The following is a 72,089-nucleotide window of genomic DNA, read 5'->3' on the forward strand; positions in this document are numbered from 1 at the left end:
CCTTGTTTACGCATTTCCTCAATTTCTTCAATAATATGCCTCTTCGTAGCGTCTGGAAAGCTGTATTGTCGTTTATTGATCGGCACATTTTAAGTGGTCTCAGTTTCGTGCACTGCCGCATCAGTGATAGTTAATTTGTCCCTTTTTAGATAGAATACATCACTATAAGATGCCATAATTTTCTCTATATCCATAAAATTTGTTCTTTTTAAATGATTTATATTTAGTGATTCTAATAGTTTATTCGTTCGGTTCCGACCAGTTATTTGACCGTATCTTTTATTTTCCGTAAGACGTAACGTCTTGATTTGTATCTAAATCATTTGTCTTCCTCGTCACACTCTCTGTCAATAAAATTCTTTTTGCCTTTCTCATATGGAAAGGTTATGCAATCACTGTGAAAACCGACTTTTGAACCGAGGCCCGGAGGGCCGAGTGTCATATTCCATTCGACTCAGTTCGTCGAGTACGCAAAATGTCTGTGTGTGTGTATGTGCGTATGTGTGTATCTAACGTTTTTTTGCACTAACTTTTCTCGGAGATGGCTGAACCGATTTTCACAAACTTAGATTCAAATGAAAGGTCTTGGGGTCCCATACAAAATTCCTGAATATTATTTGGATCCGACTTCCGGTTCCGGAATTATGGGGTAAAATGTGCAAAAAATTGTGAAAATAAGTGCACTAACTTTTCTCAGAGATGGCTGACCCGATTTTCACAAACTTAGATTCAAATGAAACGTCTTGAGGTCCCATACAAAATTCCTGAATATTATTTAGATCCGACTTCCGGTTCGAGAGTTATGGAGTAAAATGTGCAAAAAAAAGAAAATATGTGTTTTAACTTTTCTCATAGATGGCATGACCGATTTTCACAAACTTAGATTCAAATGAAAGGTCCTGTGGTCCCATGCGTTATTCCTGAGTTTCATGCGGATCCGACTTCCGGATCCGGAAATATAGGGTAAAGTGTGTTAAAAATTGTACACCATCACTGAAAATGGGGAAAAACCTTAAAAAATTTTCTAAATCGACCTCAAATCTTTTCCAATTTGATGGTTTTTATCAGTAGACGGTCAAACAAACCGATTTCGGTTATTCTTTTAAGAATCGAAGAAAATTTTTTTTTCGCCTTTCTCATATAGAAAGGTTATGCAATCACTGTGAAAACCGTTTGAACGTTTGAACCGAGGCCCGGAGGGCCGAGTGTCATATACCATTCGACTCAGTTCGTCGAGTACGCAAAATGTCTGTGTGTGTGTTTGTGTGTGTGTGTGTGTGTGTATGTGCGTATTTGTGTATGTAACGTTTTTTGCACTAACTTTATGGGGTAAAATGTGCAAAAAAATGAAAATATGTGTTCTAACTTTTCTCATACATGGCGCGACCGATTTTCACAAACTTAGGTTCAAATGATAGGTCCTGTGGTCCCATACGTAATTCCTGAATTTCATCCGGATCCGGAAATATAGGGTAAAGTGTGTTAAAAATTTTATACCATCACTGAAAAGAGCGAGAAACCGTAAAAAGTTTTCTAAATCGATTCGAGATCGTTTCCAATTGATAGTTTTTATCAGTAGACGGTCAAACAAATCTATTTCGATTATTCTTTTAAGAATCGAAGAAAAATAATTTTCAAGAATACCACAGTATTATATATGATAGTTTGATTGATATGAGAAAGGCATCATTACACCACTAGGTGGATTAAAACAGGTTTCTTCATTAGTAATATTAGTTCCACAACGTGGAAGCAAACTATCTGAACGATCGTCGTTTTTGTATATATCATAGTTGTTCTGATACGGTGCATTAATGTTATTATTTTTATTCACTTTTTGGTTCATTTTATATTTATTATGCTTTGTTAAACTGCCTTCCAAGACTTCAGCATTAACGAATAATTACTTCATTTTTGCCACTCTTTGCATCAGTTTCAATATGTTTCTCGGTTGTCCTATTTCTACTTAGAGATTTTTTTTATTTCAAAATTATTGTTTCTATTAGTTGCACTGTTTGAGGACATCTTTGGCTTCTCATTATAATCATTTGCTTCGTTATTTCTTTCATTATTCATGCGGGTTGATATTTCAATGTTGCACCCATCTCTATCTGAATCACGCATCCCATAATGCTCAGTTGCGTGTACCTTTTCTTTTCCTGTTACTGGTATATTTGCTACATTATTGTGCTCGTTTGGTACACTTAGGCATATGTACTCGAAATTCTGAGTAACATGAATTGTGTATATCTTTAAAAACTCTGCTCCAATGATTCCAAGAACACACGGATCTTTTACTACATAAAATCCAACTCTATAAGAGTTTTTCCAATCACCAATGTGACTTTCACTGACCCAATAGTCTGTGATTAAGTTCCATCAAAGCCTGCAATGTATAAATTATCTTTATAGTTATTTTCGCGACAGTATCCCACCTCATTACGTTATAAAATGCTTCAGTATTGAGCAAATATTTAATTTTTGGAAACGGTCCGTAATAGGATGTTTGGCGAAGCTTCCTTTTGATGTTGGAACAGGAGCATTGTACGGCCTTCATGTCAACTTTGCGAATGCATCTCTTGATTCTACCAATCAACTGCTAGCAATTTATGGCTCTCCAGTTATTTTTGTATATCAAGGAGCTCAAAACTTCGAAGAAATCTTTGATTAGGCGTCACTGAGGTAGATTTATCGGGATGTCTATTTTGGGTACAAATGGGATCGAATGGGTATTCAGGAACGATTGTTTTTTGACGCAATGCGATGACGCTTTATCCGGCCAAAACACGTAACATGATGTTTTTGAAAAAACGAGATCAAAACTTTCTACAAACATTCGTTCTGGTACACATCTTGATTGATTGCCAACCCAGATGGCTTGAACCATGGCTTAGAAATGCCTTTCTCAGAAATGACAATGTACAGCATCACTTTCTGTTAAAACTTATGTTTAAACTAATATTCTATGTTTGGATGTACAGTAGAAATATCCGTTGAATAGTATCGATCGTTTGCGGGAATCTGCGTCTTTGAAAGAGGGAAGTAACTTTCGTCGTTCAAAACAAAACTTTTTCCGAAAAATTTTTTAATCAACCAGCGGCATTGGGAATTTAGCGTTGAAATCTGTGCGTCAGTATATCACGGGGCTCATGTCTTCTTTCGGTACTTTATTCCGCGTTTTTTCAATGTTTTGCAGATGTACTGGTGAGAACAGTTGAACTTTTTAGGGCACGAGAAAGAGAACGAAGTCCTTTTGCGGCGTCCTATCTTCCTTACGAGCAGTTGTTGGGCATCTTAGGATATTGTAAACTGTCGAAGCCGAAACATTTTTGCTTTTAAAATGTTGTACCGTATACTATTTGCCGAGATTTCTGTGCAGTTCGTAGAACTGTACAATGCGTTCGTGAAATACTTCTTGTTTCGACGGCATTTTGAGCAAAACAGAGCAAGCATGAATAAAACAGAAAATACTAGCAGAAAGAGGAGAAAGAGAGCTAACACATACACACTCTTAGTTCTTTCTGAGCTCGTTTATACATACAGGCTTCAAAAAAAATTAAAAAATTTTAGTTGCCACCCGTTATTTTCTGCAGCAAGTTTTACAAATAACTGATTGTTTTTAGCACAATCTATTTTTAACATTTCGTGAGGCGACATACCTTCTTGCCATTGACCCGTGTAATTTTTTGTCGTTTCTGTGCACATCCTACCCTGTGGACTAAGCTTGTTTTGATCATCAGCTGGGTATTTTTCCTGAATTTTGACATTGTTATCTGCCATTTTTTTTTTTGCATAAATATCTGTTTATTAATCTTATTTTTGTGTATTACATCAACATTTTACAGTACAAGTGTTTTGACCCTTTGGCCTTTCATCTTTGTTGTTCATACGATTCGTTATTAATAATAGGTGTTTTAGTTACTTTTGTTTTACATACTAATGTTTACTCATAATATTTATTTTAATTATTAAAATATCTACCTACTTATAACTATCCCTAACCTAATACGTACAAATTTTGAATTATTTGTATTTCAAAGATTGAGCACTTCTCTTCAAATTTCGTGCAGTATTGTTCGAATTTTTGTTCTAGTATATCCAGGGAGGCCATCTCATGTACTTCACTAGTCCTTGTCCTAGGGGGTAGATTTAGAATCATCTTTAAGATCTTACTTTGAATGCGCTGAAGCCAAAGTTTGTGTGTTCGTGCACAGCCCCGCCAAACAGGGACTGCGTATTCAATTGCGGGGTAGATGATTTGTTTATATACAGCCATCTGGTCTGAAATGTGTGAGGAGATTTAGTGTTAAATGCTCATATTACATCATCCCCCTTTTGGAAGAATGATGTAACGAAGGGAAATCATTCTGTAGTGCTTTATGGGATTAGTTTACCGTTGCGTTCGAACTCCCTAACAATTTTAATGTATATTACAGTTTCCTTATAGCTAAAATAACCGAATTTTACAGTTTTTCTCAAAGAAGCTTCACTTACGCCCACGGCAATTTTTTTTTATTTTTCTCTCTTTTTTTGTGTTTTATGTGGTGTTAAGCTCGGTATCTGAATCTTAATTCTAAAAGTTTGATGTTACAATTTTGTATTTCATGCTTTGATGAGTCTATTTTTGTGAACAATGGTTTTTTTCTTTTGACTGTAAATTTTGTATTTCACAATTTGAATCTTGAAGTTGTGTAACTTTAAAAGGACCTATATAAAATGGATCTAGCTTGCGTCTATTTTCGTTTTGTGGGTACACTATGTCATTCAAATGTATTTCTATCGGATTGCACAGGTGATCTGTTGTTGATTTTCTAATTTCTTTTTGGTGTATTAAATGTTTGTTTGCGATTTTGTGTGATTTGTGTAGTCGGTATTGTAATTCTTTGTTGTACATGTCGAAATTATATATCGGTTCAATTTTGTCTGGATAAATTTCTTGTGGTGTCTGGCTTTTACACCGAAAACTAGTTCGTAGGGTGTATACCCATGATCTGAGTGTGGTGTTGTGTTATATGAAAATGCATAGTATTGTAACCAGTCATCCCAGTCAGATTGATGTTCGTTGATAAAAGATCGCAGAGGCGTCTGTGATTTCTTTCCAAAGAACTGTCTGAGGATGATAAGCTGTTTGTTTAATTTTTAACAATTTGCAAATTTGTTCTTGGACCTCGTTTTTGTATTCGGCTCCTCTGTCGGTTTTTAACTCAAGAAATTTACCGTAAGTTAGGATAAAATTTTCTACTAAAGCTTTAGCTACAACGTTAGCTTCTTTGGTAGGTATGGATATATATACAACGTATTTGGTTAGTTCACACTGTATGCTTACAGCGTATCTATTATTATGGATTGTTTTGGGTAATGGTCCAACAGTATCGATTGCCACTACTTCAAATGGTTTGTTAGGTGTACTAGTAATTTGTAATTTTTCTTTAGTATACTTAATGATTTTGTTCATTTTGCAAATTTCACAGGCCTTGATGAAATTAGCAATTGAACTTTTCATAAATTTCCATGTATATATTTCTCTTAATTTGAGGTACAATCTGTTTTGTCCGATGTGTCCTCCTGTTGGTAATTCATGGTGATTCTTTAGTATTATTTGTATTTCCTGAGGTTTACTAATAAACTTCGGTGGTTTGTAGATAATAATTTGTAATGTTTTAATTGTTTTTAGGACAAGACCTTTAAACATTTCCATAGGTACCATCTCAAATATTTTATCATTGCAAGAGATTGCTACTCTGCTAACCTTTAATTTTCTCATTTCTTCTTCATATTTGGAGATTGCAAACACGAGTGTTTGTCTGATATCTCTTATTTCTGTAATTACACGATGCATCGGTTTTTGTTTCTGTATTCCTTGATATGTATCAATTATAATGTGGTTGTTTTCGAAAAAACCTGTTCTAATCCACCTAATGGTGTAATGATGCCTTTCTCATGTACATATAATATTGTGGTATTCCACTCAAAATTTTTCTCTTCGATTTTTGAAAGAAACCAAGTTTGTGCATAAAATACAGAATAACACAGTGCTTTGGTTTCGTAAGTCATCCTTAAGAAAACGAAGTGGGTTCACTATTATATGCACTTCCGGCACCGGAGAACCCGAGAACCGGTATAATCAAAGTTGGTTCGTACGGCCACCAACTAACATGACACACAAACTTTTCTAGGTTTATTCAAATTTTGAAGAATTTATACATTTCTGCCATCGCATTCTAAATTACATTTTAAATTTTTGTTGCATCCGAAAATATTTTAAGTAACGGTGTACAATATTGAACACTTCCGGGACCGGATACTGGGAACCAGGATAGCCGGAATCGGTTTGTTTAGTTGCCTACTGATAATGACTATCGATTTGTGTAGTTTTGAGACCAGTTTAGGAAAATTTTTACGTCTTTTGTTCCGCCGGTTTAAGTGACGGTGTACAATATTGAACACACTTTACCCTATAACTCCGGAACCGGAAGTCGAATCTGGATGAAACTCAGGAATTCCGTATAGGACCGGAAGACCATTCATTTGAATCTAAATTTGTTGAAATCGGTCAAACCATCGCTGGAAAAAGTGAGTGAGATCCATTTTGGAGTGAGATCCATTTTGGAGTGAGATCCATTTTGGATATATGACCACTATTTTCGGTACTTCCGGAACCGGATACCAGGAACCAGGATAGCCGGATTCGGTTTGTTTAGTTGCCTACTGATAATGACTATCGATTTGTGTAGTTTTGAGACCTGTTTAGAAAATTTTTCACGTTTTTTGTTTCGCCGGTTTAAGTGACGGTGTACAATATTGAACACACTTTACCCTATAACTCTGGATCCGGAAGTCAGATCCGGATTAAGTTCAGGAATTCCATACGGGATCGAAAGACCTATTATTTGAATCTAAGTTTGTGGAAATCGGTCAAACCATCGCTGAAAAAAGTGAGTGAGATCCATTTTAGTATATATGACCACTATTTCCGGTACTTCCGGAACCGGGATAGCCGGAATCGGTTTGTTTAGTTGCCTACTGATAATGACTATCGATTTGAATAGTTTTGAGACCAGGTTAGGAAACTTTTTACGTTTTTTGTTTCGCCGGTTTAAGTGACGGTGTACAATATTGAACACACTTTACCCTATAACTACGGAACCGGAAGTCAGATCCAAATGAAATTCAGGAATTCCATATGGGACCGGAAGACCTTTCATTTGAATCTAAGTTTATGGAAATCGGTCAAACCATCGCTGGAAAAAGTGAGTGAGATCCATTTTGGTATATATGACCACTATTTTCGGTACTTCCGGAACCGGATACCGGGAACCAGGATAGCCGGAATCGGTTTGTTTAGTTGCCTACTAATAATGACTATCGATTTGAGTAGTTTTGAGACCAGTTTAGGAAATTTTTTACGTTTTTTGTTTCGCCGGTTTAAGTGACGGTGTACAATATTAAACACACTTTACCCTATAACTCCGGAACTGGAAGTCGGATCCGGATGAAATTCAGGAATTCCATATGGGACCACGAGACCTTTCATTTGAATCTAAGTTTGTCAAAATCGGTACACCCATCTCCGAGAAAACCTAGTGAGATTATATGACACATACACACACACATACACACACACACACACACACACACACACACACACACACACACACACACACACACACACACACACACACACACACACACACACACACACACACACACACACACACACACATACACACACAGATATTGCTCAGCTCGATGAACTGAGTCGAATGGTATATGACATTTTACTAGTCGGTTTTTCAAGACAATTTTTACTAGTCGGTTTTTCAAGTGATTGCATAACCTTTCTATATGAGAAAGGCAAAACACCTCATTTTCAATAAGTTTCTTACTTCGCTAGGGATTTCCGTTGAATAAACAGAGAGTTGATCAGGCTCACTGTTGATGCAAGGATTATTACTTGAATTATTCTTATAATTAGTATTTTTGGTATTAATTAATTTATCTTGTTCTTCTTTCTTTTTTATTAGTTCTTGTTTTCTTGACATTAACCTTATATTAACCATCAAAATACTATTTGCCTTTAATTCATCTGAGGACATAATTATGCATGATAACGCATCGGCTGCAACGTTACTTTTACCTTGGATATATTCTATATTAAATTCAAATTCCTCTAAATCTAACCTCATTCTAGTTAATTTGGAGGTTAGGTTTTTCATATTAAATAGGAATACTAACGGTCTGTGATCCGTTCGTATAGTAAATTTGCGTCCATTTAGGTAGGACTTAAAGTAATTAATTGACCAGTGTATTGCTGTCAATTCTTTCAAAATTACTGATTTATTTTTTTCTCTGGGTGTAAAGCTTTTACTGGCAAATGCTATTGGTAAGTCATTGCCATTGATTATTTGTGATAAAACTGCACCACATCCAACGTCTGAAGCGTCTGTGGTTAAAATAAATTGTTCATTAACACTCCAAATACCAAGCCTCAAAAAAAGTTGGAACGGTAACTTTGAGCTGTCATAGCTCAGCTGTTTTTCAATGAATCTGAATAAATTTTACACTCTCGAATTTTGTGAAGTTCGTAGATTGATTCCAAAACTTTGTAGCTGACGATTGGCAAAGGAAAACCAATGAAAATTTGATTTTTCCCGTTCCAAGTTTTTTTCACGCGCCTAATATGCCCTATCTGCTTTCCAATTTTCTTTCCTTTGGCATAAACGTCGCATAGAAAATATTGAATACTTCAACTTTACCGAGTCATAACTTTGTTGTTAGTCATCCGATCTTCAAAATTTGTTCACCATTGGAAAGGTACTACTTCCACAAATACAATGCACTGGAAAAAACTAAAAATAGGGTTGTCTACCCAAAGTTATAATGAAAACTGTAGATAGATGACCTAAGAAAAGATGAGACTTTTTACTATGATCGTAAATATCTCGAAATTAAAAGTGATGACCTATATATTTTTATACATCATTCGATTGCTAGTGATACCAGCTACAATTTTCGCTCAACTACCTTTCCTGCACAATCAAAAGAAAACATTAAACAATCGATGAATTTATAAATCTATATGAATTTTTCAATTTTTTTCACATGTTTGTATATAACTCAAAAATTAAAGCGATGACATGTACATTTTTTTGATTCAGAATATTGAAATCAATACCAGAAACAATGTATTGATGATCAAAATTATATATCCGTTCAAAGAATCTCAAGAAATTTGGTGCAAATACAGAGAATTTCTATTATTGGGAAAATTTTGCCAAAAAAAAAAACAAATCAAAACTTTGAAATTTTATGACATATATTTTGTTATTATTTTAGTTGGAAATTTATTATGAACAAAATTTACAAAAAAACTGAAACTTGGATTTCACTGAAAATCTAAAAATTTTGGTAAATATACCTAAACTCTAAAAATAATAATGTTTTTGTATTGGACAAAAGATCTAAACAATTTTTATGCACAACTTAAACGGAATGGTTAACTACTAAAATTAGGTTTTTTTGGTTTTAGGTTTTCCGTAAAATCTCAGAAAATCGGTAGAAGATCGGAAATTTCAAAATTTCTGATATATATTGTGTATAACGTTTCTGCAAATCAAAGTGAAAATATTGGAATCCGTTTTGATTTCATCTGTTGCAAAGAGACGTAGAATTTGTTCCTATTAATAAAATAAATTTTGTGACAACACGAAAATTTTAAATTATTTCAATGGCTTTGGCCGATGGCCAAAGAAACCAACTAAAATTAAAAAAAAATATTGTTTGATTTTTGTTTTACAAGCAATTAAGAACAAAAACATATATCTTAAATTTTCCGCTATCCTAAACGACATCAATTATAATCGATAGAATATTAGAATTAAAATATCACAAACTTAGAATTATTTCGGAATGTATAGAATTCAAAAATGATTTGAATTTTCTATTAGTAAACAATTCAGAAAAAGTAGAATTCTGAATTTAGCACAAAAAATCATACGAAATTAAGTAAAACTTGTTTTAATCCACCTAGTTGTGTAATGATGTCTTTCTCGTATCGCTCTTATTCTCATATAAAATGTATTCTTCAAACAGTTTTGTTTGATTTTTGAAAAAGTACGGGTGTGTAATGTCAGAGACATAACTGGATGTCGTGAATACGAATATGACACACTTTATTTATGCTTCCGAATTCGAATTGGTAGTTCATCGATTGTTTGAATTGTGCAACTTTCCCCTCTTTCATTACTAGAAATTTAAACGATGCGCCTAGACTAAATTACAGATTAGTTACATTAAACATTCTGAAACGCACTTAAATACTATGAAATAAGCAGTATAGTTCTTTATAATAAAAAAAATGGTGACGATTTGAGTTAGTTCAGCACGCAGACTCTGAATTCTAAACCCATATTCCAGAACTAAGCTCTAAAACATGAAGACGATTTTTCGCCATGACTACTAGAATGGGTTTTATAGAGTACAGTACAGTAAATTTCCGCATAATTCTTTAGGAGTATTATTATGGTTCTAAAAAGAACCGAATAGAAGAAGTCTGGAATAAAGAACTGGATCCTGAGTTCAAGAACTAAATTTAGAACCAATAACAGACTCAGAATCCAGTTTCAATTCTAGAATTGCAATTTCGAAACTCAAATTAGTTTCGGAATACAGTTCCAGAATCCAGTTTCAGCACGCAGGCTCTGAATTCTAAACCTATATTGCGGAACTAAAATCTGAAAATTGAACTTCTCGTTACGACTACCGAAAACCAAATGATGGCAGGTGCTCTCTCCGTCGCTGATGGTTTAACTCTCGAGATGGCAGTCTGCTCGCCTTGAAGGCCTGCAAGCGAATGAAAGTTGCTACCTGAGCGTTTGTGCTTTTAACCACGCAGAAGGCGCTCTCTCCGTCGCTGCTGGTTTAACTCTCGCGATGGCAGTCTGCTCGCCTTGAAGGCCAGCAAGCGAATGAAAGTTGCTACCTGAGTGTTTGAGGTTTTAACCACGCAAAAGGCGCTCTCTCCGTCACTGCTGGTTGATGGTTTAACTCCCTCGACGTCTGCTCCCATCGAACGCACGAAAAGAAATGATCGATTTTCACCACGGTTCCCCTTTTATACGCATTCAGTTGAAGATATGTGCCTGACTACCTCAAAATCGCCGTCCTTGCGCGAAAAACCCAAGCGAAAGTAAAGAGTTTTCCGCATTATTTTGAAATTTTGAGAAAACTTAATATTTGAGTTGTTTGTGGTTATCTCACACTGTTCCAAATATTATCCCAAATTCCTGATCATATTTTTGATGAAATGGTGAAAGAATTATGTTGCTACCATTAATACAAGTCGAGATATTCACGATTAAGTTCTGCCCATTCTTCCATATGGCTAATTTTGAAAAGGCACCCCATAGTAAAGTAAGTCGTATTCACGACAAAACATGAAAGCTAGTGCATGAACTAGTGTAACCTACAAATTAAAACAGTTCTCAAATCGGTTATTCCATATTTCTCAGTGAAGTGAGTTCCACTATTTTAGGCACTCATGAAACTGGAATCGCCCCGAATATTGGCTTTGCAGCAGCCTTTGCGATTAGCACCTACCAACCAATCTATTCGCAGCTTACAGTTGTCTTCGTCTCGAAAAACAACCTCTTCGTCTCGAAAAACAACCTCTTGTTAACCAACCCTATGTTATCAGAACTAATTGGCTCAAGTGGCATGTTCCCCTAGTTATTTGGAGATTCGTGCCTTGCGTAGCTTCTCATCAACTTCCTGATGGGAAGGGATGGATAAAAGGAACATGGAAGGGAATTGAGAATTGGGTGAGGTGGGAAAACAGCACAAAACATAAATAAATAAGTCCTCCTGCATCCCCGAAAGGATGCTGAACGATCTGCAGGTGCCAAAATGCACGGTTGATAGAACCTCCAACCACCGAGAGGCGTTAGAGATTTTACAAAAGCGACACCATTCTGCATTCCCCGAAGAATGCAGAACGATTTCTTCCCGAATATGCACATGAATTAATTTGACACTTTAGAAGACAAAAATACCTTATATAGCTAATAAATGACTGATACGAATATTTTTCAATGAAAAAATCCAATGTATGAACATAACATAATTTAACAATTTTAAAAAATATCTCCTTCGCCTTTTTTTATAAACATGCTCGAAAATATTTTTTGTCAAATACAAGAAACGGATTTTTTTCGTTTTCCTCAATGTTAGATACTTGTTGGTGTTGGGTAATTTTTTATTGCTTCGTATGTATTACTATCCGGTAGTATTCCTTTGTCTGTAATTTTGTGACCTAAATATGTTACTTCTGTATTAAAAAATTTACACTTATTGAGGTTTAGTTTAAGGTTGTACTTCCTAATGCGTTCAAAAACGTTTTCTAAATTCTGAAGGTGGTGTTGAATTGAGCATCCAACTACTATAATATCATCTATATATACAAAAGCATGCTCAGGTGTCAATCCTGACATTGCGATTGTCATCATTCGTTGAAAACTGTTTGGACTTATATTTAAACCAAACGGTAATCTTTTAATTTGAAAGTGACCGGATTGGGTCGAAAATGCTGTAAATTTTCTAGAGTTTACTTCTAAGGGTATTTGATATAATCCTGACATTAAATCTAGAGTTGTAAAATATTTTGCTCTACCAAGTTGATCTTAGATAGCGTAAATTCTTGGTAACGGAAATTCGTCGGCTAATATTTTTTGTTGAGTTTTCGGAAATCAACTACTAATGGTCGTCAAATGGTGAGATAACTAAGTCCTCACAAGTCCCTATCTCATGCCTCCCCGAGCGTCTATGATGACATTTGGTCAATAGAACGGCGTCGACTGGGTGTTATCGACTTCAGCGTTAGTAGCAGAATGAGAGGGTGCGAAATGGCATGTAGGTTGAAGCCCATCCTAAAGTGCAGTGTTTATCATAGTATATTACAACATATAATTCTGTAGTTTATTACATCATGTATTATTATTATTATTATTATTATTATTATTATTATTATTATTATTGTTATTATTATTATTATTATTATTATTATTATTATTATTATTATTATTATTATTATTATTATTATTATTATTATTATTATTATTATTATTATTATTAGAAGAGCGTAACTTACACTGCGACATTAACTGTTATATTGTATCATAGCATATTATTTCACATATTATCGTCTTACACTATTTTATGTTATTATATACTATGTTGTATGGTATTATACTGCATTGCATTATATCATATTATATGGTATTATATTATATTTTATTATATTATATTGTATTCTATTATATTATGTTATATTGTATTGCATTATGTTGTATTATATTATATTATATTATATCATATTATAGGGTTTATTATGAGTAGTACTACGTACCTTTGCGCAAAATATAAGTTTGTTTTCCTTATAAGTTATCATTTTTAAAGTAAATTTTAACTAAATATCAAGATCGTCACAAGGTGAGCTTGGTCCTCACTGGTTTCTGTTTCATGCCTACACGTGTATCTGTGGTGACAATTGGTCGATGAAATGCGTTGATGGCAGAATGAGAGGATGAGAAATGACATATAAATTGAAGTAATATAATATCATAGCATATCGCAACATATCATTTTATTCTTTCTATTATTTATTATATAATTCATTGTACTATATTATGTTGTTTTTTATTATTATTTTCATTATTATATTTATTGTTAGAATTATTAATTTGTCATCAATAATAATAACATATATTATTTTTATAGCTGTGGATATTATTATTGTTATTAGAAGAGAAATATTTTACTTCCTGCAGTATTGCGAAGATAGAAGAGCATAACTTACACTCTACATTAACAGTTATTTTATATATTGATTTATAATATATTATATTGTATGACATTGTATTATATTATATTAAATTAAAATATATTATACTATATTATGTTATATTATATTATTTTGTAGTATTTAAGTATTATTATTATTATTATTATTATTATTATTATTATTATTATTATTATTACTATTATTATTATTATTATTATTACTATTATTACTATTATTACTATTATTACTATTATTACTATTATTACTATTATTACTATTATTACTATTATTACTATTATTACTATTATTACTATTATTACTATTATTATTATTATTACTATTATTACTATTATTACTATTATTACTATTATTACTATTATTACTATTATTACTATTATTACTATTATTACTATTATTACTATTATTACTATTATTACTATTATTACTATTATTACTATTATTACTATTATTACTATTATTACTATTATTACTATTATTACTATTATTACTATTATTACTATTATTACTATTATTACTATTATTACTATTATTACTATTATTACTATTATTACTATTATTACTATTATTACTATTATTACTATTATTACTATTATTACTATTATTACTATTATTACTATTATTACTATTATTACTATTATTACTATTATTACTATTATTACTATTATTACTATTATTACTATTATTACTATTATTACTATTATTACTATTATTACTATTATTACTATTATTACTATTATTACTATTATTACTATTATTACTATTATTACTATTATTACTATTATTACTATTATTACTATTATTACTATTATTACTATTATTACTATTATTACTATTATTACTATTATTACTATTATTACTATTATTACTATTATTACTATTATTACTATTATTACTATTATTACTATTATTACTATTATTACTATTATTACTATTATTACTATTATTACTATTATTACTATTATTACTATTATTACTATTATTACTATTATTACTATTATTACTATTATTACTATTATTACTATTATTACTATTATTACTATTATTACTATTATTACTATTATTACTATTATTACTATTATTACTATTATTACTATTATTACTATTATTACTATTATTACTATTATTACTATTATTACTATTATTACTATTATTACTATTATTACTATTATTACTATTATTACTATTATTACTATTATTACTATTATTACTATTATTACTATTATTACTATTATTACTATTATTACTATTATTACTATTATTATTATTATTATTATTATTATTATTATTATTATTATTATTATTATTATTATTATTATTATTATTATTATTATTATTATTATTATTATTATTATTATTATTATTATTATTATTATTATTATTATTATTATTATTATTATTATTATTATTATTATTATTATTATTATTATTATTATTATTATTATTATTATTATTATTATTATTATTATTATTATTATTATTATTATTATTATTATTATTATTATTATTATTATTATTATTATTATTATTATTATTATTATTATTATTATTATTATTATTATTATTATTATTATTATTATTATTATTATTATTATTATTATTATTATTATTATTATTATTATTATTATTATTATTATTATTATTATTATTATTATTATTATTATTATTATTATTATTATTATTATTATTATTATTATTATTATTATTATTATTATTATTATTATTATTATTATTATTATTATTATTATTATTATTATTATTATTATTATTATTATTATTATTATTATTATTATTATTATTATTATTATTATTATTATTATTATTATTATTATTATTATTATTATTATTATTATTATTATTATTATTATTATTATTATTATTATTATTATTATTATTATTATTATTATTATTATTATTATTATTATTATTATTATTATTATTATTATTATTATTATTATTATTATTATTATTATTATTATTATTATTATTATTATTATTATTATTATTATTATTATTATTATTATTATTATTATTATTATTATTATTATTATTATTATTATTATTATTATTATTATTATTATTATTATTATTATTATTATTATTATTATTATTATTATTATTATTATTATTATTATTATTATTATTATTATTATTATTATTATTATTATTATTATTATTATTATTATTATTATTATTATTATTATTATTATTATTATTATTATTATTATTATTATTATTATTATTATTATTATTATTATTATTATTATTATTATTATTATTATTATTATTATTATTATTATTATTATTATTATTATTATTATTATTATTATTATTATTATTATTATTATTATTATTATTATTATTATTATTATTATTATTATTATTATTATTATTATTATTATTATTATTATTATTATTATTATTATTATTATTATTATTATTATTATTATTATTATTATTATTATTATTATTATTATTATTATTATTATTATTATTATTATTATTATTATTATTATTATTATTATTATTATTATTATTATTATTATTATTATTATTATTATTATTATTATTATTATTATTATTATTATTATTATTATTATTATTATTATTATTATTATTATTATTATTATTATTATTATTATTATTATTATAATTATTATTATTATTATTATTATTATTATTATTATTATTATTATTATTATTATTATTATTATTATTATTATTATTATTATTATTATTATTATTATTATTATTATTATTATTATTATTATTATTATTATTATTATTATTATTATTATTATTATTATTATTATTATTATTATTATTATTATTATTATTATTATTATTATTATTATTATTATTATTATTATTATTATTATTATTATTATTATTATTATTATTATTATTATTATTATTATTATTATTATTATTATTATTATTATTATTATTATTATTATTATTATTATTATTATTATTATTATTATTATTATTATTATTATTATTATTATTATTATTATTATTATTATTATTATTATTATTATTATTATTATTATTATTATTATTATTATTATTATTATTATTATTATTATTATTATTATTATTATTATTATTATTATTATTATTATTATTATTATTATTATTATTATTATTATTATTATTATTATTATTATTATTATTATTATTATTATTATTATTATTATTATTATTATTATTATTATTATTATTATTATTATTATTATTATTATTATTATTATTATTATTATTATTATTATTATTATTATTATTATTATTATTATTATTATTATTATTATTATTATTATTATTATTATTATTATTATTATTATTATTATTATTATTATTATTATTATTATTATTATTATTATTATTATTATTATTATTATTATTATTATTATTATTATTATTATTATTATTATCATTATTATTATTATTATTATTATTATTATTTATTATTATTATTATTATTATTATTTATTATTATTATTATTATTAATATTATTATTATTATTATTATTATTATTATTATTATTATTATTATTATTATTATTATTATTATTATTATTATTATTATTATTATTATTATTATTATTATTATTATTATTATTATTATTATTATTATTATTATTATTACTATTGTTACCATTATTATAATCTTTATCATTATCAGCTAAATTTTCATTTCCATACTAAACATTTCACTTTACACATATATTATTAAATTGTATCAAATTATATTACGTCATATTTTGTGGTATTATATTATATTACATTGTACTATATTATACTACATTATGGGACAATGTTTGGTATTGTTTTATATAGTATTGTAAGGTTTTTTTTAATACACAATTATAAGTGTATTATATTGCATTGTGATGTATTACATTTTTATATTTTATGCATAATAATATTTTATTATATTCAGTGTCGTATAGTGACCAAACTATATTATAATATATTATGGTATATTTTACTATATTATGTCACATAACATTATGATACTATTATATTCATCATTAAATATTATAGTAGACTATAATACACTGTACCATACGATTTTGCACCGTTTTATACTATATTGTATTTTATTGTATTATACTGCCGGAAGTTATATTAAAGTGTATTATGTTACATTATATAATACTATGCTCAAGTACATTGTAAGGGAAGAGGGATGGGAGTGCATCAGGGTATCTTACAAGTGAATGACTGGATGAAGGAGTGAAATGTCAACCTGATTCACAGAGGAAAGCTGTGTGTTTTCCCCAGAAGGTCTGAAATGAGTAAGACACACCCTTCTAACAAACAAACCATCAGGAAGGTTTAAGCTGGTACAGCGAATTCTTTTATTATATGGCCGGATGTTATTGCTGGAAGGCGCCCATTTTGGCCTTCTTAACAGCAGTAATATGAAAGTTATCTGATAATCAAATTCGGATCTACTGTAAGTCTACTTGCATCCACTGGTAATGCCTTGAACTGATGGTGGCTTCACACATACATACACATACACAGTTGTCAGAAATCAACTACTAATCTCCATTTTGCATTCTTGTTTTCGGATTTTTTCGGGACTAATAAAATTGGGTTGTTATAAGGGGATATGGATGGTTCGATAATATCATCTCTCAACATTTTGTTTACTTGTGTTGCAATTTCGTTACTTTGAGAATGAATAGTTTTGTAGTTTGGGATGTATACTGGGACCTTATCGCTTAGTTCAATATTTTGTGAATAAAAATTGTTTGACGAAACTGGTTCGTCTGGTAAGCAAAATATATCAGAATAATTTGAAATTAATTTTTTCAGGCTGTTTTTAGCGTATATGGGTACATTGTTTAAATCGAGTTCAGTTAGGACTTTGTTTCTTCTAGTGTTATTTTTGTACATGTTGTTTTTCAAAATTGTGTACTTACTTAGGGGTTCTAAAATTGGCTTGAATTCTGATTGGCTGACATTTATAGGTTTGTCAGTAGTATTCATAAATTTTACTAATTGGTTTTGTGGTGAAATAAATGCGCTTGCGCAAAATAACCCTTGTTTAATTTCCTGTGAGTGTAGTACCATGTCCTCACTGATATTTAAATTTTGCATTATTCTGATCACTTCGCATCTTCCTGGTATAATGTAGATTTTATCAATTGTATCTTGAATCGGTATTGCTATTGGAATATTATTAATTGTAAAGTTTAATATCCAACATTCATCATCTATTAGGCATTTATTAGCCGAGAGGAAATCTCTACCTAAGATGCCGTCTGTAGAAATAGGAAAATTTGGGCTTACTAGGTGGAATCTATGTTTAATAGAAACTTCGTTGTTAAATATTAATTCTGTTTCTGTTGATGCGATGGTTTCTATCTCGCCATCGGTAATTCCGGTAAGTTTAATTTTATTATTTATATTGATTGGTTGTTGTGGAGATATTTTGTTTGCTTTAAATACTGATATATCTGCACCTGAATCTATAATAAATGTGCATATCGAATTTGTCATTCATGGTATACAAGGTCTTTCTAAAAAATTTTTTTTCGTTGGGTATTGGTTAATATTTTGTGGTTGATAAGTTTGATATGGTGTGCCGTAATTTGGCATTGTATTATGCATTTCTATACCTTTGTAATTGTGTATTGGGTGATTATTATTTGGGTAGTTAGGCGAATCAACATCGATTGGTTGTTCCGCATTAGCTATATACAATTTAGGATTTCCATACCTTTGGTGGATATTTTGGTTTTGGTAGTTCCTTCTCTGGTATCTACCTTGAAATCTAGGGTTACTGTTTCTATCGAAAGTTTGATTATCGTTAAAATGTGGGTTATAGTTTCTGAAATAATGGTTATTACGGTTATTATAATTGTTATTATTACTACTTTTATAATCGTTAGGTTGATGTGGTACATATTAATTATGGATGTTGAAATGTCTTCTGGGAGGCCCGTACGACATACCTCCTCTGAAATAGTTATTTTTGTGCTGTTGATTAGCAAGTCTTGTGTTCAAAATTTGGGAGTGTGTGTTTTCGTTAACTTCACACTCTTGTGCCTTTTGTATAGCTTCTTGTAAAGTGCTGAAGTTTCCAGCTCTAAGTATTATTTTTAATTCGTTGTTGGAGCAACCTTTTATCATAGTTTCTACCCCAATCTTAGTGCTCATGCTTTTTGCTACTGATAGCGGAATTTTGTCGTGAATACGACTTACTTTACTATGGGGCGCCTTTTCAAAATTTACCCTCTGAGAGAGTGATAAGTTTTTGATCGTGAATATCTTCTGTTGTATCTAATGAATCAACATAATTCTTGCAACATGCCATCGGAAATATGATCACAATTTTATGATAAAATTTTCAGTTGTGTGACATAATCTTAAATAGTTCAAAATTAAACTTTTCTTAAATGTTTGGTACAAACGAGTGTCAAAGAGGATAATTCATATGGCGCGTTTGCCTTTCTCGTATTTTGGAAGCTAATAGCTCAGTGATCTGTAGAAGGATTTATATAATCTAACTACCAATAGAATCGAAAATTTTCAACTTGAACGTGTATTGCAACAACATTGAAGTTTTTCAATAGTATACTATTGAAAAACCTGTTTGATTTAACCCATGACAGCACCAGCCAATCAGAACGCGAGATGTCTGCATCTATACAAGAGCATCCATATAAAAGTTGAGTGCTTCATTTTTCCTACCATTTGCTGAGCATCTGTTCCCGAAACAAGACACACGAGAGCAACATCGAGGACCTGTCGTCTCACTGTTTCCCGTTCTGCGTACAGGAAAGGAATTCTGAAAGGCAGCCGAAAATTCCAGCAAATTCAAATAGCACTTTTAAGTGCTAAAAATAATCATAAAGAATTAGTTGAATTTTATCGCTTTCCTACCATTTTCCGAGCAACTGTTGCCGAAACAAGGCACACACGAGAAGTTAAATTAATTTGCACCGTCACCAACACATTCAATTACGAACGGCAATGCGAAAGAGGAAGTGATGATGTTGAATACATCTTTATACTAGTACACAAATATGCCGTGCGAAAGAGTTGCCACGTACAGATCAATATGTATTTTTTTTTTGTCGTGAATTCTTTAGTATGGGGCGCTTTTTGATCATGATATCTAACACATTCAATTACGACAGGACAGTAACGCTGTCTCGCAATACGAAACAGAAAATTTTGATTTAGAAACATCTTTATACTAGTATACTTTATACAAATTATTAGAACAAATGTTTTCACTTGATTTGCGCATTATACTTTCTAGGCGTATCAGAACTGGCTAAATTTAAAGCAATCCTAAATATTTCTTTATCACAGTTATGTGGTCGTCCTGAAAAGGACGGGGTTTTCAACTCCTCGTCGTTACGGATGGACAGCTGAAGATGGCGAGGGATGATTTTCGTTTTCTTGTTGTCGCGGGCAGCATTACCAGCCAATTCCAACACTTCGGCTTTTGCCAACTGGGAACTGCAGACCAGCACGGTTCGAGCGGGACTTTGCCTTGCCCTTAATTGTTCCTCCTGTGTGCGTGTTTCCGCGTGAAAATTCCACAAGAAGCTGTTAACCGTTAGACAGCCAGTTCAATATTACTGACTGCCGCTCTACTAACTCTCTCTTTTATATCGTCTCACTGTTTCCCGTTCTGTGAAGGGGAGGTCCGTACACCGCTACCAGTATAAATTGAAATGTGATGTGAGAAATAGCGTCATTTGAGTTAAAGCAGCTACTCTGTACGTACGAGACACCGTCAGAACGATGGCACCGTAAACAGGTAGAAAAGCAGATTTGTACCGTCACTAACACATTCAATTACGAACGGCAATGCGAAAGCGAATGTTGAACACATTTTTATACTAGTATGGGACCGTGTAAAAATATGCCATGCGAAACAGGGTTGCCATATAAACAGGTCAATCTCTTTTATTATTATTATTATTATTATTATTATTATTATTATTATTTTTCTTATTATTATTATTACTATCATTATTATTATTAGAATAACTCTTGCATACCGAAGATCGTCGATACATTTCAGACCAGCCCATTGCAATTGTCTCGTACTGAAATTTCGAGAAGAATCAGATATCTTCGAACTTTGTAGCATCAATAAAAATAAACTACAAATTTGTCGTACCTAGCCTGCTATATTAGCAAATTATAAAAGAATTGTTTCAAGTTTGGAATATATAGTTGTAGAATAGTAGCTGTTTAATGTAACTAATCTGTATTTTAATGTAGGTGCATCGCTTCAAACTCTATTAGTGAAAAAGAGGAAAGCTTGCACAATTCATACAATCAATCAACTAACTGATATTCGGAAAAGTGATGGGAGCTTATCAGTTTTTTCGTATTCACGACATCCAGTTATGTCTCTGACATTACCCACCCACCTTTTTTTGATCTATATATGTATTTTCTAATTTTCCAAAAAGGATGTCGATTTCCTCGCAGAAATTGTTAATTGAGTTCTTTTGTTTTAGATTGTTGATTTTTGATATTATAAGTTCTGGAGTGAGGTTGCCTTTATATATATCTTTGATTATTTCTATTAAATTATTTATTGTATCGATTGTTTCAGGGATACATTGTCTGGCTTTTCCTGGCAGTCTGGTTTTTAAAAATTTTATTGCCATGGCCATGTGGTCTGGCGAAACTAACTCATTCAGCAATCTAGCTGAGTCAATAAATGTGTCTAGGTTCTCGGGGGAACCGTCGTAAGGTTGGATAAGAACCGTCGCCTGACGTAAGTCAAACGGTGTTGCTGTTGTTTGCGTCATTGTGTCGTTTTTGGTTGCTCTAATGCGTGTGATTTTAAATTTTATTATTTCGCAAATTTCGTCTGTCCACAGTCTCGTATTTTTTACTAAGTTGTGGAAAGTCTTATCGTCGATAATTTCTTGTTCCTTTATAAATAAATTTTCAAGGTCTATTTTGAATTCTTGGCATCGATTCAATTTTTCTTCAAGTAATTTTTCTGATAGTTTCGTGTTGATAGACTTCTTTACGTAAGTGTGGAGTTTTTCTAGCTCCTTATAATTTTGCATTTCATTTTAGCTTAAAAATAGATAAACATTTATATAAAAATTTTAATACATATTTTATGTTTTTTATTTGTTTAAAAGAAAAAATCGTTCCTTTCACATTTATAAGCTATGGTATGTAGTTTTCTAGACATGAATATACATGCGTAACCACATGTGTGTTTGTCGGGAATCGCCTGTTTGCGTTTTTCCTCGGTACGAATTTTAATTTCATTTAATTTCTCTTTGACCGTTAAAGGCCATTTGTCGTTATAAAAATTTTCCATTGTCGACTAAAAAAAAAAAATGTTTTATCAGACCTTTTAGTAGCAGATAGCCTATTGCTATTCCTACTAATGCACAGAGCGCGATGCCTTCCGTTTCCCTCGACGGGGAGGCTATTGTGTTATTGATGGTTTCGTCTGACCCATAATCTATATTCACAAATGTTATTATGTCTTATAACCAATATATGCCTAGCTTCTTGTGTCCCTAACTCTTAACTTAAGCACAGTTCCTTTACGTTGTAGATGTTCATTCAACTAATCGGAACCTTCCTTCCTTTCTCAGTGGAGCCATCGTTGGTGGTACACTTTCTTTTTGTTTGCACACAACAACAAAATTCACTTTGAGTATTCAATTTACCGCAACCAGCAATACAAAAATGTTCGGGAAGTTCGTGATTAACGTCGGTATTCAATCAACTGCAACCAGCAACACAAAATTTCTCGGGAAGTTCATAACTAATATCGGTATTCAATTAACTGCACCCAGTGTCACAAAATTTCTCGGGAAGTTCATAACTAATATCGGTATTCAATTAACTGCACCCAGCATCACAAAATTTCTCGGGAAGATCATAATTAACGTTGCACGATGTTTCCCGGTTATTCACTGCTATGAAAAGGGCACCAATTACCGAAAATCGAACTGTTACTAACTAATGATAATAACGATCGTCATTTGCATTTTTTTTTGCAATAATGGTATTTATAACGGGATCACTGTTTATACTTCTGGAACAATTGTTTTTTTTGCATCACAAAACACTCGTTTATCAGTTATTGAATTTGACTTATTACTAGCCACTTGCTCTTCTTTTTCAATTGGAACTTGGTAACCTCGGTACGATTAATTTCACCATAATCCGTTCCGTACAGTCATATTCAACCGCAACTCGAACTCGAAAAATGTTCTCTTGTTTTTGGTATATATTTTTTTGCACTGCTTGCACGGTTCGAAACACTAGGGTCGCCATTTAAACAGCATAACTAACAGTCTTATCTTGCGATTAAGAATGCATCATTTATTTTATCGTTTTCTTAATTTATACTCTATTCTCTCCTGATCTAGCTAGTTAATTCTATTTACTTTTACAATTGGTGAGAATCTAGGTGGGAGGAGTTAGAACGCGCATTGTAAGTCAGGTTTAGCCAATGGGATCAGTTGTATCACGTCGGCCATTTGATACTTTGTGAGTAAGAGAGGAAATAAGCTTCTTCATGAGAGTGAGCGGGTGTGATACGGAGAGGAGCGGGCGATAGCATGTTGGGCTATTCTCGTGAGTGTCGGTTTGAGTTAGTGTGTGTTCTTGAGTTACTTGTCGTTCTAGTTCTTTCCAGTTGGTATTCAATTGTGGGCATGAGGGGTGTCAAGGAAAGGGGAAGTGTCACAGTAGGTCAGGTCTGTTTATTTTCAATGCAACTTAATGCTTCCTCATTTCGGTCGTCGAAATTTATGTCTACGAGGCTCCTTTCTTTGGGCCAGCATAAATTGCCTTCATGTAGGTTGCCTTCATGTAGGTAATGTATTTGTTTTATGTAGGTTTTTGGGTTTTCGTGGAATGGCGTCGAGTGGAAATTTGTCGAGTGCATGTTTATTGAAATTTGTCAAGTGCGTGTGGTCTGGGGTGTGAGAAAGATTTAATCTTGAATATTTTACATGGTCTGAAATGTGTGAGGAGATTTAGTGTTAAATGCTCATATTACATTCAGGCACAGTTTAGATGTTCTACAAATCAGCGGATACAGAGACCTAATGAGTATGCTGCATTTTTGAACTATTTTGTCAACATGTGATCTGAATATCAGATGTCTGTCAAAGGTGAGTCCTAGATAGATAACTTCGTCGGACCATTGGATGACCTCATCACCGAATCGTATTCCGCATTCGTCTGATGGAACAAGTTTTGGAGATCTTGAATGTGGAAACAAGATGACCTGAGTTTTTGCTGCATTGATCACAATTTTCCAGCCTGTAAAATATTCAGTTAGAGCGTCCAGACCTGTCTGTAGTTTATTCTTCAGAGCATTAATGACACGACCTTTATAAAGAATGGCAGTATCATCAGCAAATTGTGACAGAACACCACCACCCGGAAGAGGTGGGATGTCTGATGTAAAAATGTAGTATAGAATAAGACCTAGGATACTTCCTTGGGGTACACCAGCAGGAATAGTAAATCTTTCTAAAAGTGCATTATTCAGAGAAACCTGGAAGGCTCTATCTGCAAGACAATTTTTGATAATTTTAATAAGATACATGGGAAAATTATACCGATGCAGTTTAAACACCAGGCCATCGTGCCACACATTATCGAATGCCTTTTCAATATCCAATATTGCCATGGCAGTCGTTTTGGACACTGATTTGTTTTGCTGGATGACGTTGTTAACCCTTGTGAGTTGGTGAATGGTGGATCTTCCTTTCCGGGACCGGAACTGTTCTTCCAGTAATATATCCTGTTCATCTGCGAAAGCAAGAATTCGCCTTTGTATTGACTTTTCAAACAGCTTGAATCGGGCAGAGAGTAAGCTGATGAATCGATAGCTCTTGAAAAAGAAGGACCTTTCCCCGGTTTCAAAACTGGGATAACTTTAGCTAACTTCCACTTTGAAGGGAAGTAACCAAGTTCCCAGCACCTGTTAAAAATTTTAGCTAAGACGACAAATGAGCGAATACTCAAATGTTTCAGCTCAATGTTGAATGTGTTGTCAAAACCGGGGGCCTTCACATTTTTGGATTTTTCACAATAGCCATCAGCTCATTCGCAGTGACTCTACTTTCCTCAGGAACTAAGCTGTCTGATTGGTCAACCTCAGCTACTCTATCTGCAACGGCTCTTTCATGTGGACTAACAATGTTAAGTCCTAAATTGTGAGAACACACAAACTGCTGGCCTAGCGCATTTGCCTTCTCTACTGGTGTGATTAAAGTTATTCCTTCAGCTGCGTCCTGGGGTGGCAGCAAAGGAGGAATAGGCTTCGGTTTTTTCTTAAGCACCTTCGTTAAGGACCAGAAGGGCTTTGAATGTGGGAGAATTTCTCGAAGCTTTTGCTGGAAGTTCCTGTTGCGAAGCTCAGATATCCTTTCCTGTATTATCCTAGTTAAGTTGTTATAAGAAGTCTTCCTATCTAGGATGCCAGTTCGTTGATACTGCCTCCGGTAGATATTTCGAAGTCGGATGAGTTTCTTGGTGACACTGTCGATTTGAAGAGAGGAACTCGGCATATGTTGTACTGGAACCGTCCTATCACGAGCGACTGTGATTGAATGCTGGAAGGAAGATAGGGCCGCATCGATTTTCATCGGGGAATCAAGTGGCATATCGACATTAATATGTTGGTCGGCGATTTGTTGAAATTGGACCCAATCGGTGCGATAATAGATCCTCCGAGGTTGAATAGGCACTGTTTCTGGTGAAGATCCCAACGTCAATATTACTGGAAAGTGGTCGGAAGAGAGCTCGTTGAAGACAACCGGAGAGCTGTCTATGGCGATGTTGCTGATGAATATATCCAAAATGTAATGAACTCCCGATCTGGAAAGCCGCGTTGGTTGATCCTGAGCGAGGATGTTGTATTGTCCAGCTTCGTAATCTTCGGCAAGTACGAATCCGTTTCGATTCTGTCTTTTGTTTTCCCACAGCTCATGCCGTGCGTTCACGTCCCCAGCAATGATGAATTTGTTCTGTCGTCGAGTGAGCATAGCTAGATCTCGCTTCAATGATGCACACGTACCATCTCGAAGATTGGTTTGTTTGAGGCAGTACGCTGCAATGATGATTATGGGTCCCATCGTCGTTGTAATCTCAATTCCGATAGCTTCTATTAGTTGCAATTTAAAGGCTGACAGAAGCCTGTGCTGAATGGATCGTTTAACGGCAATGGCAACTCCCCCTCCTCTGGTAATTGTCCTGTCGAGCCTGTGAATCCTGTAATTGGAAATAAAAATAGAAATTTCAGGTTTAAGATGAGTTTCAGTTAAAATAGTAAAATCGGCATTCTTCTCTTGAAGAAAGTCGGACAATTCAGCAGTTTTGCTCCTGAGTGAGCAAGCATTCCAATTTACTATAACCAACTCATTATAATGCATATTCGATGATGAATTTGCCTAAGGCGTTGATTTGCTCTAACCGCGTTCTGCAGTTTCGTAGTTTTGTTGTTATTGTTTCAAAAATGACGATCAGTTGTTCAGCAGAGAATAAATCACCAGAATCATCCTTCGCTTGTGGTTGATTATTGCCCCATCGAGAAGGGATTTTTGAGGAAGATTCTTTTTGTGATCCATCGACTGAATCTTTTGGATTGCTGCGAGGAAGTTGCGGCAAATTCAGTATATCCCTCTTAGGTGGGAGCCGTGGGAAATTAATTTCATCCTTCTGTGGAACATTCTTGCGCGTTGATTGTTTACGGGATGCCTGCTGTCGAATTTTTGTGAACTCAGCACGTTTGGGACACGATTTGCTAGTAGATGGATGGTCGCCATCACAGTTCACACATTTTACAGCGATGTCATCTAGTAGGCAATCGTTGGTATTGTGTGGTTCGGCACATTTCCTGCACCGACTTTTCATGTGGCAATTCCTCGCTCCATGGCCATAGTTCAAACAGTTCGTGCACTGTGTTTTCAGTTTTCAGTTGACTCATGGTGATGGAGCCCTTCTCCAGATGAATCAGGTACAGTTGATCTCTAAACTTTTTGTCCGTATTATGTCGTTTCATTTTAAACACCATCATAGGCTTTAGTCCAGCCTCCGACAGTGCCTGCTTTAGTTCGGCTTCCATCATGTCGGGTAGCCCTCGAAGTACAACCTTCATAGGTTTGTTGGCGGCAATATCGTGTGTGAAGTATACCGCTTTTGTCTGCTTCAGATAACATTCAACTCCTTTGTAGTGGTTCAAAGCCGGAACAGTAATTTTGTAGCCTTCAGTACATAAACGGATTGTTGCCTGTAGTTCTTTGCTGATCAGTGTGTTGAAATCCGAGCGTAGAGTTGGTGGGAAGCCCTTCAGGTAGAAAGGCGGCATTTTTTCCTTTTTCTGCAGTTCCTCTTCGACACATCAACTGGCAGATCAGCATATTGGTTTTTACTCAGCAAACGGTCGTTTACCTGTTCATCACTTGGCTTCAGACGCTTAGCATCCTTTGGATCCTTCTCGGATCTATGGCGCGTTTTTCATATGGCTTGGGTAGGTAGACAACTGCGAATAAAAAATAAAACAAAATCGAAATTAGTCGTAGTAGGTTATTCGTCTATCCACATCGAGTGTTAGATGACGATTTTTTTTTGTTATCTGCCTCGTATTTTGAGACTCTGTTCTCCTGTTTCTTATGAGCTTCATATGATTCTGTTTTGGGTTCAAAGGTGAGAGATATTTTCCGTAAGCATATCCAACCTTGGTCATTATGTATGCTAGTCACATACTTATTCATAAATCTCATTCAAAAAATACCCCCTGGAGTCAAATTCTAGACTACGTCAAACTTCGTTTGGAAAATTCTTCCTGCGATGATGAAGTTTAGTTCTACGGTACCTAATGTTTTTCTAACAGTACCTGTTACTCCGGAATATTCTATGATTTCGTTTTCATTAACTGTATATGCTCCCATGTACTCTGCGTTTCGTCTACTTATCAAGTTGCCAGGTGTTCCGGTGTCCACCAGCAACTGCATCTCGTTATTTGGTTCGTCTGTCGGTCTCAATTACACTCTTCATTGGTTTTCTATTATCGTCATATTCATTCTCCCCGTATCGATCCCAATTTTGCATTTTACATGTTTGCTTGACTAAATTTGCATTCGGGTTTCTCATTTGATCAGACATGTTTCTGGTCCTGATATTATGATCATATCTTCGAAATATTTTTCTGTTACTGTATGTCATGCAGTTTACTCATAGTTGTTAAAGTGTTTATTATCCAAATTGTTATCTTCGATTAAGCTCCCGTTGTTGCGATAATATTCGTTGCGTAAGCTTCGGTTGTGTTTATGAGAATTTTCGATTTGTTCCCCTGGATAATATTTATATTTATTTTTTGTCCAGAGTTTTGGTTTATCAATTGCATGGTAGCATAGCAGCCGATTTTCAATATTTGCCAATAAATAGCTGAACTCCGCCTCCTCTTTTAGGAATCTTATTAATTCTTGAAACTTAAGCTGCTTATGATTTTTGACTAAATGGTTTAAGCTTTCATTCGATAATCTTGTTATAAAATGAACCGTTAACCCTTTATCTGCGAAGGATTTCTGTACTTTTTCTTGGAATTTATTCTCTTGCTGAGTGTTAATATATTCCATTATTCTTAGCGCTCTTTCAGCGTACCCTTCAAAAGGTTTTTCATATTGTTGTTCGAGAGTTTCATAAAAATCTCTTCTACTCTGATTTTCAACCGAATATGTCTCTTAAATTCCAGAACATATGCCTTACTGTGTCGGCTCTTATTCTATTAATAAAGGTTGCCGCTTTACCTTTCAATTTCATTAGTACTACATTTAGTAGTGGATTCTGGTTTTCCCCTTTCGGGATGTCCTCTGCAAAATACTCTATTTGCACAATAAATGGCTCTAACTCGTCTACTGATCCGTAGAATTCCGGGATACATTGTATTGCCTCTAACATTGGAAATTGGTACCCACCGTTATTTCTAGCCATCCTGACTTCGTTAACTTTTTTACTAAGATACGATACTACTTTTTCTTGTTTCCTTTGGTTGGCGTAGTTTTTAGTTTCGCTCTTTTGCCGTCTTTTTATTCGTTGTGTTATGCTTCCGATGTTACACTCGCTGGCTGACGTGCTTCTATTATCGGAGGAAATGATTTTTGATTCGTTTGATATTTTTCTAGGTGCTTTGTACTTAGCCCTGACTATAATGTATATGTCCGTCAGTTCATCCCATGTGTATACAAACTCTTCCAATTCTCCTTTGAGAGTTTTTCTTCAACACGCCTTGTAGCGATCTAGCCCGCGTTTGTTCAAATATACCGTTTTTTCCCAGGCAGCCTCCAAATCAGTTTCGTTTTTTGATTTATCAATGAGCCCTTGAAATTATAAAACAAATCCCCTGGAAGATGCTATAATAATTTTTAGCTGTAAATAATTACGATCTTGACCGTGGTTATGGTCGACATTCATTAACGTAAATAAACTTGACCTAGTCTCACTGTTTACGTATAGTATAAAAAGAGAAGCGAAACTGTTATACAAGTATCAATCCTCTTCGAGAAGTTAGGTTGGGTGATTTCTAAATGAGCCGTTTTGCGCAGAAAGTCAAGAACTGTACACGGCAAGGTAGAATAGTCGACCGACTCATTGTATGTATTGGTGATCACATAATCGGTTTCGTTTTAGTAGTTCAGTTCAGTTCAGCCTTCATTGCGACAGGTCGGCCACCAAGGCCGAAGTGTAAATTGTAGCAAATGTAGTGTAGTAAAATTAGTAAAATATAGTTGATTAAGTAAAAGTGTTGAAATCGTTTTTACTTACCTGGTGTTGCGATCCTCGTCTTTGGTTGGCTATCTGCATGGGAATTACTTACCTGTAGATGCACTTACCGGTTGACACACTGCTGCTGTTGAGACCTGAAAGGAAAGGTAAAAGAAAAGAAGAACTGTCCGCATATTTGGCCTCGGACGTTTTTTTTTAACCGGAACACACCAAAGTAAGGCCAAAACATTGGTGCCGTGAACTCAGCACGTTTGGGACACGATTTGCTAGTAGATGGATGGTCGCCATCACAGTTCACACATTTTACAGCGATGTCATCTAGTAGGCATTCGTTGGTATTGTGTGGTTCGGCACATTTCCTGCACCGACTTTTCATGTGGCAATTCCTCGCTCCATGGCCGTAGTTCAAACAGTTCGTGCACTGTGTGACATCCCGATGTACCGGTTTATACTTTTGCCATTCGATGAGTATGTGAAATAACGATTTAATCGTTTTCAGTTGACTCATGGTGATGGAGCCCTTCTCCAGATGAATCAGGTACAGTTGATCTCTAAACTTTTTGTCCGTATTATGTCGTTTCATTTTAAACACCATCATAGGCTTTAGTGCAGCCTCCGACAGTGCCTGCTTTAGTTCGGCTTCCATCATGTCGGGTAGCCCTCGAAGTACAACCTTCATAGGTTTGTTGGCGGCAATATCGTGTGTGAAGTATACCGCTTTTGTCTGCTTCAGATAACATTCAACTCCTTTGTAGTGGTTCAAAGCCGGAACAGTAATTTTGTAGCCTTCAGTACATAAACGGATTGTTGCCTGTAGTTCTTTGCTGATCAGTGTGTTGAAATCCGAGCGTAGAGTTGGTGGGAAGCCCTTCAGGTAGAAAGGCGGCATTTTTTCCTTCTTCTGCAGTTCCTCTTCGACACATCAACTGGCAGATCAGCATATTGGTTTTTACTCAGCAAACGGTCGTTTACCTGTTCATCACTTGGCTTCAGACGCTTAGCATCCTTTGGATCCTTCTCGGATCTATGGCGCGTTTTTCATATGGCTTGGGTAGGTAGACAACTGCGAATAAAAAATAAAACAAAATCGAAATTAGTCGTAGTAGGTTATTCGTCTATCCACATCGAGTGTTAGACGACGATTTTTTTTTGTTATCTGCCTCGTATTTTGAGACTCTGTTCTCCTGTTTCTTATGAGCTTCATATGATTCTGTTTTTGGTTCAAAGGTGAGAGGTATTTTCCGTAAGCATATCCAACCTTGGTCATTATGTATGCTAGTCACATACTTATTCATAAATCTCATTCAAAAAATACCCCCTGGAGTCAAATTCTAGACTACGTCAAACTTCGTTTGGAAAATTCTTCCTGCGATGATGAAGTTTAGTTCTACGGTACCTAATGTTTTTCTAACAGTACCTGTTACTCCGGAATATTCTATGATTTCGTTTTCATTAACTGTATATGCTCCCATGTACTCTGCGTTTCGTCTACTTATCAAGTTGCCAGGTGTTCCGGTGTCCACCAGCAACTGCATCTCGTTATTTGGTTCGTCTGTCGGTCTCAATTACACTCTTCATTGGTTTTCTATTATCGTCATATTCATTCTCCCCGTATCGATCCCAATTTTGCATTTTACATGTTTGCTTGACTAAATTTGCATTCGGGTTTCTCATTTGAACAGACATGTTTCTGGTCCTGATATTATGATCATATCTTCGAAATATTTTTCTGTTACTGTATGTCATGCAGTTTACTCATAGTTGTTAAAGTGTTTATTATCCACATTGTTATCTTCGATTAATCTCCCGTTGTTGCGATAATATTCGTTGCGTAAGCTTCGGTTGTGTTTATGAGAATTTTCGATTTGTTCCCCTGGATAATATTTAGATTTATTTTTTGTCCAGAGTTTTGGTTTATCAATTGCATGGTAGCATAGCAGCCGATTTTCAATATTTGCCAATAAATAGCTGAACTCCGCCTCCTCTTTTAGGAATCTTATTAATTCTTGAAACTTAAGCTGCTTATGATTTTTGACTAAATGGTTTAAGCTTTCATTCGATAATCTTGTTATAAAATGAATCGTTAACCCTTTATCTGCGAAGGATTTCTGTACTTTTTCTTGGCCTTTGTTTTCTTGCTGAGTGTCAATATATTCCATTATTCTTAGCGCTCTTTCAGCGTACCCTTCAAAAGGTTTTTCATATTGTTGTTCGAGAGTTTCATAAAAATCTCTTCTACTCTGATTTTCAACCGAATATGTCTCTTAAATTCCAGAACATATGCCTTACTGTGTCGGCTCTTATTCTATTAATAAAGGTTGCCTTTCAATTTCATTAGTACTACATTTAGTAGTGGATTCTGGTTTTCCCCTTTCTGGATGTCCTCTGCAAAATACTCTATTTGCACAATAAAAGGCTCTAACTCGTCTACTGATCCGTAGAATTCCGGGATACATTGTATTGCCTCTAACATTGGAAATTGGTACCCACCGTTATTTCTAGCCATCCTGACTTCGTTAACTTTTTTACTAAGATACGATACTACTTTTTCTTGTTTCCTTTGGTTGGCGTAGTTTTTAGTTTCGCTCTTTTGCCATCTTTTTATTCGTTGTGTTATGCTTCCGATGTTACACTCGCTGGCTGACGTGCTTCTATTATCGGAGGAAATGATTTTTGATTCGTTTGATATTTTTCTAGGTGCTTTGTACTTAGCCCTGACTATAACGGACGGACAAATAGTCACTTCATCCCATGTGTGTACAAACTCTTCCAATTCTCCTTTGAGAGTTTTTCTTCAACACGCCTTGTAGCGATCTAGCCCGCGTTTGTTCAAATATACCGTTTTTTCCCAGGCAGCCTCCAAATCAGTTTCGTTTTTTGATTTATCAATGAGCCCTTGAAATTATAAAACAAATCCCCTGGAAGATGCTATAATAATTTTTAGCTGTAAACAATTACGATTTTTACCATGGTTATGGTCGACATTCATTAACGTAAATAAACTTGACCTAGTCTCACTGTTTACGTATAGTATAAAAAGAGAAGCGAAACTGTTATACAAGTATCAATCCTCTTCGAGAAGTTAGGTTGGATGATTTCTAAATGAGCCGCTTTGCGCAGAAAGTCAAGAACTGTACACGCCAAGGTAGAATAGTCGACCGACTCATTGTATGTATTGGTGATCACATAATCGGTTTCGTTTTAGTAGTTCAGTTCAGTTCAGCCTTCATTGCGACAGGTCGGCCACCAAAGCCGAAGTGTAAATTGTAGCAAATGTAGTGTAGTAAAATTAGTAAAATATAGTTGAATAAGTAAAAGTGTTGAAATCGTTTTTACTTACCTGGTGTTGCGATCCTCGTCTTTGGTTGGCTATCTGCATGGGAATTACTTACCTGTAGATGCACTTGCCGGTTGACACACTGTTGCTGTTGAGACCTGAAAGGAAAGGTAAAAGAAAAGAAGAACTGTCCGCATATTTGGCCTCGGACGTTTTTTTTTAACCGGAACACACCAAGGTAAGGCCAAAACATTGGTGCCGTGACCAGGATCTTTTGTGTTCCGAAGAAGCGACGCGGCGTCGGTAGCACCATTTTTATTCGGAGAATAAAGGCGAAGCTCCGCCATCACGAAAATTATTTGGATCTTCGAACGCCATCATCCGACGGAGAAGCAGCCATCACACTTGGGAAAATAACGCCATTGGTAGATTTGGATTCGCTAGGAAATTTTTGATTCAATGCCTGGTTGACAGGCTCATAAGGTGAGTACCTGTCCAATAAATCTACTTTTGCTTGCGTATCTACTTGGTCGTTATTTTGTTTCTTCTCGGTGGCTAATATTTCTACACTACACTACTGGATCGCTGGCCGATGGATGAATGGAGGCTGAACTAATTCGGATGGTGATCTCGGAACGTTTCTCTTTTTTTGGATGGAACAAGTGCACATACAAATAAATATTAATTTCAACATACTGCGTATTTTGCTACAACCAAGTACTGAGCCCTGGATGCCCGCGGGAAATTTTATCGACATTTGGTATGTGGATTGAATGAAATAGAAGTTTGATTGTTTGTGTGCGATGCAGTGAATATGAATGTTTAATTATCTGTACGAAGCATTTGATACAGGTACAAAAGGTGAGTACCTGTCCACCTATTCACCCAACAGTGCGGAAGGTGTTTCGATTTGTGTATTGTTTGCAGATTTGAATGTTAATTTTTGAGAGCTTCTGACTGAATGCGAGTGTGACTTTGACGAATCTGCAACTGTGGCGTTCGAGTGTTGTTTTGGCATTGCGTAACGAGTTTGAGTGATGCTTTTCGTATATACTGTGCTGGAGGAAATATTTATTCTTGATTCTCGCGGATTTTCTGTTTTGACATACAAGGCCTGGTAGACAGGCTCACAAGGTGAGTACCTGTCCAACACACTAAATATCTCTCGCGAGGTGCTTTTCTGGTGTTTATTTTCCAAAATTATCTGGTTTGCTGTATCATTTTTTTTTTGTAAATTTGGTCTTGGACGTCTACTATGGGCAAAAAGATGAAATCAAAGATTCATATAAGAGACAGTATAGTTGATTTTTTGTTTCGGATGAGCACGGAGTCACCGGACGAAAATCAAATTAGATTTCGACTGGAGAAGCGAGAGACGAAATGGGATGAATTCGAGGAAATTCAGTGCGAAATCGAAAGTGCTGATGATCACAAGGAGAACATCGCAGGCCACCGACTTGTTCGAGAGGAGTTCGAGGAGAAATACTTCGAGGTAAGGGCAGGGCTGGTAGGCAAATTACCACAAACGGTAACGCATAATACGACACATAATACAGCTGTAGCTTCATCGGCGAGCGTGCATACATACGTACGTTTACCACAAATAAACTTGCCTGAATTTGATGGATGTTTTGAAAAATGGCTTGCATTTCACGACACATTTAGAGCCCTGATAGATTCGTCTTCCGAGTTGAGTGGTATCCAAAAGTTTCATTACCTGCGGGCTTCTCTTAATGGCGATGCTCTAAAACTAATCGATTCATATCCGATGAGTGATGCGAATTACAGGGTGGCTTGGGATGCATTGGTCGCCAGGTTTTCCAACAAGTATTTGCTAAAAAAGAGACACTTGAACGCTTTATTCAAGTATCCGAGGATAAAAAAGGAATCCTCTGTTGCTATTCACGACATCATAGACTGTTTTGAGCGTAATACAAAAATTCTAGATCAGTTGGGCGAAAAAACGAATGGCTGGGGTGCGATGTTGGTTCATCTGATGGTTTCGAAATTGGATGACGTTACTCAAAAACGCTGGGAGGAGCATGCTTCAGGTGACGATGAACCATCGTTTGCCGTATTAGAAAACGTTCTGAAGAAGCAGACACGTGTGCTTGATGCAGTTTCTGTGGATTGAATATCAACTCTTCAAGTTCAGCTTATTTGCCTTTTCCGAACGGTGCTAAATACAGACCAGCGAAGGTATCGGTCAACGCGACGACTGAAAGTTCGGGTCCAAACTGCATTGTATGTTCCGAGCAACATTCTATTGCAAGATGTCCGACCTTTTTTAAGTATCCAGTTGATAAAAGACTGCAGATCACCAACTCTAAGAGATTGTGCAGTAACTGTATGGGACGTAATCATTTGGCACGAGATTGTCCGTCGAAATATCGGTGCAGAACCTGTTCTAAGAAGCATCATTCTATACTTCATCCCGGATTTCCTGGTTCTGGTTCATCTGAGACTGGTGGGTACAACTGAGACTGGTGGGTCTCCATCGACTTCTGGGGCTGCGTCGAACTCTGGTGGTTTGGTTTCTAGTTCCGTCGCATCTATATCATCTAACATGGCGATGGGGGTCACAGGATCGCATATTTTCCTGCTGACGGCGATACTGAAAGTGAAGGATAGATGGGGACGGACACATCTCGCTAGGGCGTTGCTGGATTCAGGTTCACAGGCAAATCTCATGTCAGAAAGACTATGTCAACTTCTCAAACTTCAGCGTAGCGACAAGAAAGTGGAAATTAGCGAAATCGGACAAACAAGAAGGCATATTTCTTGGGAAGTATCTACGATTGTTAGCTCGCGTACGCTAGATTTTTCGTTGCCAATGGAATTCTTGGTTTTGGGGCAGGTAACAGACAATCAGCCAGCTACGTCTATACCATTGGCGCATTGGAATCCACCGTCCGATATGGATTTAGCTGATCCTGAATTCTACATTTCGGTGGAATATCAACAGTGAGCCGCAACTTAGCTGTAACAAAATCGCTGAATAAATCCATCGAAAGGTTTTGGACAATCGAAGAACTATCGGAAACGCTGCCTTGGACCCAAGAAGAGGAAGATTGTGAATTACATTTCCGGAATACGGTCAGTCGTGATACAAACGGGCGATATGTAGTGCGCTATCCAAAGCATATGAGTTTCCATGAAATGATTGGAGAATCGAAGGATGCCAGCAATACGAAGATTTCAACATTTGGAAAGGCGGTTGACGAAGGACTCCGAACTGAAGAAGCAGTACTGTGAATTCATGCAAGAATATCTAGATCTGGAACATATGAAGCTCATCGGCTCAGTGGACGGTTTGCGGGAAGAGCAAAAACCAGTTTGTTACCTTCCTCATCATCCAGTTTTCAAGGAATCAAGCTCAACAACAAAGGTGCGAGTCGTGTTCGATGGTTCAGCAAAAACTTCTACGAATTTTTCTCTCAATGATGCGCTTCTTACTAGACCGGTAATACAGGATGATTTGCTAGATCTAATGATACGCTTCCGCAAACACGCTGTCGCTTTGGTTGCCGACATAGAAAAGATGTATCGGCAAACACGCGTACATTCAGAAGATACACCATTGCAGAGAATTGTCTGGCGTTTCAACCCATCAGAGCCGATTCAGGTTTATGAGCTTCTCACTGTCACCTACGGGCTTTCTCCATCGTCGTTCCTGGCAACACGAGTGCTTAAGCAATTGGCTTTGAACAGTGCGAGAAACCAAAAATCAGTATCTGTTGCAGTAGCGGAAGATTTTTATATGGACGATTTTCTATCGGGAGCGGAATCTATTGAAGATGCTAAGCGATTGCGATTCGGTGTTCAAACACTCATGGCGGAAGCAGGACTACAGCTTCGAAAATGGAACTCAAATATCTCAGAAACTTTGGAAATTGCCCCGGAAGGACCCACCATTCTACATTTTGAAAAGGAACCGAAGGTGATAACACTAGGAGTTGCCTGGGAGACTGGACCAGATAAGTTTTGCTTCGACGTTCGCGATATCAAACATGGCGAGCAATGGACAAAGCGAAAGATATTTTCGGCGATAGCTCAGTTATACGATCCTCTTGGACTTGTGTCACCTGTTATAGCTTGGGCTAAGATTAACATGCAGCAGCTTTGGTTATCTTCCGTTGGTTGGGATGACCCAGTTACCGTTACTGTAAACGCTTGATGGAAAGAGTTCTACGTTCAGTTACCTGAGTTGAGATCGTTTAAGATTCCAAGATGTTTGTTCCTAGCCAAACCAACGGATACTCAGTTTCACGTTTTCTGCGATGCCTCGGAACTGGCATACGGAGCTTGTATTTATGCGCGTTCGACCAACAAGGATGGCGAAATCAAGGTTACGCTCATATCATCAAAATCTCGTGTAGCTCCACTCAAACGGCTTTCTCTACCTCGCTTGGAGTTGTGTGCTGCTCTTTTGGGGGGCAAACTATACGCCCGGGTCTCAGCAGCATTACGGATGGAAGGAACTTCTTGCTGGTTTTGGTCAGATTCCACCGTCACTCTACACTGGATACAAGCACCATCCAACACTTGGCAGACTTTCGTCGAAAATCGCACTTCTGAAATACAAAATCTTACTCGAGGACATAACTGGAACCACGTCAAAGGAGTCGAAAACCCGGCCGACTATGTATCTCGTGGAATGCTACCAAAGAAATTCATCGCATATGATTTGGCTCGAGGGCCAAGCTTAGCTCCAAAAATCGCAGGAAAATTGGCCTGAACACCATAATCCAGAACTTCCGCCAGAAGATATTCTAGAGAGAAGAAAAACCGTACTGGTAGTTCAACAAAACTCGACCGTAGACTGTCTATATGAGAGATATTCGTCATTTCTAAAGCTAGTACGTGTTACAAACGTACGTAAACGCTTGCAAGAGTAAATTTAAACATCCAACTAATATATTTGTCACAACACAAGAAATGCAAGCAGCCAAAGAAGCATTGGTCAAAGGTGTGCAGCAGCAAACGTTCCACGAAGAGTTGAAGGCGTTAAAAAACAAGCGACCACTTCCATCACATTCAGCATTGAAATATCTTCGTCCAATAATTGATACCAATGGAATCCTTCGTGTCGGTGGCCGGCTTCAACACTCCGAAGAAGTATACCAAGCCAAGCACCCTATGATTCTCCCAAGTAAGCATCCACTATCTCGCCTCATCGCACAGCATTATCACACCCTCACATTGCATTCAGGCCCTCGTATGGCATTGGCATCGATTCGGCAAGAGTTCTGGCCGTTACGTGGTAAAGACTTGGTTAATTTTGTGTGTCGTAAGTGTCTCATATGTTTTCGCCACCGCCCTGTTCCTGCTACTCAGCCCGTAGGTCAACTTCCAAAGACTCGTACTGTACCCAGTAGACCATTCACCATCACTGGAGTGGATTATTGTGGCCCATTTTATATGAAACCAGTACATCGCCGAGCATCCCCGCAAAAGGCATTCATAGCTGTTTTTATTTGCTTTGCTACTAAAGCCGTGCATTTGGAGTTGGTCTGCAATCTTTCCACAGACGCATTTATCGCCGCTTTACGTCGTACGCACTGTATCATATGTTCAACGATAAACCTAGTCATGAAAAAATAGTCAATGAATGTGTCAATAGAGGCATTCAATGGAAATTCATACCCCCTCGAGCACCCAATTTCGGAGGGCTATGGGAAGCAGCAGTAAAAACAGCAAAAACTTCGTTGATCAAAACGATCGGTCAATGTAAACTATCGTACGAAGATTTCGTCACTCTATTAACGCAGATCGAGGCCAACATGAACACTCGTCCACTTACTCCACTTTCGGAAAATCCCTCTGAGCTCGACGTGTTAACTCCAGGACATTTCCTTACGGGATCATCACTGGGAGCATTACCAGATCCAGATTACACTAAAATACAACCCAATCGATTAAAACACTATCAGCAATTACAGCAGCTGATTCAACAACATTGGGTTCGATGTAAAAAGGAGTATTTGACCGAAATAAACAGCCAGCATCAAAAATCTTCAACATCGGTCCAATTAGAAGTAGGCCAACTAGTTTTAGTACGAGATGATAATATGTCATCAATCTCTTGGCCTCTTGCTCAAATCATCACCACTTATCCTGGTCAAGACGGTCACTCCAGAGTGGTAACAGTGAAAACTGCAGCTGGTGTTTACACACGTCCAGTATCCAAAATTTATCCACTTCCAATGAACACCGACATGCAGCCGCAACCAGAAGATCCTCAAGGGGTAGCAGCATCCATTACAGAAGACACAAATTGTTCCACTTAATTGAATTTAAAGGATTTAGCTCTGAAAAAAAAGGCTAACATATGTGTGAATATAAATTTGTAAACAAATTTAGGTGGCCGGCTAATGTTTACGTATAGTATAAAGAGAGAAGCGAAACTGTTATACAAGTATCAATCCTCTTCGAGAAGTTAGGTTGGATGATTTCTAAATGAGCCGCTTTGCGCAGAAAGTCAAAAACTGTACACGGCAATGTAGAATAGTCGACCGACTCATTGTATGTATTGGTGATCACATAATCGGTTTCGTTTTAGTAGTTCAGTTCAGTTCAGCCTTCATTGCGACAGGACGGCCACCAAGGCCGAAGTGTAAATTGTAGCAAATGTAGTGTAGTAAAATTAGTAAAATATAGTTGATTAAGTAAAAGTGTTGAAATCGTTTTTACTTACCTGGTGCTGCGATCCTCGTCTTTGGTTAACTATCTGCATGGGAATTACTTACCTGTAGATGCAATTGCCGGTTGATACACTGCTACTGTTGAGACCTGAAAGGAAAGGTAAAAGAAAAGAAGAACTGTCCGCAAATTTGGCATCGGAAGTTTTTTGGAACCGGAACACACCAAGGTAAAGCCAAAACACTCACATTACTGGTCATTGTATAGTACAAAGCTTCAACTGTTTTTGTTTATTATTGAGCCAGCCAAACTCGGTGCTCGCAAATTTGTCATGCCCGGCGTATGCGCAAACTCAACTGGTTTTGTTAATTTCGCTATATGGGTCGCCGGCATAGGCTGCAACAACACACCGTAACATACTCGTGGTTTAAAGTTATTGTTTACCGTACGCGACGCAAAATCAATGTCGGTTTATTATTATTATTGTCATATATCGCTTCTTTCCCGCGTACTCTATTCGTTTTTTGGTTGCTAGACTTCTAACCGCAAATATGGCCGCGATCGTTTTGGTGTGTTGTCTAGCAACGTATTTTTCCGCAGGATTCGCCCATACGCGCTGGTTTTCCACCTTTTTGCCTTTCTCTATAGAAAGGTATTAGTATTGCTGGAAAAACCGACTTTCGAACGGAGCCTCGGAGACCCATAGTATTATATACCATTCGACTCAGTTCGTCGAGATCGGAAAATGTCTGTGTGTGTGTATGTGTGTGTGTGTGTGTGCGTGTGTATGTGTGTGCACTTTTCGAAGATATTTGAACGCGCTCAATTTTCTAAGAGATGGCTGAACCGATTTGAACAAACTTGGGCTCGTTTGAAAGCTACTGTTGGGCCATTGATCAAGTTCGAAGATCAAATGGCTGTGACTTTTGGTTCCGGAGATATGATTGTATAAGTGACGTAACCGACAACAAGCGTTGTATTTGAACGCGCTCAATTTTCTCATAGATGGCTGAACCGATTTTAACAAACTTGGGCTCGTTTGAAAGGTACTAGCCGGCCATTAATCAATTTCGAAGATCAAATGGCTGTGACTTTTGGTTCCGGAGATATGATTGTATAAGTGACGTAACCGACAAAAGCCGTTGTATTTGAACGCGCTCAATTTTCTCAGAGATGGCTGATCCGATTTTAACAAACTTGGGCTCGTTGGAAAGCTACTGTCGGGCCGTTGATCAAGTTCGAAGATCAAATGGTTGTGACTTTTGGTTCCAGATATATGATGGTATAAGTGACGTAACCGACAAAACACGTTGATTTTTACCGCTCTTATATATATAAGGGTGCCGAAATTTTGGGACCAACTCTATTTTCGTGAAGTTCTAGTGCTCAAAAGTTTAAGCACCTCGAAAAAAGCCTTCATCCAAAATTTGACCTAAATCGGACATGCTTAAGGGGTGCTTCCAAAATCGAAATTTTTTTTTGATGCCAAAACTCTTAAAACTGCATAAAACATCGAAAAATTTTCATATTTTTTCTAAGTCCCAAAAAGTCGACTTTTTAAAAAAATTTTTTTTCGAGATGACACTAAATCTCGACGTTTCATGCAATTCTAAGCCTTTTGGCATCAAAAATTTTTTTTCGATTTCGAAAATTTCATGTACTCCCCCCTATGGTGATTTTTCAAGATATATGAAAATTCCACTAAGTGGATTAAGAAGGGTTTTTTAGATTAGCATCACTGATTACAAATAGGCAACGCAAATGTCAAGCACTAGTTTGGAAAAATGATGCTGACTGTGTGACATAAACACTGAAGCATGCTTTTGTGAACTACTTGAATCAATCTAAATGAATTTGTGTAAAAATTAGTATCCGAAATTATTTAATAAAAGTATGAAATATATTTTCATGAGACTGTTACGAAAGAAGAGAAAGGCATTATCACACCACTAGGTGGATTAAGAAGGGTTTTTAAATATATACTTCGTGGCATGCACTCTTGTTGCCGAACTCGTTGACTTGCTTTGATATGTCAGTCCAAGAACGGCTGTCGCTTGATGCGTCAAAATACCGATTCCATCGCTCATACGCGCAAGGTTCGGTCGCAGTCACCTTATAAACATGTTACAAATGTCAACTGTTTAGCTGGTCGAAGTTTTCTTGTCTCTTTAAAGAAGGCAAAAACAGAAAAAAAGAAAAAAAATCTTTGAACCTTCATGCCAGTATGGCGATTTCAATAGCATACCCGCGTTTTTTTTTTTCTTGACACATGTGCTCCTAGTACATGTGCTCTGTATTGACCGTCGTCAAAACGTCAAACAAATCAAATGCAAACATAGTCTCTACGTTTGCTGTCTTTAATGAAACTTGAAACTCGATCGAGCCCACGCCAGCTCCAATCTGAACAAATAAGGGTAACCAATTATACTCTAGCGCCGAGCCAATATGCTTGGTTGATAATAACGATATTTTATGGTAAAAATGTTACGACTCACCCTATTGTTCTTCTTGCCTTTAATTCTTTTCCTCTCGCACTATTGGCGTCTCCTTACAGCTTCTTTCTCCCGTCCACGATCAGTGCGCTGTCTCCAGATGAATAGCCTATATTCCCGAATAGCCTATATTGCCGCGCATTCCGAGCGGCGTGCGTCGAGGATTGGAGGGGTGTTTCTTTTTCACAATTAGAAAATAATAGATTTTTTTCTTTTGTTCTTCTTTAAACCTTTCTTTTTCTTTATTCGTAAATAAGACATTCACACAGTGGTATCACACTGCATAATGGCAGAAAAATCTTTGCAGAAACCTGTTATCACTTGTTATCTTTTCTCGGTATCACTAAAGTGGATCAGTCGGTGTTGAACAGTCGTTCACACCGCACGCGTATAGCTCTTGGCTCCTGCAAATTTTTTCTGGCTACCTAGAGTTTCATTGATTCAAGGCTTCAGTTCTTTTCAAGGCTACCTGATTCATTACAATCTTTATAAATACTAACCATTAGTCAGCCTTTCTCAAGGCTATTCAAAGAGTGATATTCTAATTTAATCAGTCTTCTTCAAGACTAAGAAATTAATCAGCCTTTTTTAAAGCTAGCTATTCAAAGAACTATTCGTCGAACTACTCAGTCTTTATTAAGACTACCACAAAATCAGTCCTTATCAACACTTTTCCAAACTAGGAGTCTAACCGAAGACTAATTTAGCCTTTAATTTCAAATTTCATTCAATCTATGCCACCAGTGAAATCATCACGATTTCCGACTTCAAAGCATTCCGTACTGAGCTTTCTATTTTTCTCTCGGAAGTAAAAGTCTCATTTCAAATCGGACGAAGAGGAGAATGTCGAGTCTTGGTTGATGGATTGGAAGATTACGAACGTCTTATCCGATATTTGTCCGAGAAACTTCATAAATTTTATTCATAACAGTTCGGCTGAAAAGCTCGTATCGTTTAATAGAAACACACATTTTATTGCCAAAATTCGTTTTGATTATTCAACATAATTGCCATCAGAGGCGATACAGCGATTATAACGATTTTCCAACTTTTCGATACCATTTTTGTAGTACGATTTGTCCTTTGCCTCAAAATAGGCCTCAGTTTCAGCGATTACCTCTTCATTGCTTCTAAATTTTTTACCAGTGAGCATTCTCATGAGGTCTGAGAACAGGAAAAAGTCACTGGGGCCAAGTCTGGAGAATACGGTGGATGAGGGAGCAATTCGAAGCCCAATTCGTTCAATTTCAGCATGGTTTTTATCGACTTGTGACACGGTGCATTGTCTTGATGAAGCAAAACTTTTTCTTCTTCGAATGAGGCCGTTTTTTTATTTCGTCCTTCAAACGCTCTAATAACGCTATATAATAGTCACTGTTGATCGTTTTTCCCTTTTCAAGGTAGTCGATGAAAATTATACCATGCGAATCCCAAAATACAGACGCCATAACTTTACCGGCCGATTGTTGAGTCTTTCCACACTTTGGGTTCAGTTCATCGCGTGCAGTCCACTCAGCTGACTGTCGATTGAACTCCGGAGTGAAGTGATGGAGCCATGTTTCGTCCATTGCTATATATCGACGAAAAAAATCGGTTTTATTTCGATTTAACAGCTCCAAACACTGCTCAGAATCATCAACACGTTGTTGTTTTTGATCGATTGTGAGCTCACGCGGCAAAGCTTTCTCATATCCAAATATTCGTGAATAATGTGTCCAACACGTTCCTTTGATATCTTTAGGGTGTCAGCTATCTCGATCAACTTCACTTTACGGTCATTGAAAATCATTTTGTGGATTTTTTTCACGTTTTCATCGGTAACAGCCTCTTTTGGACGTCCACTGCGTTCATCGTCTTCGGTGCTCATATGACCAGTACGAAATTTTGCAAACCACTTACGAATTGTTGATTCGCCCGGTGCAGAGTCTGGATAACGCTCATCAAGCCATTTTTTGGTATCGGCGGCACTTTTTTTCGTCAAAAAGTAGTGTTTCATAAACACACGAAATTCCTTTTTTTCCATGTTTTTCACAATAACAAAAGTAGCTTCACTCAAAATGCAATATCTCACAAACTAATAATCAGACAGCTGTCAAATTTATACACGTATCTTTTGAAGGTTGGCACTAACTGAAAATGGTATGGATTTAATTCTAGTGGCGCCCTCTCATATAAACGATACGAACTTTTCAGCCGATCTGTTATGATATGAAATCAGACAGACCCTGCAAGGCTGTCTTGAAAGGTTTTTCAAATGATCAAAGTAATGATGAAATTAAAAATGAACTAAAAGAATTGCTTGGTTTTGCTCTTTCCCAAGTAATACTTATAAAAAAAAGAGCGAATGGTATTTCTAAACCACGCTCTGGAATTTCCCATGAACTTTACCAAATACGCTTCAATCGAAGTGACGTAAACAATTTGAAAGCTTTAGAAAAAGTACGTTTCATTTCCCACATTAAAATTCATTGGGAACATTATAAACGGCATAATCGTATTGCAAACTTAACGCAATGTCGTCGTTGCTAAGGCTTCGGCCATGGCACAAAAATTGTCATATGGATATACGGTGCTTGAATAGTGGTAAATCGCATTCGAAAGACGTTTGTCCAATGAATGAAACCACTAATAAATTTTCATGCTCAAATTGCGATGGAAATCATAAATCCAATTGTTTGAAATATCCTGTCAGGAAAAAAATTTAAACGCTCTTTCGCTTAGACAACAAGTCAAATCAACGACCTTAAATTTACAGAACATACCTGAAATTCAAAAAACCGTAACAAATGGCAGGTAGATAGACCTCGTCATCATCTTCTCCTAATGTGAGTTACGCTACTGTAACAGGTGATGATGATGTTCCCACCTCATACCCCTACAAAGGTGTGAGCAGAACGAGTTATCTAAATGATAATTAATATTTTTGCATATATCTTAACCAGTAAACAAAATAAAACGATCTGATTAATCTAGCAGGTATTGATTCTTCTTCAAAAGAACGACTGACCACAAAATATCATTCAAATATTTCGGATTTACTATCCAGGGTTAATCAAGAAAATTTCCAACCCGGGAAGATCCTTGATCACATCAGGAATCGAATTCGATATCTTTACCAGTATCAGACAGTAATTCACCTGGCCCTTTCCGCAGGACCAGTTCATCGCTACACACATCAGCTACGATGGAGTAACGAGACTGCGGATGAACAGAGCCAAGCCCAATTCCATCAACAACTGTCGAATCCAATTATTATATATTATATAATTATTATATTCCTTAATTAATTAATCAAACCTTGCGATCAAGGTCAAGAGCAAACTTAACACACTGAATGCTAAGACTCTTCGGTCAGTTCTGTTCGCTTTCCAAATAGTCACTACCTGATTCGCGTGCGAGGCTCAATTGTTTGTAGACTGCTTATTATTTTTAACTCTCAAACAAACTAAAAATCCATCATCATCATACCGAACACAGTAACTTAATACGTCTCACAATAATATATATATATATATATATATATATATATATATATATATATATATATATATATATATATATATATATATATATATATATATATATATATATATATATATATATATATATATATAAATATATATATATATATATATATATATATATATATATATATATATATATATATATATATATATATATATATATATATATATATATATATATATATATATATATAAACAAAAAGAAAAAGAAAATACAATCTTCGTAATACGTAAAAAAATAAAAAATCTAAAAAATTTGAACTAACTAAATATTTGCTTACAAAGCGGACTTTATGTGTGAAATACATAACTTTTTAAACTCCACCAATGTCGTCGCGCGCTTGATTTCTCTTGGCAACGAATTGAAAAAATAATGAGTTTTGCGATCTGGCTAACAAAAAGCTTGGTGTTCTAGCATCAGATGCGTTTCTAGTGTTGTACCTATGCAAATCAGTTCCTCTTTCAATTCGATTACACAAATATTGAGGCAGCATGCCATTTAAGATCTTGAAAATAAATACCATGGTAAGTAGTAAATTCTCTGTTTCACTGAAAGCCATTGTAATGCGTTCAGTAGAAAATCTGAGGAGGTATATCTACTACATTTTAGAATTAATCGCATGATCTTATTTTGCAATCACTGTAATCTCAAGATTTGTGTGTTATTAGCAAGAAACAGAATGGATGGGCAAAAGTCAATGTGTGGTGAAATGACTGTTTTATACAGTAGGATCTTACTACGGATCGTTAGGTCATTTCTCAAACGACACAATATACCGTACTTTTTTGGCAATCTTCTTGATGACGTTATTAATATGAGATTTGAATGTTAACTTTTCATCAATTATAACTCCAAGATACTTCATTTCTCTAACGCGATCAATAGTTTCACCATCAATTTCCACATTGGCGTCATGACCGGTGCTAATAGAAGAAATAACCAAATTTAAATTTTAAATTTTAACCATCTGTTCGATACCGAACGCATAATGCAGGGAAAAAATCACTCATGTCTTGTCTTTTCCCAAAATGATTGTTTTGTCATACATTCCCGTTCCCATATTCCCCACTGAACTCAAATTTAATCCAATAGCTTGTATCTGTTCCCTAAAATTCACACGCATTGATCATGTCCATTCATGTCCGCACAGGAAAGTCTCCCCATGCAAGCATTCTCTGCTAACACGCAATTCGTGTTGTTGTACTGAAAGGGGGTGGGGCTTAATCCTTGCTGAATGAATGCACACGTCGAACTGAAAAATAGTATATAAGAAATCGTTTCACGCACTAAAATTCATTATTGTTGTAACCATTGTACAGTAAACATCGCGAAATAAAAATAAAGAGTTAAACCTGGAATTTTTTTTCTGCCACCGAAAGAACACCATTTGAGGTTTGGTATCCGCTGCTTGAGTGAGAATTCCGATTGCTGCTGCTTTTGAGCCTGTCGCCATCGAGTATAGTTCGTTTCAGCGTTCCGAGTCGCTATCGAACTTCGTCCATCCGTTCTGGAGCACCGCCGAGAGAACCACAAAAATTTGTCTATCGATCCGATCCTCAATCAGACCCTACCCAAGGTAATCTGTTGTGGACACCGGTTCGAACTGTACGGACAATTTTAATTCTCTGGTGTGTTGGTGTTAGCCGTAGCGGAATTAGATTGCCCACTGAAGAGATTTGTTCCTGTGCCATTATCCCTACATTGTACGCCGTACATTGTTTTGGTCCTTCGAGCCGGATAGCAGCATCGGTAGCTTGCGATTGCAGCTGGAGTAGTTTTATCCTGCTCTGGTGGAGAAGTGAAATCCGTGAACATTTGACCAGATTTGAGTCGTTCGCGTTCGAAAGTATAGTCCGCGCGAGAGACTAGTGAACAAGTGGAAACACGTCCGAACAAGTTTCGGCAAGACAGTTAATGGTGAACACCCAAGTGATTGAACATTTAAGATAATAGTGTTTGTGCTTGATTGAACTAAATAAGTGATTGTTTGAATTGAACTGATGTCGTTAATGTACACACCGCAAAAAAGTGATAAAATGGTCGAGTTAAAAACACTCGTGCATCTTCGTGGTCAAACCAAGGCAAAAGTGACCAGAATCCGTAAAACCGTCGAAGAAGTGTCGGGTGCTGGCGCTGTGCAGTTCACACTAGCTCAGTTAAAAGTGTATTTAAGAAATTTAGAAGCCCATTATCAGGAGTATCTAAATTTACACCATCAAATTATTGGACTATCACCGCCTGAAAAGTTAGATGATAATGATGCCACGTATCTCCAATTTGAATCACTGCATACTGAAACTGCAACTATGGTGGAAGCACTCATTCAATCGTCGAGCCCGCAACCAATCTTGCCAACAGGATCAGCAGTTCTACCTTCAAGTGTGTATCAACCGCAGATTGTAGTCCAACAGCAACCGCTTCCGATTCCCATTCCTTCGTTCGATGGGAAACCGGAAAATTGGCCGAGATTTCAGCAGGTGTTCTCGGACATCATATCAAAATCCAGAGACTCTGATGCCGTCAAATTGCATCACCTCGAGAGGGCAATTTCTGGCGGTTCCGCTGCCAAACTCATCGATCCAAAAACGCTTAGAGAAGGAAATTTCGCCCACGCTTGGGAGCTACTGCTGGACGTATACGAAGATGAAAGGAAAGCAGTGGACTCTCACATCCATGGATTGCTGAGCCTTAAACGCATGCATAAGGAATGCTCCAAGCAAACGAGGGAGCTTTTGAACGAAACAACTCGTCACGTCGAAGGTTTGAGGCTGCTGAAACAGGATCTACAAGGCGTTTCTGAACGTTTGGTCGTCGTCGTTCTATCTGATGCTTTCGACACTGAGACAAGGAAACAGTGGGAAGCAACCATTCCTCATAAGCAGATTCCCAAGTATGAAGACACCATTCAATTTTTGAAGGAGCGATGTTCTTTGCTTGAACGTTGCGAATCCAGTCATCCTAAGTCAACATCAACCAAGGATATTAGTCAAAAAATTACTTCAAAACTGCCCCCAGCGAAATCTTTTGCTACGATTGCACCCGTTTCCAATAGTAGTGCTATTTGTGAGATTTGTAGTGCGAGCCATCCCAATTATAAGTGCGATAAGTTTCTTGCTTTAACGGTACCCCAACGTAGAGTTAAGGTAAGAGAAATGAATCTATGTTTTAATTGTTTGAGGAAAGGCCATATTTCCTCGAAATGTACGTCCAACAGAACTTGCCAGGAGTGTCAAAATAGACACAACACATTGTTACATGAGCCCAAGATAACAAAGCCCAATGTAAATCCCGCCGTAAACGATCCAAAATCTGTTACTGATAACTTGAAATCTGATAATCCAAAACCAAAATCAGGAGATTGTCAAGTGGTCATTAGTTCTCAATCATCTCCCCAACCCGTAGATGAATCGTCTTTTTCCAATTCAATTCACAAGGTTCGTCGATCGGATAGCACTATTCTACTAACGGCCATGGTTGACGTCTTGGACAGCCATGGAAATCCCCATCCCTGCCGTGCTTTCCTCGATTGTGGTTCCCAACCAAATTTGGTTTCCCGTTCCCTTGTTGAGTACTTGGAAATAGAACAGATACCAACTCATGTTGAAGTATTTGGTGCCACCGGTAAAAGATCGGTGTTGGATAAAAAGGCAACACTTAGGTTCCATTCCCGTTGTACTGATTATCATGCTCAAATAGAATGTTTGGTCACCGATGTGGTGACTGGTCCCCTTCCAGGACAAAAATTAGACTATCGGTCTTGGAATATTCCCTCCGGTTTATCTCTTGCCGACCCTGATTTCCATTCTCCAGGAGAAGTTAGTCTATTAATTGGAATAAAGTTATTTTTCCATTTAATGCTCCCCGGTCAGATAACTCTCGGTAAAAATTTACCAATCCTCAAGGAAACCCGTTTGGGATGGGTTGTTGCTGGTGGTGCTGAAGATCTGCATGAAAATCAGCATTGTTATACAGCTAATCTCAAACAACTTTCGGAAAGCATCGAAAAATTTTGGAATGTTGAATCGGTCGAACTTGTTGATGCTGTGTCCAAAGAAGAGCAAGAATGTGAGCAAATTTTCCGTTCAACCACAATTCGTAACCACGATGGCACTTATACTGTTCATCTGCCACTTAAAGAAGCCGTTAGCGAATTACAAAATAATCGCTCATTAGCTCTTAAACGTTTCCACATTCTTGAGCATCGTTTCAAGAAAAATCCCGATTTGAAAAAGGCTTATACTGATTTCATTAATGAATACAAATTGTTATCCCATTGCAAACAAGTTCTCGAATCCGAAGATCTCCCTGGAAAACTTATTCATTATTTGCCACACCACGCAATTCTGAAACCAAGCAGTTCCACCACACGTTTGAGAGTTGTTTTTGATGCTTCGGCTCGAGCAACTGGTCCATCACTAAATGACGTTATGATGATTGGACCCACAGTTCAAGATGATCTTTTCTCCATAATTCTCAGATTTAGAAAACATCGTTTCGCAATAACAGCTGATATTTCCAAAATGTACAGAAGAATCCGTGTTAATGAAAATCATTCCAGCTTACAGCGAATTTTCTGGAGGGATAGTCCCGATGACTCCTTACAAATCCTTGAATTGACAACCGTTACCTATGGAACATCTAGCGCCCCATTTTTGGCCACCCGAACATTATTACAATTAGCTAGAGATGAATATCACCGTTTACCATTAGCATCTAAGGCAATTGAAGAAGATTGCTACGTAGATGACGTGGTATCTGGAGCAGATACCATTGAAAAGGCCATTAAACTTCGTTGTGATTTAACAAACTTGTTTGATTCCGGTGGCTTCCCGGTGCATAAATGGTGTGCGAGTGATTCCACTATTCTTGATACTGTTCCTGAAGAAGATCGCGAAAAGTTTCTTGAATTCGAATCTTCTGATATAAACAAGGTTATCAAAACTCTAGGGCTACTGTGGGACCCTGAAAACGATATTTTTCGTTTCCATTGTGATTTGAAACCAACTTCGTCTATACCAACCAAACGTATGGTTCTTTCTGAGATCTCCCGTCTGTTCGACCCTTTAGGGTTGGTGGCCCCGGTAATAGTTCTGGCGAAGGAAATTATGCAGCGTTTATGGAAAGATGGATTAGGATGGGATGATCCATTAGAAAACGATATATTGCAGTCTTGGCTTTTATTCAGAGAATCATTGAGTTATGTAAACCAAATTAAAATTCCACGTTTCGTTGGACTAGAATGCATAGAATATTTTGAAGTGCACGGTTTTGCAGATGCCTCCAATCGCGCTTACGGAGCTGTCATTTATTTAAGAGCTGTTTCTTATACCGATGTTAAAATTTCTTTGCTTTGTAGTAAGTCAAAAATTGCTCCATTAAAACCATTAACAATTCCTAAAATGGAATTATGTGCCGCCTTGTTACTTTCGAGGCTAGTTCAGAAATGTATATCATCGTTAAAATTAGATACCAGGCGCGTCTGTCTATGGTCCGACAGTCGTATTGTTCTAGCTTGGTTAAAGAAGTCTCCCACTCAGCTTGAAGTTTTTGTTCGCAATCGTGTGACAGAGATAAACACCATCACCGAAAGCTTCTATTGGTCTTACGTACGTTCAGAGGATAATCCAGCCGATATTGTGTCCCGAGGGCAACTCCCGCAGGCTCTTTCGAAAAATAATTTATGGTGGAACGGAGCGTGTTTTTTAAAATCCCATCGATACGAAACCTTCTATCCTGATATTCCTCTGGATGCAGAGCTTCCGGAAATCATACAAAATGTGACAATTATGTCTGCCGCAGTTGTTTTACAAGATGTTCCTTTTCTTGTAGCCTACAGTTCGTTTCGGAAATTGCAAAGAGTTATTGCATATGTCCTACGATTTGCAGCTAATTGTAGATCTAGCCATGCAAATCGTATGCATTCCAAAGGATTGACGGTACCAGAATTACGAAAGTCAATGCTTACTATAGTTGGTTTGATTCAACGGCTTGAAATGTCGGATGAAATTCGTTTGATTTCATCAGGAAAACTTAGTCGTCATCTAGGCACGCTTGATCCAGTGTTTGTGGATGGTTTATTAAGAGTTGGTGGAAGATTAAAAAACTCTCGTCTACCTTATGAAGCCCGACATCAAATATTACTACCAAGTAAAAATCCAGTTTGCGATTTATTAATCCGAGACATGCATTTAGAAAACCTTCATTTAGGTCCCTCCGGCTTGATGTCACTTTTGCGTAAGAGATTTTGGATAATTAATGCCAAATCAACCATTCGTAAGGTGCTAAGAAAATGTATAATCTGTTTCCGATCTCGTCCACAATGTCTTCAACCCATGATGGGTAATTTACCAGCAGCCCGTGTTGTTCCATCTGATCCATTTTCCAAGACAGGTGTAGATTTTGCCGGACCGATATTTGTGAGGACTGGTCTCCGAAAATTCGTTCGAGTAAAGGCTTACATCTGTATATTCATATGCCTTGCTACCAAAGCTATTCACCTAGAATTGGTTTCTGACTTGTCGTCAGCGGCATTTATAGCTGCTTTGCACCGATTTGTTAGTCGTAGAGGATTAGTAGAAGAAATACACTCCGATCACGGCTCAAATTTCGTTGGTGCCAGATCAGATCTCCATGAACTTTATTTGATGTTTCGCGACGATCAGGCCAAGGGAAACATAGACCAGTTTTGTTCCGCAAGAGAAATTGTATGGAAATTCATTCCGCCACGTTCTCCTAATTTTGGCGGATTGTGGGAGGCTGGTGTGAAAAGTACGAAAACTCATTTGCGTAAGATTCTGTCCAATGCTTGTCTCACGTTTGAAGAATTCTATACTGTTCTCACGCAAATTGAAGCGGTCCTAAATTCGCGCCCACTCATTGCAATATCATCGGACACACATGAACCTTGTGCCTTGACTCCGGGACATTTTCTGATTGGCAGAGAACTAGTGGCTATCCCTGAACCCAGTATTAAAAATATACCTGTTAATTATTTATCCCGATGGAACTATTTGCAGTCTCTTAAGGAACAGTTTTGGAAACGTTGGTCAAACGAGTATCTCAATACACTACAGGCTCGTTCTAAGTGGATAAAAGGTTCCCCCAACGTGGTGCCTGGGCTCATTGTTTTAATAAAGGAAGACAACCTTCCTTCCCAGTCATGGAAATTGGGCAAAATTTTAAATGTGTATCCTGGCAATGATTCTATAGTCAGAGTAGTAGACGTACAAACATCGACTGGGGTATACCGTCGCTCAGTATCCAAACTCGCACCTCTGCCAATTGAAGAGAATGATCAAGCACTCGCATCTACAGATCCACATCGTAGCCCGGCGGGTGAATGTTCGATACCGAACGCATAATGCAGGGAAAAAATCACTCATGTCTTGTCTTTTCCCAAAATGATTGTTTTGTCATACATTCCCGTTCCCATATTCCCCACTGAACTCAAATTTAATCCAATAGCTTGTATCTGTTCCCTAAAATTCACACGCATTGATCATGTCCATTCATGTCCGCACAGGAAAGTCTCCCCATGCAAGCATTCTCTGCTAACACGCAATTCGTGTTGTTGTACTGAAAGGGGGTGGGGCTTAATCCTTGCTGAATGAATGCACACGTCGAACTGAAAAATAGTATATAAGAAATCGTTTCACGCACTAAAATTCATTATTGTTGTAACCATTGTACAGTAAACATCGCGAAATAAAAATAAAGAGTTAAACCTGGAATTTTTTTTCTGCCACCGAAAGAACACCATTTGAGGTTTGGTATCCGCTGCTTGAGTGAGAATTCCGATTGCTGCTGCTTTTGAGCCTGTCGCCATCGAGTATAGTTCGTTTCAGCGTTCCGAGTCGCTATCGAACTTCGTCCATCCGTTCTGGAGCACCGCCGAGAGAACCACAAAAATTTGTCTATCGATCCGATCCTCAATCAGACCCTACCCAAGGTAATCTGTTGTGGACACCGGTTCGAACTGTACGGACAATTTTAATTCTCTGGTGTGTTGGTGTTAGCCGTAGCGGAATTAGATTGCCCACTGAAGAGATTTGTTCCTGTGCCATTATCCCTACATTGTACGCCGTACACCATCGAACCAGCGAACTTAGATCCTCGTTTAAATGTGCAACAGCTTGATTGAAATCTTTAGCCGTAATGAACAGAACAGTATCATAAGCGAACAAATTTATATCACAGAAACGTAAGGCTCGCTTCATATCATTAATATACATAATAAGTAGAATAGGACCTATAACACTTCCCTGAGGCACACCAAGTGAATTACCGAGGGAACTAGACACTACATCGTTAAAAACAGTCTTTTGAGATCTATCACATAAATAGTTTTCAAACCATTCATGTGCCCATCCCCCTGATGCCAAAACACCGTAATGTCTGCAACAATAAAGTCTTGAAATTGTTTCAAAGGCTCTCTTCAGATCCAAGAACACAACAAAAATACTCTCTTTGGCTTCAATTTTCTCCTTCCATTTTGCCAATACTAGGTTCAAAGCGGTTTTTCTTTAACAACAAGTTCCAGATTTTTTTCCAGCGTGTGCAACATGTTAATGGGACGGTACTCCTCGGCTTTATCCGTTCCAGTAACCTTGGGGATAGGAACCACCAGAGATTCTTGAGAATTATCACAAAATTTGATTTCATATTGCCATTCCGTTCAAATAGTGCGCACTTTCCTTTCATTCTGGGGTCCGGCTCCCCTTGTCCACACACACTTGTTTCCACACTCATACTGAAGCAATTGCTAAAATACCTTTATGGCATAGGAATTATATGCTGGCCAGCGAGGTTTTGGTATTCGTTACTCTGTCCACTAGTTTATTATATCTTTCTCATTTTGTTGTCCTCTAACTCTTAGCGACTACTTCATATGGTTCTCTCCAAAGTGATTGTAATTTTTGGCCTGCGCCTGTGGGATTGGCTTTGACTAACACTAAGTCTCCCCACATTGGTTGCCATTCATTCGAATTTTTATCATACAGCTCCTTACGTTTTTCTTTTGACTTAATTAAATTTTCTCGTGCTTGATGATGCATTCGCTTGAATGATGATCGCATTTCATTTACGTAGTCCTCATAGTAGAGACCATCATTATCGTATTTGTAGACGGAGTTCGGAATGTTTGCCCGCCTTCCGCATAATAATTCAAACGGTGTATAAACCGTTGACGAATTTACTGTTGTATTATATTCGAAACTGAAGAATGGGAGTAATTAATCCCATGTTTTCGGTTCGTTACCTACGTATTGTCTTAAATAGGTTTTCAATTCCCAATTCGATCGTTCCACCAAGTTTGCTTGTGGATGATACGTACTTGTAGTAATTTTTTTATTTTTGCCTTTCTCATATAGAAAGGTTATGCAATCACTGTGAAAACCGACTTTTGAACCGAGACCCGGAGGGCCGAGTGTCATATACCATTCGACTCAGTTCGTCGAGTACGCAAAATGTATGTGTGTGTGTATGTGTGTATGTAACGTTTTTTTGCACTAACTTTTCTCGGAGATGGCTGAACCGATTTTCGCAAACTTAAGTTCAAATGAAAATTCTTGTAGTCCCATACAAAATTCCTAAATATTGTTTGGATCCGACTTCCGGTTCCGGAGTTATGGGATAAAATGTGCAAAAAAAAATTAAAATATGTTTTCTAGCTTTTCTCATAGATGGAGCGACCGATTTTCATAAACTTAGGTTCAAATGAAAGGTCCTGTGGTCCGATACGTAATTCCTGAATTTCATCTGGATCCGACTTCCGGTTCCGGATATATAAAATAAAGTATGTTAAAAATTGTATACCATCACTGAAAAGGTCGAAAAACCGTAAAAAAATTTCTAAATCGACCTCAAATCTTCTCCAGTTAATAGTTTTCATCGGTAGACAGATCATTAAACCGATTTCGGTTATCCTTTTTATGAATCGAAGAAAATTATTTTGAAGAATATCACAGTATTGTATATGATGGTATGATCAATATGAGAAAGGCATCATTACACCACTAGGTGGATTAAAACAGGTTTTAAAATTTTACATACATTCTTCATAAAAGAACTAACAAAGTTGGTTCCATTATCGGTTACTAATTCGGCGGGTGTCCCATATTTACATATATAATTATTTACGAAAGTTTGCGCGACCGTGGCACTCTCCTGATTTTCCATGCTACAATTAAATATCTAGTCAGATCGTCTTGCATAACAAGTTCGTATCTGTTCCCCCATTCTGACTCAGGTAATACCACTATGTCCATACACAATTTCTCGAACGGTTCGGATAATGTCGTGGTAATTCTCATTGGAATTTTATTCGATCGACCGATTTTATTTTTCTGGCACGAGCTACATTGTTTAACATAATTTTCAATATCTTTCCGCATGGAATAGCGTACTCATTCTCTTCAACATTCGTTTACTTCTAACATGTCCACCTAGAGGAGCATCGTGGAATTCTTTCAATGTAGTTTCGCGGTCTTTTTCTGGCACCCACATCCTGTCTTTTTCCGGTGCATATAGTGTGAAAATTTTATCAAATTTCTCGGCAATAAATCTCAACACATTTGCCTCAGGGGTTTTCTGCATGTTTCGAAAAGGAATAATTTGCATGTTCTTTGCATTTCTCATGTCTTCAGGGCAGTTAGTGAATGCTTCTACTAACCCATCTATTAGAATTCTTGTATCGGTTATTGATCTACTCGAGCCATTTAGAACCAATCCCCATATTTTGCGTTTTGGGATTGCAAATACTCTTCCTTTCAGATAGTCCTTCAAACCGTGTGGTAAATGTACCAGTTCGGCTAATTCTTTATACGCTGATCTGCTGTTTACTACTATGAAAGTACCGTCAAATTCGCTTTCACTAGCCTTATGTTTTGAAAATTTCAGTCGATCAAAATTGATGTCATTATTATTCATATTTATTTCATATTCTTCGAAATATGAGAGTGCTCCCAAATCTTCCTTTTCGTCCCATCCAAAATCGATGTTTTCTAATCCGTCCATGTGCGGATTCCATTCTGTTTTTTGTTTATTTTTAAATAACGTAAACCTGCCTGATTCGTCTTTGAGTTGTTTTGAGGGATTTGTTTTATTTTCTGCGTCTTTCCGCTTCGCAAGTTCATTGTTCTCCGCTTGCTGCTGTTGACGTTTCTGTTGTCTAGTGACTACTGATATAGGCTGCAAGGACTCGGCCTGCTCGGGTAGTCGCGACAAAAAATCTGCCACAACATTGTCTTTTCCTTGTTTAAAGCGAATATCTATTTCGAGTCCCTGTAATTTTAGACGTAGTCGCGTAAGGGTTGGCGAAGTTTCTTTTAAGTGCCATATTGAAATGAGAGGTCTATGATCAGTATAGACAATGAATTTCTGATTGTAAATATAACGTCTGAAGCGGTTTACTGCCCATACAATCGCCAATAGTTCCTTTTCGATTGTGTGGTACCTTCTTTCGGCCCCTACCAGGCCCCTGCTTGCGTATGCTATTGGTCTTTCAATTGATTTTTCGTTAGAAAGTACTGCTCCAAGGGCGTACTCACTAGCGTCTGTTGTGATTACGAACATGTCTTTGTAAATTGGTCTTACCAACAGTGTATCTGAGGTTAAAAAGTTTCTTAGTTCCTCAAAGGCTTTTTGACACTCTTTTGTCCAAACAAACTTCACATTCTTTCGCAAGAGATCGTTCAGTGGTTTACGTTTCTCTGCTATATGTGGTATAAATTTTCCATAAAAATTTACTGTACCTAAAAATGAGCGGACTTATTTCACCGTCTGGGCGCTATCTTTTCTTTAATTGCCTTAATGTTTTCTTCCGTAGGCCGGATGCCTTCTTTGTCGATTGCATGACCTAAGTATTTAATTTCTGTTTTTAAAATTTGACATTTTCCTGGCTCGATTTTTAAATTATGCCGGCGCTATGCCCACAAAACTTTGCACAAGTTCTCGTTATGTTCTTCAATAGTTGAACCAAAAACAATTATGTCGTCCAAGTAGACTATAGCTTTCACGTTTTTTATTTCATACAGCACCGTATTCATTAATCGCTGAAAGGTGGATGGACTATTTCCTAAACCCATAGGCATTCTTGTGAACTCAAAGTGACCTTTTGGAGTTGAAAACGCTGTCTTGGCAGCATATTTTGGGTTAATGGGTACTTGGTAAAATCCCGATTTTAAATCCAAAGTGGAAAAATATTTACTGTTTCCGAGATTATCTAAAATCTCGTCGATTAGTGGAATTGGGTATACAAATGGCTTTGTTACTAAATTTAGAGCCCTAAAGTCAACCCCAATTCTGTATTTCTTGTTGCCAAATTCATCGTCCTTCTTAGGAACACATAATACTGGTGCACTAAGCTTGGTTTGGTCATCCGCTTGGTATATTTCCTGTACCTTGACATTGTTGCCTGCCTCGTATTTCGAGACACTGTTCTCCTGTTTCTGATGAGTTTCATATGATTCCGTTTTTGGTTCGAATGTGAGAGGTATTTTCCGTAAGCATATCCACCCTCGATCATTGTGCATACTAAGAACATACTTATTTATAAATCTCATTCCCAAAATACCACCTGGAGTCAAATTTTCCACTACGTCGAACTTCGTTTGGAAAATTCTTCCTGCGATGATAAAATTTAGTTCTACAGTACCTAATGTTTTTCTAACAGTACCTGTTACCCAGGAATATTCTATGACTTCGTTTCCATTAATTGTATATGCTCCCATGTACTCTGCGTTTCGTTCACTTATCATGTTGCCACTTGCTCCTGTGTCTACTAGGAAACTCATTGCGTTATTAGGACTGGTTGGCGATTTCAATAACATCATAAATTGCTAGTCTTTTGTCTTATTTAGTTTGACCCATATCCCTTCTGGAAATTATTTGCGTTCGAATATCTAGATGCTTCATATCTCCTTTGATCAGGCACATTTCTGGTCCTGATATTATGATCATATCTTCGCAATATGTTACTATTACTGTATGTCATCACTTTTCCGCACTTTATTCTTCATATCCTTGCTCTTCCTTGAGTACTATGGCTCTATGATTTCATATTCTTTCTCCTCTTATAATCTCTAGTTCGTTTGATATCGTTAAAAAAAACAGAAAAAGTAAAAATTACTGACTGATCAAAAGTCATAAATAAAAACCTATTTTAATCCACCTAGTGGTGTAATGATGCCTTTCTCATATTACTCATTACATCATAAATATAACCGTGAAATTCGCAAAAACAACTGTATATTGAATAGAAATAGGAAAGTTTGTTCGAACCCAATCTAACAAACTCTATAAAATCTGTTTACCCTGTAGTTCCGGAACCGAAAGTAGTATCCACAACTAATTAAGGAATTCTGTATGAAACTGTAAGATTTTTCTTTTGAACCTATAAGTTTGTGAAAATCGATTTGGCCATCTCCAAGAAAAGAAAGTGAGATCCTTTTTGCAGTTTTTGATCACTATTTCCAATTCTTTCGAGACCGGATTCAGATAAACGGAATAGCCGAAGTTGGTTCGTTTACTACCACAAATATGACCTACAAATTGGAACAGTTTTGAACGTAGTTAAACCTATACTTACTTTCTCACACTCTATTTTGATTAAACCAATTAAACGAAATCTAACAAACGAAACGAACCTGCGTTTTTGTTACTTCTGCATATGTAAGCCAAGCTAAACAGCATAAAACATGTAATAGGATTATTATTTTTATTATTATTATTATCATTATTATTATTATTATTATTATTATTATTATTAATATTATTATTAATATTATTATTATTATTATTATTATTATTATTATTATTACTATTATAATTATTATTATTGTTATTTTATTATTATTGACATCACTACACAAAGAGTACGAAATAGAACAAAGCACACCTTGTTCGTTTTGTGTTTTCTTCTTCTTTCGGTGTTGTACATATTGTCACTCTATATGGCGACACTCATCGCCCTGCAACTGCGGAACCGGAAGTCGGATCCGGCTGAAATTTCACAGTAGGTTTAAAAACAGTATGAACTTTAATTCAAATCAAGATTTGTCAAAATCGGTTCAAGCATCGCAGAGAAATCGAAGTGAATTTAGTTTAAGGAGTTTCTCTTCTCCATTTTTGGTGCTCTCGGAACAGGGAAAGAGGGAACCAGTAGTGCCGAATTAAGTTTTCATGCCCACAAACTAACCCGTTTTTAACCATCGTTCGTGAAAAATACTTATAAAATTGGTAATTTCCCACTTATCACGCTTTAGTTCCGAAACCGGAAGTCGGATCCTGATAAAATGTTCCACAAATTTTTAGGATATTATAAGACCTTTCATTTGAATCTTAATTTGCGAAAATCGGTTGAGTAGCTCCAGAGATGATTGAGTGTAAACTTTTTCTCAATTTTTCACATATTACCATATAACTCCGGAACCGGAAGTCACATTCAAACGAAATTCAATAGCAAGCTATGGGACCATAATACCTTTTATTTGAATCTAAGTTTGTGAAAATCGGTTCAGCTATCTCTGAAGAAAGTGAGTGCATATTTTTTCATTTTTTGGTACATATCATCTTATATCTCCGGAACCGGAAGTCGGATCGGAATGAAATTCAATAGCAGGCTATGGGACTATGAGACCTTTCATTTGAATCTGTGTTTGTGAAAATCGGTTCAGCCATCTCTGAGAAAAGTGAGTGCATATTTTTGTTACATACACACATACACACACACACACACACACACGGACACATACACACACAGACATTTGCTCAGTTCGTCGAGCTGAGTCGAATGGTATATAACGCTATGGGTCTCCGAGGCTCCGTTCGAAAGTCGATTTTCACAGTGATTGCATAGCCTTTCTATATGAGAAAGGCAAAAAGTAAAAAGTAAAAAATTTTATGGGATTCCATCACACACAGCGATGAATGGAGCGCTGTTCGTGCGCCGCTTGCACCCTGGGACGCATAGCCATACGCTACAACTCCAGGCACTCAAGCAATAGTCACACATTGTGTGAGAAGCCGTCGTGGGCAGAATGTGACAATTCCTCGTAACTTTACTTTTGCCGGTTCGGACAGTAAATGGCAAACGACCTTTGCCTTTACTTTCTGACATATCAGAGACTCGGATGACTCGTATCGCTAAGATGCCTAAGTTCGACTCCTCTGGTAGAAGGTAAAAGTATAGATACGAGAAGCCTTCTGCTTACTTAAATGACCCTTGTCACGTCTCACTTTTCCGCACTTTATTCTTCTCATTCTTGCTCTTCCTTGAGTACTATGGCTTTATGATTTCATATTCTTTCTCCTCTTATAATCTCTAGTTAGTTTGATATCGTTAAAAAAACCGAAAGAAGTAAATTTTACTGACTGACCAGAAGTCATAAATAAAAAGGAAAAAGTAACAAATTTGATGGGATTCCATCACACACAGCGATGAATGGAGCGCTGTCCATGCGCCGCTTGCACCCTGGGACGCATAGCCATACGCTAAAACTCCAGGCACTCAAGCAATAGTTTCGGAAAAATCTTCCATTCCGGTGTTTTAACTAACTGTATGAGAAAACATCAACACAATGAAACACATTGTGTGAGAAACCGTCGTGGGCAGAATGTGACAACTTCTCGTACCTTTACTTTTGCCGGTTCGGACAGTAAATGGCAAACGACCTTTGCCTTTACTTTCTGACATATCAGAGACTCGGATGACTCGTATCGCTAAGATGTCTAAGTTCGACTCCTCTGATAGAAGGTAAAAGTTTAGATACGAGAAGCCTTCTGCTTACTTAAATGACCCTTGTCACGTCTCACTTTTCCGCACTTTATTCTTCACATCCTTGCTCTTCCTTGAGTACTATGGCTTTATGATATCATATTCTTTCTCCTCTTATAATCTCTAGTTAGTTTGGTATCGTTAAAAAAACCAAAAAAGTGTAATTTATTATTTTGCTACAACCTATGCAACCTATTTCAGTTCAATATTTTGATTGGAATCTACTTGTCAATCAATAGTAAATTTGATATATACCAAACATCTACAAGTCATCGTAGGTCGCAATATCTTGACCATGGCCAACACAGTTTCAAATTTCCTAGTATTACATACCATACGAGAATTTAACCTGCGCTAGTAATGTTTCAATCGTTCGCGAAGTCGATCGCGCGAAGTTATTACCCTTTATTGTTATTATTATTTACACTGTATGTATCATCATTCATCATACCGCTGCTATGCGCGTGGTTTAAAATGCATTGTTTGCGCTTTTTGTCACTATTCCGGATATGTGCATAGGTTGTTACTTTGAATCGTGGATGACATGCCGTCATCGTGAATGGGTTTCAATATATTTAATTAGTACGAGAAAACGTTCTACCGATTCATTTGAGATTTATTTGTACTATTTAAGATACTTTGAACTTAAAACACAGACTAACAGACAGGACACTCAAATTAGATTCTTCAATCATTTTAACGGTCATTTCGAATATTCCTTTATTTGGGACAGTACTCACATGTGTCATGATGGCGCCACGCTACCCTATCAAAAACATCCTGTCTGTCATCTAGACTGTGTTTATTTTTTCATTTACCAACAGAGTTGCCATACATACAGAATTACCTGTACTGTATTGATTTGTTTACGTCCATGCGAATTTCATGCAGGATACAGATTTAATACATATTGCCAAAACTATATACATAATTGTGCCTACTTCTCATCCTCCAACGGAATACAAAATCGAACCCGTTTTGTTACAATATTTACTTACTTCTGGTGTGCCGCCACTTAATTTCGGGTGAAAACTACCAACACAATAAAAAATTGTCTTTATGAACAACGTTGAGTCAAATAAATGGTTATCTTCGCGAAAAAGTTAAATGTATTATCAACGTAATCCAATAATTTATTGTGTCGATTCATTCTCAAATATGTTGATGAAATCAGGCATCCCTGCAAGCAGCTGATCGGTGTTGACAAACGAGGGGAAACCAACTAGTAAAAAAACTTGTACATAACACAAGGGGTGTACAGATAGTAAATAGTTCGCGCAGTACAATATAGGTGGAACTAGTGCATCACGAAAAATTATTTTTAAAAGAATTTACTCATACTGTCATGTCTGTTAGTCTGTGTTTAAAATGCAAAACTACTTGTTCCGATATTTTTCTTATGTTATAGTTGGTTGCAAAATATGAACCAACAATCATTGCCGAAGCATAAGCGGTTGTCGAACATACGAGGCAGATATATGTCTGTTTTTATTTCATTCCATACGCGCGCGTCAAGTGCAATAGCTACCCAATGATATTTTTGCCGACATGTCAATATATCTATTATATGCTTTCATTAGCACAGAAAAACCAGCGTGGAAGTTAGTAAAATTAGTGCGATCAGAACTTCGTATGCATTCAGTCAATTATGTACCTGACCGCTGTTATTCTAACTGTCTGCGTGCGCAATAATTCCTAACTTTTTTTTCACTCTAGCGCCCACAAACCTGCCTTTTCGTGCGTTTATTTGTCCACTCTCTATATAAAAAATTTAAATGCAGACTCACCTGATTATAATTGTCTTCATTTTAAACTCACTTGCGGTACAATACCTCCTCTCGAATAGCGTTCCGTATTTTTTTTCCAAATGTTTTTTTTTTCGCTGTCACCACACATGTAAGCACCCGAGTGGCGAGAGGGGTATGTCTTTTAACGCACGAAATGTCATCTAATTAACGAGACGTTATCTTTTAATCTGTAAACTTCACTTATATTTACTTCTATTTTTGCATTTTTCACTACATACAACACTTTCCCTCAAGCACATAAATTTTGTGCCTGACCTAACTTCTAACCTAAATACTGCTTTTTGCCTTAATTACTGCTTTAGCACGAGTAATGGTGTCCAAGTTTCATTACGGTGTTACCCGGTCGCCCATGGAGCATTACTCTTAACCGTTGAATTAAGAAACCTCGCTAAAATCAAAAACCATCCCTTTTATACTCAAAATATAACTACCTAACCAAAAGCTATTCATATCCAGTTTTACACATATCTGGAATTCACTGCGAACTCTTAACGGCGAAATGTTCTTTTCCGGCGTATTTATGTAAGGGTGCCCTGAATAATCCATACTGGACATTCTTGGGTTGACTATCCACCACCTATAATCAATATACATATTTTCATTGCTATGGATATACGTGAATGCAATGCGATCGCGTCGCTTGTGTACATAATCAATTAACTCGCTCGCTGGTACAGCTTTTACTGACTGATGCAATATGTTAATATAGGCACCCGTGAGCACTGAAATAACTTTACTGATATACTATCTGTACTAGCTAAGGTATAATGAAATATGGTTTTTGTAAGATCTTTATGATAAGATTTCGGCCTGATCTTGATCTATGATAAAATTAGGGCTGTTGCACTAGTCTTCTTCAGGGCCCGTGAATAAATATTTCGTGCTTGTGTATATCTACTCCAGTGACTATCATTGTTAGTTCCACAGAATCTCTTGTACTGTTTATCCCTCTCCCGTTTTAATCGTAATAGGTCTATTGAGTACCAACTATTCGAGCTGTTCAAACTGACACACTTTTCAGTTACTAATTCATTAGTACACTTTTTCAATATGTCAGTAAGAATAGATGCCCTGTGATCCAAATTTCCAGTCAACTGTGTACAACACAAACTTCTTGATACAAGTCGAGATAGGGTTTGCTTTGAATAGTTTTTCCAACACTTGAATTTCACCGTATTTTCCTCATTTCTAGAGCTACTCGTTATGGAAATTGCAATTGTTTCATGATCTGAAATCTTGCAATCGGATTCCACATTTGAATAAACATCGTCGAAATTGGAATACACGTGATCTATCAATGTTTTACTGTATCTCGAAATTCATGTAAATTCATTCACAGTTTGCTTCAAATTGAAGAATTCATTTTACGTTTCGTGTTCATTTTTAAACAATTAACGCATTAAAAATCAGTTGAAGTACATTCAGATGTTCTATAAGCTGCATTGCATTTGGAACAATTTGTGACCAAACTCACCACACTTGAAACAGCGCAATACGTTGAACGACTCGAAAACCGAATACCTATCCCAGCCGACGCAAACCTTGCCAGCGGCCATCAAGCTAGAATAAGTATTCTTATTTACCTCAATTATAACACTATATTTGTTATATTTGAAGCGTGGATTCTCAAAGTCAGCAACAACTTTTACATCTTCAATCGAAATTTCCTGATTTTGACTTTTCACTGACTGAATATCCTCTCCTGCTGCACACTCAACAATAATCGAACCATCTTTACCATTTTTGAAATTAATAATTTTATGGATCCAACCTACCCTTCAAACACTGTCTCGTGTCATCACTTGTTTGCGAAGACTCAATAGGTTTAATCATAATAACCGAGCGAGTCTTACGTTTTCTGTTACTACCCTTCAAAAACTGTCTCGTGTCATCTCTTGTTTGCGAAGACGCAATAACACATGGATCAATAAGTCCCGAGACTAAAGCAGAGATGGCGCTCGTAGTAAACCTCTAACCACGTCTTTCTAGAGTACTAACCTTTACTTGAAACGGGTCAAAATTTTAAGTCGATCCGACCAGAAACAGCTGAGTTATCGAGGTTGGAGTAAAGTCGTTTTGTAGTTTGTTTAAAATATGGAAAAAACCGAGTTTCGTGTTTTGATAAAACATTGTTTTTTAATGGGTAAAAACACCGTGCAAGCGAAACAATGGATTGAAAAATGTTGTCCAGACTCTTGTCCATCAAAAGCAACGATTTGTCGGTGGTTCGCCGAGTTTAAACAAATGACGCGGAACGCTCGGGTAGACCTGTGGAAGCAGTTACACCGTAAAATGTGAGTGAAGTGACAAAAATTATAATGAAAGATCGTAAAGTGAAGCTCCGTGAGATTGCTGAGATGACACAGATATCATATGGAAGTGTATTTACTATCCTTCATGAAAAATTGAGCATGAAAAAGGTTTTTTCCAAGTGGGTGCCGCGATTGCTTTCGATGGAACAAAAACAGCAACGAGTCGATGATTCAGAAAGCAGTTTATCGCTATTTACTAGCAACAAAAAAAATTTCTTGCGTCGTTACGTGACCATGGACGAAACATGGATACATCACTACACTCCAGAGTCGAAGCGGCAGTCATCTGAGTGGCACACAGCTGGCGAAAGCCGTCCAAAACATCCGAAAACGCAGCAATCAGCTGGCAAAGTCATGGCGTCAGGTTTTTTGGGATACGCATGGCGTGATTTTCATTGACTACCTCGAAAAAGGTAAATCGATCAACAGTGATTATTATATTGACTTACTGGTGCGTTTGAAGGAGGAAATCGCAAAAAAACGACGTCAAGGCAATGCACCCTGCCATAAGTCGATGAAAACAATGGCGAAATTGAACGAATTGGGCTTTGATCTGCTTCCCCACGCCCGATACTCGCCAGATTTAGCCCTCAGTGACTACTGGCTCTTTGCTGATCTTAAAAAAATGCTCCAGGGAAAAAGATTTGGCTCAAATGAGGAGGTCATCGCTGAAACTGGAGCTTATTTTGAAACGAAAGATAAATTTTTTTGTAACATTGGTGTTGAAAAATTGGAAAAACGTTGGAACCATTGTATCACCCTAAAAGGTGATTATGTTGATGAATTAAAAAAAATTTTGCAAAAAAAATGTTGTTTCCATTGTTAGTCTCGGGACTTATTGATCCATGTGTTAGGTTTAATCATAATCTTACGTTTTCTGTTGCTTTTTGTTCTATTTCTAAATAATTTACCAGAAAGAACATCCGCGTATGACTTTTAGTTATTCTTATCAAAAACTTTGTCATTACTATCATTATCAACATTTTTATCATGTGGTTCATCATCAGTATTAGACATAATTTTTCTTTTGCGTCTGGGATTTCCATCTGACTCCGAATGAGTCTCTATATCTGCAACAATTTTCTTTCTCTTCATTACGACTAATTCATTATCATTGCGCTGATTATTCCTAATCACGAAACTTTTCAAATCTTCCAACTTTTTGGCAACACTGTTTTCTAAACAGGCCATTTTACTCTCCAGAGCATCATTGGACGATCTGATCAGTCTCTCGATTCCACTCTATATCGTGATATTAATATGTGCCTCGATATTCTCCCGCACAGCAGCAAACGAATCAGTGATGGATTTGAATTTCTCCATCTCTTTCTTCATATTACTAATGAGTGAAAGAACATTATCCTTTGGCATCATATTAGACACCGCGGCACCTTCCAAACAATCAGCACATTTAAACAAAAGCGCCGGTGTATCTGAAACCCAACCGGCCATGGCTCTCGTAAGCACAGTACAGCGCTGGTGATAGCCATTGAGGTTTCTATGCCCGGTGAAAAATGAACGGTGGCCCTACTGAAAAATATGTGGCAAACACGTTTCCTGATGAAAACAAAAGCGACTATCACCTGAATGAAACGATTACGGAACAACAACATTAATTGTAAGCAATTCATATGAAAGGACACTACGTCAAATTCACGAAACTTTTAAACGTCGGATACGTGAGCAATATTAGGCTAGAAAAATTAATAAATCAATCTGGACGTCGACCGAAGTTGATTGATCGTCTGAATTGTGTTTAATGCATACGTTTTCTGATGAATATAAACCAATCTCATTTGCATTTGTGGTTGTAAGTGAGCTGTCAGAGAGCCTAATTCTCGCAAACTGAACATGTTATTCTAATATCTGATATAATTATTTTTTCACCCATCATTCATGCACAAACCAAACCGACCCGACACACAGCTGGGGGAGAAATTAAAGCAAAGTGAACCATGCAAAAACAATAGACAATGCATTCAATATACCACGGTACGACGCCGTTTTGTCTGAGCGATCGCCGCATGGCAATTATTGAGACAGTTTACAGCACAAAATAGAAGTATTTACAAAACACATTCTGCTTATCTGTTTAAAGCACAATTAGTCACTTTCTTAGGTAAAAAAAATTCACGAAAAGCCAAATATTTCACACAAAATTTATCACAATTTGACTCAGCACTAAAGACTATCACTATCAGTATCACTGAAATTTGATCATATTTCAACCCAAGTGTTATCACAAAATGACACTATTGAGACGAATTTTGATGAAATTAAGTCAATTATTAGGAAACTTAAAAACATGAAGGCCTGGTAATGATGGAATCTTTAATATTCTTCAAAAAAAATCTTCCCGATGTTGCCTTGAGACTCCTGGTTGAAATTTTCAACAAGTGTTTTCATTAGCTTACTTCCCAAAAGGATGGAAAAACGCTAAAGTAATTCCTATCTTAAAACCTGATAAAAACCCAGCAGAAACATCAAGTTATCGACCAATTAGCTTACTTTCTTCTATCACTAAACTTTTTGAAAGAATTATCTTGTTGAGAATGATGTCTCATATAAACCAAACAATAATCACATTCTCAAATTGAATGGCTTGGAATTGACATGGTCTGATCAAGCTAAATACTTAGGTTTAACGTATGACAAAAAAACTCACTTTTAAGGATCAAATTGAAGGAATCCAGGCAAAGTGTAATAGATATATTAAATGTTTATACCCTCTTATAAACAGAAATTCTAAGCTCTGTCTAAAAAACAAATTGTTAATTTATAAACAAATTTTCAGACCAACCATGCTTTATGCAGTACCAATTTGGTCAAGTTGCTGTTCCACCAGGAAAAAAAACGCTTCAAAGGATTCAGAATAAAATTCTGAAAATGATTTTGAAGCGTCCTCCCTTGTTTAGTACAAATGAGTTACACAGCCTCACAAATATAGAACCATTAGATGTAATGTCACATAATATTATAAGCAAATTACGACAAAAATCGATGCAATCTTCAATTGAAGCGATTCGCTCTCTGTATCTTCCAATTACACAATACAATTAGGTTTACAATTTTCCCTACCCAAAAATTTCAGAATTGCGGAAGCAAATGATGTCCTCATGGTAATAACCAAATCATATATATAATAGGGCTGAAAAGTCACCACTTGTGGCTGAAAACCCAATTTAATAATCTTAATAATTTAATTTTACTTCATATTCCAATCAAAAATTATTTAAAAATAAATGAAAAAAGTGGATCTACGCTGTTTTGTTCACGAAAAATTGCTATTATCCTTCAGTGACTGTTTCTTCTTCCATTTGATACCATTAATCTGTGTGTTGACCAATACAATATTTACTTTTATTTATCACTATTCAAAAACTACTTTCAAATTTTCTATCAGTCACATTAAGCAGATTCTCTTCTTATCACAATTTAAAAGTGTTTTTCTTGCTTTCTAACAGTCACATTTAGCGGATTCTTATCACGATATTGTACACGGAATGGTACTACTTGAAAAACGATTGTTAACACATTGACCACTGACTGACGGACTACTATCCGTACACTATACGATAACTGACTGACTGTCTACGGGTCGACGTCCGAGACTTGCGGATATTTTCCGCGAATTCTCTGAAACTGACTGCCTCCTAACTCTTCCCAACTATGGGTTTTTGAGCTCCTAACATTTACTTTCGGGTGAAACCCAAAAATTTGAGTACAAGCAGAGCTAGTTATTTTAAGTAGAAAGTTCATCCAACTTTATCCCGAAGTTCTACCAAAATTGCTGAGAGCCGCGAATCGAAACCACTGTCACTATGTCAATGACCGGTTACTGCCCGTGAAAAGATTTTTTTTTGTGCTGCTGCTCGTCGTGGTTACGCTGACGTGAAGGCTTGCCTGAAAGGTGACGAGTTTTTCTTTCACGGCTGGGTTGCTATTCTTGCAATGCTGCAAGCTCAATGCGATTCAATGAAAGACTTTTGTGAGGGCGCTGCACATGACTCAAATGAATCCTATAGAACGTATTTGAATGTTATTTGATACGATTTCGGGTTCCAGAATTATGAGGTGATAGGAGTAGACAAATGAAAGTTCAAGAGTGTGTTTCTATAGCCATATAATTTATGACCCAAAAAATTGATTTCGTATATATCAGTTCCCAGCACTAGGTTCTGGAAAAAGTGGTCAAACATTCCAAAATGGAGTCCGCTTCATTTTATAAGAGATCTTCAACCAATTTTCACAAGTTTTGGTTCAAAAGAAACATCTTACGGCCTTCTAGATGCTGTTGAATTTCAACCGGGTCCAACATCCGGATCTGGAATCACTTGATCAAACGTGTTTACAATTTTTGACCATTATTTAAAGCAATGATGAAAAACCTCTTTCTAATTAGCCTAGTGGTGTGATTATGCTTTTCTTCTGTCGTGCTTCAGCGACAACAATAAGACATTTGAACTTGATCATTGGCTCATTTAAAAAAATAATTGCACACACACACACACATTGCACAGAAAAATGGCGGATGGATAATTTATGAAGCATAGTTGAAGAACATAATTGCGAAATAAAACGACCATGCTTTTTTGGCACTTCCGAATAATTGTATGTATTAGTTGATTGATTGTGTGAATTTTGAAACCTTACTGCTCCGCTAAAATATGGTTTTTTGACGACAAAAATATTCAACCACAAAAATTACGCTTAACAAACGAGATTAAAACAACATAATAAACAATGTTAGACATTGTAATAGAATTACGAAAAAAATCGATTTTGTTCGAAGCTTCACAATTTAATTTTTTGAATAATATCTGTTTATTAATCTTATTTTTGTGTATTACATCAACGTTTTACAGTACAAGTGTTTTGACCCTTTGGCATTTCATCTTTGGTGTTCATACGAGTCGTTATTAATAATAGGTGTTTTAGTTACTGTTGTTTCACATACTAATGTTTAATCATAATATTTATTTTAAGTATTAATAAAATATCTACCTACTTATAACTATCCCTAACCTAATACGTACAAATTTTGAATTATTTGTATTTCAGAGATTGAGCACCTCTCTTCAAATTTCGTGCAGTATTGTTCGAATTTTTGTTCTAGTATATCCAATGAGGCCATCTCATGTTTCACTACTGATTTCACTAGTCCTTTTCCAAGGGGGTAGATTTAGAATCATCTTTAAGATCTTACTTTGAATGCGCTGAAGCCTAAGTTAGTGCGTTCGTGTACAACGCCGCCAAACAGGGACTGTGTATTCAATTGCGGGGTAGATGATTTGTTTATAGAAAGCCATCTGATTCTTCAGGCACAGTTTAGATGTTCTACAAATCAACGGATACAGAGACCTAATGAGTATGCTGCATTTTTAACGATTTTGTCCACCTGAATATCAGATGTCTGTCAAAGGTGAGTCCTAGATAGATAACTTCGTCGGACCATCGGATGGCCACATCACCGAATCGTATTCGGCATTCGTCTGATGGAACAAGCTATGGAGGTCTTGAATGTGGAAACAATATGACTTGAGTTTTTGCTGCATTGATCACAAATTTAGAACTTGTAAAATATTCAGTTAGAGCGTCCAGACCTGTCTATAGTTTATTCTACAGAGCATTGATGGCAC

General features: G+C 35.8%; 2 protein-coding genes across 2 annotated transcripts; one reads left to right on the plus strand and one right to left on the minus strand.

The window, feature by feature from the left end:
• Positions 1-15,145: 15,145 nt before the first annotated feature.
• Positions 15,146-16,726, minus strand: LOC131436718 (probable cyclin-dependent serine/threonine-protein kinase DDB_G0292550; the record flags this gene model as incomplete). Its single annotated transcript, XM_058605590.1, has 1 exon — positions 15,146-16,726. A coding segment is annotated over one exon (1,581 nt), but the record flags the coding sequence as incomplete, so codon positions are not given.
• Positions 16,727-37,077: 20,351 nt separating this feature from the next.
• On the plus strand, positions 37,078-38,076 carry LOC131433990 (uncharacterized). Its single transcript, XM_058600610.1, has one exon. It carries the CDS (start codon positions 37,078-37,080, stop codon positions 38,074-38,076), a length of 999 nt encoding a protein of 332 aa, XP_058456593.1.
• The last annotated feature ends 34,013 nt before the right edge of the window (positions 38,077-72,089 follow it).

This window comes from Malaya genurostris, chromosome 3 (genome assembly GCF_030247185.1).
Source record: "Malaya genurostris strain Urasoe2022 chromosome 3, Malgen_1.1, whole genome shotgun sequence".
Lineage (NCBI taxonomy): Eukaryota > Metazoa > Arthropoda > Insecta > Diptera > Culicidae > Malaya > Malaya genurostris.

Coding starts and splice junctions, on each gene's coding strand:
- LOC131433990 (XM_058600610.1), top strand. CDS start 37,078: ATGCCAGCAATACGAAGATTTCAACATTTGGAAAGGCGGTTGACGAAG.